The following is a 72,089-nucleotide window of genomic DNA, read 5'->3' as shown; positions in this document are numbered from 1 at the left end:
ACATTTTTGGAAGAATGAGTTAAACAATGTAATGGTTCAACAAGCTGAGTCATATCTTGCAAGTACCATAAAAGCAAACTATGCAACATTGGATGAACTCAGAGTTACGAAATATCACAGAATGAAATGTATTGATTTCACAAAGTTTCCTCCAACATCATCATCAACACACTTACACATAAAAAGAGCGTATCTTCAAAGTCATCATTGGTACAATATACTTCAGAATTACACACCACTTAATCCAGCGGACTATGGTTTCGTAGAAGAAGACGGTGATTGGTTACCATCTGTAGTAGAAGAAAGACTTCCACCGGATTTACCTGTAACGTGCACATGCAAGAAATGTGCCAAAAGCACTGTCTGCAAGTGTCGTTTAGCAGTGATTTCGTGCTCGAAATTCTGTGAATGCGATCTAAATGGTTGTAATAATCCATACAACTAGCATGCAAGCTGTAGTACCAAATAACAAAGTTCATATAATAACATTGTATTGTGTAATTCTTTTGTAACATCCAAAATAATGTTTATTTTTTTTGTTGACTATGTTACTATGATATCATCATTTGTACTATGTACACTACGTATTATTTCTGAGACTATAACAATTGTTACTACATACTTAATTTAAAAATATAAGTATTGAGAGGAAAGATTCTCATTAAAAGCTTGAACTTATCAAAGAAAACTTATTAAAAGATTGAACTTACCAAATTCTTCTAACTCCTAAGATTGTAACTTTTAGCAGTGGCGGCTAATGTTAGTGTTGCAGCGTTGCGCAACGACCAAAGTATTTCAAGAAAAAATATTATTAGCAATAGTAGTAAAGAACAGAAAAAAATACTTTTTAATACTTGCATATATATACACTTTAAATAACATATTTTTTACTTCTGTAACTGTCCGTTTCGTTAATCCGTTTTAAAAAGCGAAAAATAATCCGTCACAGAGTCTCTAATTTATATTGTGTTGCAGCGAGCATGCAACGACCAGATTCCTTCAGCGCGGGAATTGGAGCAAATGTTAAGTCTCCTTTCCCCTATCTCAGGAGTTAAAGGGTCTGGTCGTTGCAGTGCTTCTGCAACACAGCACGGTTTCCAGTGAACGAGAAGGGTTTTCGCGCTAAATAAGATTTCTAAATTTTATTTCACTAGCAGTTAACCAATGGAATTTGTTTTTATGCATTCATATTTTTATATTACGGTACTTATACTGAAGCAAATCAATATAATGACAATTAAAAAAAGTGATGGCAGAATTACAAAATAAAAAAATAAAATATAGTAGAGCAGAAATCAAATGAAAGTAGATCCGCATTTACAAGTTAATTCTTAGCTTATATAGATAATGAAAATTTCTTCTACAGTAACTTGTGAACCAAATATTAATAAGTCAATATGCAGAATCCCCCCCTTCTGTGGATAGTATTTTAGTATATACATGTTTCTTTTATAAAATAAGTATATTTTATACTCTTGATAGAACTGTATGGTGGGAAACGCCACATTGAATTTGGGACTAGTTAGCAATGCTCAGAGGCGTAGCCACGAGGGGGGTTCACCGGGTTCGGATCTCCCCAAAATTTCGAAACTCGACTAGCATTTGTATAGACTTTCTTAACGAACTATAGGCTACTTGTTTAACAGAGAAGTGATTGATGTAAGCTAAATATTTTATTTTACGCCTTATCATGTACTCTTTCTTTTCTTATAGAAATAATCGTTCTATCATTTTTTCTAAAAATATAGGTGACAGTAATTAAGAATTACTTATCTTTTCGGGTACAGCAAAAGACAGGTTCGTTATTACGTAGACGTATTGGACCTTCCTCAAATACTTTGGACCCCTCCCAGCTAACATGTTGTTCCTATATCTGGCGGGTTTCAAGATTGCTTTCCAGAACGTTGATAAACATTGTTTCGCCTCATGTGGAAGTATATTGTGTTCATCGTGCATTGCGTAACAACCAAGACGGATGATTTGGAATGTAGCTCTTTTTTCTTTTACGCACATGTGTGTGTGTGTGTGTGTTGATATATGAATAGGGTTGCCAACTCTATAAAATAAAATAAAAATAAAAAAAACGGCACTTCCTCAAAATTCTCTATGATATAGGTCTCAGCGTGAAGTATCTCTGTTCGGGCCTATCCATGGAAAGGAAATGTACTATCGTGAACGAAAGTGCATTAACACATATATTCTGTATGTCCTTAGAACATTCACTAATAAGCTTAATAGATACATTGTGCTATAAATGAGAAACTGAAATTGATCAATCGATATTGATTAATTTATTGTATTTACCAGTAACTACCATTCCTTTAAAATTATCGAAACAGATGAACAAAAGTGTAATAATCTTTACGTGACAATGTTGGATTTGGAAAATGAAATTCACTCTTTAAACATATAGTCTCTACTTCAACTATACGAAATTGCTTTAAGAAGTCCTTTTCCACTCTTAATAAATGTATAAAATTCCTTGAAAGTAAATTTCAAAATTTCCCTGATACAGTCCCTGTCATCTCTCTAAAATTTTCTAAACAGGTGAATAAAATATATTAATCGTTGATACATGGTGAAAGGTAACAGTTTTGAGTTTACAGAATGACAGCCACTTTTCAATATCTATACTTCGAACTAGATACAAATTTGAAAAAAAAAAAAAACAGTTATAAAGGGGCTGGTGAGAAGTTTGTACCCGTCACCGGCTTTAATCAAAATAACATCAATTTTTCCGGCCAGGCCAATGAAAAGCCGGCCAGTTTACAGCCCTATGTATGAATATGTGACATTCGCAATTCATATACTAGTATCTCTTTTATATCAGCTGTTTTGGTTATTAGTTATTAAATTTAATTTTATTGTGTGTGCTTTAATTCTGTACATAACCTACAAATTCTGAATGAATTGCATATCATGACTTCTGTAAATAACTTACAAAAAAAAAAAAAAAAAATGCCCAGCTTTCAACTGAGGAAAAACTTACAATTAAGGCTTAGACAAAACAAGCAAAGGACAATTCAGGAGAGTGTTCGAAAAAAAAAAATGGTTTAAGTTTACAGGACACCTTATGGCAGTAATGTATGCACTAGGTACATTTCCACAATTTATTTGAAATTTTCCTAGATAAATTGTGAATAAAGTGTGTTCAATGTACATTTTTTTAATAACATTAATCTCTGCTACGAACTCTCTTCAGTCTACACTGAAGAGGAATTCGGATCACTGTCAGAGACTGAGTTTGCTAGAATGAATTGTTCACAAAAATCTAGAAAAAATATTTAATGAATCTACAAAGCTTCTGCAATTAATATTAACTGTACCTATGGCGTCAGTAAAAGAAGAAAAGTTGTTTTTCACATAAAAAAGAATTGACACTTTCAAGAAATTGAATGTCCCAAGAAAGGTTATCACCATTGGTTATGCTTTCCATCGAAAAAGACCTGACAATAAGAATACTAGAGTCCAACCAGCATGTATTAGGCAGATTTGTTCCAATCAAAGAGAGAAGAACGAACTTACTAATTAAATAAGGTGATTAATCGGATTAAATGTTCTGCATTTTTATTTTTTAAAAACAGATTTTTATTTAATTTAACATGTCACTTGCATCTAAATTTATGCTGATTAGTCAATGAGTCCACTTTATATCTTCTGTCTCCGATCGTTCGTACTGCAACACCCGAAACCACAAACCACCGGCCGCCACTGACTTTTAGTTTTAAATATTTACCAACATCTTGGAAAAATCTGTTCATATCAAATCTTTTGATCAAACTGGAAATAATCCCATGCACCACTAACGAGAATGGTGCTCTATAAGTGTGTATTCCAATATACGTAATGACGTCATCAACCCCTCCTCTGTGGGAGCAAAAACCTAAGGAGCCTATTTATTCTTTAATACAAACGTGCACTATCCCGACCATGTGGTCAACCCATAATTAGTCCATCAACACCACATAAATTATCCGAAAAGAAAAATGCCGTATACGCAACTTTCTCCAACAGATCCTATGTATGCTCCCAACTAATTCGTTGTATCTTCTTTGTTTCTTAACCGATCTTAATGATTTATGTGTCAAATGAAAGATATTTTAATACCATTTTAAGTTAAAAATTGTGTTTTTCGATCATTCCAGTTGTTTACTTGTCATGTTTAAAAATATGAGTTATACCCATCATAAAAAATGCAAATTTTAATATACAATTATTTTAATAGGTGTTTATTTCAATGATTATTCAAACACTTTAGATAATTTATTATAGCCTGTTAAATTCTGCGTCATTTAGTTTTTAAATCATGAAGATTAGATTATTAGTTTAGGAGATATGTGTTTTTTTCACAAAGATTGCACTTTGGCTGGTCGGCCATATTGTCGGCCATATTGGGAGAAATTGCGCACTATCCCGACCACGTGACCAACCCATAAATAGTCCACTACTACCATACAAACTATTCCAAAAGAGAAATGCCGTATACGCAACTTTTCCAACAGACATGGTCTGGCCCCAAGACTATTGTGCCTGTTTTCATTACTTCAGGCTATGATGCTAAGATAGTATATGCTAATTTGATTGTAAGGCGAAACAGGAAAGGCGATTTCCCGTTTCCCCTTTCCATTTCGCCTTACACCAACGAAGGGAATTTTCAAATTATGATAGGGAAATTTAGTGTCATTTTGGAAAACATTTGTAAGGCTAGTAGCATTTACGTTTGAACGAACAGAACAGCGTATAATCAAAGCAAGTATTCAGAATACTGTGTTATTTGCTTCACTGTTTAAAAAATTGCTCATGTAGCCTTGTATTTTTACCTCACATATGAAGAAGAGAGCGGCGGAAGAACGAACATCAACAATTACTAAGACATATAGGTAAGTATATATAACAGTTGTAATAAGGTATAAGTAATTTTGACACTGAAGCTTCTCTGCATGTTTCTAATATTTCTTCTTGCAACTTCTCCAAAAGTTATTTTAGAACTTTAGATGTTGAACTTTTCTTAAGTGGCATCCTAGCTAGCACACAAATACATAGTCCATTTTTTTTTTTTTATTTATAGTGTAACACAATTAACCGGTCGTAGTTAAGCAATATTCCGTCTGTCTTTACTTTCTCGAGGGAAAGTATGACATTTTGTTTCTGTTGATGTTTAAAATGAATTTATTTTCTTCTCTTCAGGAAGAAGATTGCTAAGGGAAATTACTGTAGTAAAACTGCATCTGTTATCCCTATTTTTGGTGCCGTCAAACACTCTCTATATAACGTACGAGCATGAACCACTATCGCAAAGATTTAGTAAATTGAAGGTGGAAGGATCGTGGAGCGAAACGCACGACAGCAAAAACTTTTATTGGGGGATGAAGGCGTTGACACCAGTAGAATTCTTGTAAGTTATATTATAGTAATCAAGAAAACAGTTTATCATTTCCTACTTTCTTCTTCTTGCACTTTTTTTTTTTTTTTTTTTAAATCGTGAAAATTTGATATGACAATAGTAATAGAAGTAAGAATATTAATATTAAAGCATTTTCTTTAGAATGTCTGTGTTATTTATTCTAGTCTTTCTATCTTCAACAGGTTTTCGGCACCGTTGGAACTGGAGATTCTGTGTCAGTGCGACAGGATTGTAATGGATGGGACACTTAAGACTGTACCTCGCCTTTTCTCCCAAATGTACACCCTGTACGGAAAATATTTCGGCCAGGTATTTGTTCTCCTCTTCTGCATATTTCCCAGTAAAAAGCAAGACACACATGTAAGATTACTGGAGGTAACCAGGGAAGAAGCTGAGAAATTTGGACTGCGTTTCAAATTGAAAGAAGTTTCTATTGGTCTTGAGAAAGTAGCAATCAATGCTGTAAATAAAGTATTTCCTGGTTAAAATCAGAGGATGTTCCTTCCACTTCTCTCAGTCTGTATGGAGGAAGGTTCAGCATTTAGGACTTTCTCAATTGTACAAATAAAACACTGAAGTGAAAAGATAGATTCGATATGCAGCAGCACTACCTCTAGTACCAACTTCCCATTAGATGTAGTGTTTGTACGTTTGCAAGAAGATGCGCCTGACGTTCTATGTAAGGAGGAGTTCCATGATTATCTTGTAGACACTTGGCTGGATGATGGTGACACGTTATTTTCTCTGTAAGTATGTTTTCTTTCCTACATAAATAGATGGCGTTTAGTGCAAGTTTTTTATTATTATTATTAAATCATTGATTAAGCTATTCCGAGCACTCTACAGTATAGCATTTTTTCCATTAACACCTCATGTAAAGTGTAATATAGATTTTCTTGCGACGTGCATGTATTGAAGATTCTGCATTCACTGATTGTAAATTATCAAAAGAACACATTCTTTTGATTTACAAAAGAAATAAATTAGGTTCACCCAAAATTTTGCTATTGATTTTACAACGTAGGTTCTCCTGCAATCCTTTGAATTTTTCATGTGCTAATGATGTATTTTTACCAGTAGCGTAGCGTGGTATTCCGAAATGGGGATGCCAAAGTTAGTCACTTGTGCGATACAATACTGCTGCAATCAGCAATACGAGGGAAAATATATGATACCGAGGAGATATGGGATTATTAAAAAATTACGGGGCCAGGCCACCCTAATTGGTGGCCTAGTGGGGCATACAGAAGCAAATGCGTGGATTACGTTAGAAGCTAACAAGCAATTGTCTCAGCTCCTTCTTGCCACTACCGTTGTGACGAGAAAACTTGCCCCATTGTTGAATGAACATTGTTTTCAGTATAGTTAGTTCCCTTCATTTCTTTTTCGTGGGAAGCTTCTTTCTCTTTCTTCACATATCATCCCTCAATCTCCTTATATATATATATATATATATATATATATATATATATATATATATATATATATATATATATATATATATATATATATATATATATATAATGTAGCCCCTAGAAATTTGTCATCTTGGGTACGGAACTCAGTGTATACGTATATCATTTGAAGATGTAGAAAGCACTTAAAACAATTCAGGAGGCCTGTTTCTGTGTGTCTATTTTACTGTCAGATATCCAGACTCGAAATGTCCAAGCAATCTTTGCGAGGAGCGGGGAGTGCTGGCTCTCTTGGCCTACCAGATCGGTGACCGTGATTCTACATAATGCTTTATATCTATGCTTGTGTGTGAGCTCCCTCAGAGTTTCTTGCTACGCCACTGGGCATACTATGTATTTGTGATGAAGATTAAAAGTTTGCGTTTAATTACGATTACAATTACGATGCATTTAATTAGAACTAAAGCATAACTCTTTTTATACTATTATTTACATAACCGACGTGCTTCAAAAAGGTATTGAACTAGCCATTTCTGTTTTGTTCTATTTCCTTGCAGTTCGCACTCGTACGTTCTGTATAGCTTAGTTCAAAATAGATAGAGTTGGAAATACTTGAGAATATGCCAGCTTATACCTAAAGCAAAATGTAGAGTTGCGAGGGGTGAAGAGGAGTGAGAAAGCAAGTAGTTGAGCATGCGCATTCGACAGAAAGCAGACGAAAACCCCGATGCTTGTAGTAGGCCTGGATGCCCAAGGAACATAGCTTACAAGAGAAAAGTGGAATGAATATGCATTTGAGTGAGGCGCATGCGTAGGTTCCGCTTGTCAAAGTAAAGCGAGAGAGCGCATTCAGAAGATTGCAGTGGAAATATTTGTGATAATTACAAGCAAACAATTTATATATAATGAAATACGTACTTTTTAAACAGGGAATGCCGGGCGTACTGGCGTTCCCTTATGCTACGCCGCTGATTTTTACCTATTTGCAGTGACTTGTGGAATCACTTTGAAAACGATCAAGAACGAACGACTAACAATGCAGGACAGTGGCACGTCAAATTACGAAGAAAGGCATCAAGGGATCACTTAGACATACATTCTTTCATTGAATTAATGAAAGACTGGCAACGTGAAAAATAAAGACTGCGAGTACTTCTTCAAGTGGGTTATCAGAGAACACTTAAAAAGCTAAAGTAGAGACGGTTTGACGACAGGATTCACAGCCTAAAAGATAGACTTAAGAACACTGAAATTGATGTAATTTCAGATACTAATGCTGTTTCATATTATATCCACATAGAAACTTGATATGCTATTTCGGTGTGATAATAAAATTTATGTTCTTCTAAGATATTTGAGTTTAATTTGTCTGAAATAGAAGAGACGTTGCAGTTGAGAATAAGATAAATCCCTCTTTGTTATAGAAACAGAATGAACATTCCCTTGTATGTTATAAGGTCAAGCAGGAAAAGGCCAAACGGGAATTCCCTTTCCGCCTTAAGATAACATTCTTATCGGTTGTATGTCAAAATGTTTTGAGGGCATAAGGCGAAACGGGAAAAGGTCAAACGGGCATAAATTAGTATACTAAAATACATTCATATGAAACTCGTAGAAAGATTCAGAGAACATAGACATACAAAGTTTGATTTATAATACGAGTTGGTAGTTTCCACTTTTTTTTTTTTTTTTTTTTTTTAACTCTGTAAAGTGTTGTGTTTCCCATCGCTAGATTTGCTATCGGTACGATTTTTCTAACATTGACCCAAGTTCTTTTATTTTACCAAAGAAAATTTTGGGTTTCAGCTTTAGTGAAAATGGCAAAACTGCTCTTGTAGAGCAACCTATAAAACAAAAAGCTATGTATAGGTATAATACATTGAGTTATTATTATTATTATTATTATTATTTTTTTTTTTTTGACTTGTAAGATATACTATTTGAAGGCCTTATGTTTGTAACTATTTTCTCATAATTGTTGAGATGTAGTTTAGATGGGTCTCATAAATTGAGTGGTCTAAATTGTATATTGCACATCTGATATACAGGTTTGTCAAGGGTGTGAAAACGATGGAATAAATTTAGAACACTAACAAAACTATGAAATCGAGGTTTAGAAGTGTGATGCATGACACTTTACATGAGGGCCTCTGCGACCATTTTGGAAGGTATCATACTGGACTTTAATTAATTCAGTGAAATGGGAACTTCACGATCCGATACTATTGTTGAAATAAGGTGTGATTTCGTAACGATAGTGTGGTAGTTTCCTCTCTGCTTGTTTGCATCCTGAACAAAATTATGATCATAAATTTACAATGACAAGTTTTTGTATATGTTCTAGACCTATGTGATCAAAATTTCGTTAACAAAGAATATAGAAAACAATCTTATTAATGTCTTTAAAAATCACACTTTATTTCAAAAATAGTAGCGTATCGTAAAGTCTATATTTCACTGAATTAACTCAAATCCAGTATGGCAACTTCCAAAATGTCCGTAGAGGCTCTCATGTAATATGGAATATTTGCACTCTATCCTGCAACACCCAAAAAGCCTCGATTACATATTTTTAGTAGTGTTCTAAATTTATTTAATCGTTTCCACATCCTTGGAAATCCTGTATATATTAGGGAATATGCAACCAGCGATACAAACCACTGTTTCAATTAATGCATGCATATGCTTCAGTAGGAGACAAAAAAATGCATAACATTTTGTAATTTCAGCAAAACGTTTACCTGCATAATAAATTTTATGCACATAAGTGCATCAATTAACACAATTTTCATTATGCATTTAGTTGCATGCTTAAACATTATGCATCTAAACGTTTTGCTGAAATCACAAAAGTTATGCATTTTTTGTGTCAACTAACGCGTCTGTGGTTCTGTGAGTACCGTCAAAGTGAAAATATGTATATAAAAATAACTTTTTCAGTCTCGAACCTTATCTATGTTGAAAATTTGACCAAGATGATCGGGTGGTTCAAGAGTTATTAAGTTTTATTTATTTTTATAGATCTCTCCCATTCCCTTCCCCTCCCGTAAGTTCTACCGTAAAGATGATATGATAAAAACCACCCCGCGTCCGAACCTCATTTATGTTGAAAATTTGGTTAAGATCGGTCGGGTGTTTGAAGCGTGTTGGAGTCACAGAGACAGTCACTTTTATTTTTATATATTTAACATATATCTCCCCCTCCCCCTCCCCTAAGTTGCACCGTAAAAGTGAAACGACGAAAACATCCCAAGCCCAAACATTATGTACGTTGAAAGTTTGATCGAGATCGGTCGGGTAGTTGAAGAGTTATTACATTTTATTCATTTTCATATATTTCCCCTCCTCCTCTCCCCCTTCCCTTAGATCTACCGTCAAAGCGAAATGATAGAAAACTTCCCAGGTTTGAACCTCATCTGTGTTGAACATTTGATTGAGCTCGGTCGGGTGGTTCAAGAGTTATTAACTCACAAACATATTCACTTTTATTTTTATATTTATTGATTTTAGTATATCTCCCCCTCCTCTCCCTCCCTTACGTTGCTGCGTCAAAGTGAAATGATAGAAAACATTCCAAGTCGGAACCTTATCTATGTTGAAAGTTTGATCGAGGTCGGTTGTTTGGTTCAAGAGTTATTAAGTTTTATTTATTTTTATATAACACCCCCCCCCCCTAAGTTCTACTTTGAAAGTGAATAGCTAAAATCACTCCCGGGCCTGAACCGCATTTACGTCAGAAATTTGAACGAGATTGCGTCGGGCGGTTCCAGAGATTAAGAGTCACAAACATAGTCACTTTCAGTGTTATAACATAGATTACTCAAATTTTTACCAAATAAGGTTACTCTACACTGCAACTCGTAGAAATAAGGAAAATGGCGGAAACTCATGATAGTGAATTCAAATGTGCATGCTGCTGTGCGGAAATTAGCACAACATAACTTTATTCATTTTTACTGGCAAAAATATCAAGTAAGTTTATTCAACACAAATAAATAACTTTGCACTTCAGTTTTACTTTAATAATGTTAATCGCCGCCTGGAAGAATTCTTACCAATAAAGTATTCCAAGTATTAATATAGAAATTTTATGTCGTGGACGGCCATTTTGTTCAACTCGGCTCGACCTGCATGCTAGATAGGTTTAATAAGTTTCTTTTACTTGAGAAGCGTATATCTAAAGACACTTCCACTGGTCTTCCCTGAATATAAATACATCTTCTCCTTGCTGTGGAGCTAGCAGTCTTACGTACACGATACGTAGCACAGCAACATCAGTTACTGTTCAATACTGTTTCTTTTACACAACATTCCCGGAACTTTTGACTGTGCTTGTTCCAGATTGGATAATTTTCAATCTGCTATTGTTATAATCAAATCTTTTGACTTTCGAGGTTATCAGCTGAAATACAATTTATACAAGGTTAAAGAAAGGGGATACGGACAAAATCTCGCGGCCGAAACATCGCCGCCCAAAATCTCGCCGGCCAAAACCTCGCGGGACAAAATCTCGCCGCCCAAAACCTCGCGTGGCCAAAACCTCGCCGCCCAAAACCTCGCGGGACAAAATCTCGCCGGGCCAAAACCTCGCCGCCCAAAATCTCGCAGGGCCAAAACCTCGCCGCGAATGAAACTTTTCTTTAACATTTACCCAATGTGTTTCTTAATATGCAATTCAACATTACAAATAAATAATAATAATAATAATAATAATAATAATAATAATAATAATAATAATAATAATAATAATAAGCTAAGAAACATCGTGTGCGTGGGCTTTCTCGGGTTATTCCCGTTTCCTCCCACTTTCTTTATTCGATCATTTCCTTCATCCTGGTCATCTACGTCTCCTTTAACCTATAGGACATAATCAAGGGACGTCGTAAAAACTCATATATTATTTCATACTTTCATAAATATTATTAGATCTTTGTTAAAATTTTAAGTTTCTGGATGTTCCAAAGTTCACGAAACTAACCTCGTTAGTTGTCATTACTTTCCTTATGCAGACTTTCTTTCCCTATAACCAGTTTAAAAACATCCTGTCGCCCTACCTTCACATTGAAATCATCTAATACAGAAATAGAATTTTCATATGGTATTGCGGGACTTGGTTAAAATACCCGTGATACTTCTTCTGAAACAGCGTCTTTTATACCGTCATCCTTATCATCTGTTGGAACATTTACATTTTGGTCAGGCGAGATTTTGGGTATGGCGATATTTTGGGGCGCGAGGTTTTGGCCCGGCGAGATTTTGGCCCGCGTGGTTTTGGCCCCGCGAGATTTTGGCCCGCGACGTTTTGGGCGGCGAGGTTTTGGCCAGGCGGGGTTTTGGCCCGGCGAGATTTTGTCCCGCGAGGTTTTGGCCAGGCGAGGTTTCGGCCTGGCGAGATTTTGGCCCGCGACGTTTTGGGCGGCGAGGTTTTGGCCAGGCGGGGTTTTGGCCCGGCGAGATTTTGTCCCGCGAGGTTTTGGGCGGCGAGGTTTTGGCCAGGCGAGGTTTCGGCCTGGCGAGATTTTGTCCCGCGAGGTTTTGGGCGGCGAGGTTTTGGCCAGGCGAGGTTTCGGCCTGGCGAGATTTTGGCCCGCGACGTTTTGGGCGGCGAGGTTTTGGCCAGGCGGGGTTTTGGCCCGGCGAGATTTTGTCCCGCGAGGTTTTGGGCGGCGAGGTTTTGGCCAGGCGAGGTTTCGGCCTGGCGAGATTTTGTCCCGCGAGGTTTTGGGCGGCGAGGTTTTGGCCAGGCGAGGTTTCGGCCTGGCGAGATTTTGGCCCGCGACGTTTTGGGCGGCGAGGTTTTGGCCAGGCGGGGTTTTGGCCCGGCGAGATTTTGTCCCGCGAGGTTTTGGCCAGGCGAGGTTTCGGCCTGGCGAGATTTTGGGCCGCGAGGTTTTGGGAGGCGAGGTTTTGGCCAGGCGAGGTTTTGGTCCGCGAGGTTGTCGCCGCGAGGTTCTGGCCGCGAGGTTTTGTACCCAAACCAAAGAAAGTCCAAACAGCCACAATTTCTGTAGAAAAATCAATTTCGAGGCCAGGAGCAGAAGATCACGAACTTCACACTAAATAATTTATACTTTTCTGAATGACGTAATAGTAATTTTTCATATGAAACTTCACTTTCCTTAATTCGCATACGAATATAATCCACAATAATTTTACACGCCTATTACATGTGTAAGCTATACTAAAATTTTCAATCACTACATATTATATTGCTTATTTAATTATATATGGTAGCCTATCATGTATTGATCTAAAAGATTTTTAAGTAGCGAGTTTTTTTGCGATCTCCTTCGAACTAACAATTTTGTACTGGGCAACATCGTATCCGTGGGTACTCCTTTTCCTCCCACATCATTATGCTACAAATTCTTCCATCCTCACTCGCTGGCTTTTTTCATCGTCTCCCTTAACTTAAAGAGCATAATGTGGGGTGTTAAATTGAAAGTTATCATTTTTTTATCTTTCAACAATGTTTTCCCATTATACAGGGTGCCCCACAAAAAAGCAGGAAATTTATTTTAGATTCTGTAATATGAGATGGACACACATATTTTCATTTATATTTTACTGACACTATCACTTGAATGTTCATAATCAATGCAAGTGCTTAAAATTATTCCCTTTGGTTTCCACAGAGCGGCGTAGACGTTGCAAGCAATTTCCGGTGGCATTCTGGATAGTTTGAAGTGTAACGTTGTTCCAGGCGTCTGTCAGTACAGCTTCTCAGGCCATCAATGTTTGTGATGTCTCTCCTGTGTTCTTGAACCTTCTGTAGCAGTATACCCCAAATGCAATAATCCATCACGTTGAGATCTGGACTTTTAGACGGTCAGTCGTTAGGTTCGATGAAGTCAGGAGTATTAATTCTTATCCATGTCACAGTATCGATTGCTGTATGGGCCTTCGCACCGTCTTGTTGCCATGTCCAATCGTGATCACCCATAACTGTGTTAATGTCTTGGAACATCTGGGTGCACATACGTAATGTACACAATGGAACAGCACAAAACTATACAACTGCACACAACACACATTATTGCACATACAATCGCTCTTATTGTAGAAAATCCAAATTTCCTGCTTTTTTGTGGGGCACGCTGTAGTAAAGTCCATTACAATAACATTGTAGAATCTAATTTACAAATTTCAATATAACCAATTTTATTACAGATATCAATAGTTTAATTAAAAACAAACAAAGAAAGAAAATCTACCAACATGCCTTCCGTATGTTAACTAAAAAAAAGGTAAATTCACGTATATGCTAATTAAATCCAACTCAAACCATTAATCTCTGAAACAATACGTATATAAGGTATTATCTTCCTAGGTCTTTTATGTTAAAAATTGACTTTTGTTTTGAAAATGAAATGAAATAAACATTTTTGAGTTCTACATACCACGATTATGCTTGCTAGCCTAAAGGAGACGATGATGATGAGTAATGAATGAAATGGTGGAATGAATAAAGTGGGACGAAACGGAAGAACCCCGAGAAACTTCATGAACACGGTGTTTGTCTTGTCCACAACTAAGTCCATTTGGTATAAGCTGAGATCGAACCAAGTACCCACGCACCAGAGGTGAACGGTCTATTACCGAATCATCACGACCCTCCTTTACGTTAGAGATATGAAATTTGCTATTTGGACATTTTATTTCAAATAATTAAATACCTGTTTAATCTTTTTTTTTTTTTAAAAAAAAAAATTGTCCTTTAAAGAAAGAAAAAAGTAATGTAAACTTTTTGTGCTGTGGATTTTTAATCCAAAATAATTAAATACATGTTTCAGTGTTTTTAGATGTTTGATCTAGAACGTAAGAAAAGGTTAGATGACTATACGAGACGTTCGAATTATTTGCGAGATTTTGAGTTGATACGATTTCTACATAAAAGGTACAGAAGGAATAACGCAACATGTTGTCCACAGTAACCCGTGTGGATGTTTGCAAGTTAGATACGAGTTTCGTATATCGGATTATTGCAAATAATTGATCCGATTTCGTGAATTCATTCTAGCTTAAATATTGGACATATTGCCACAAAATATGGACATATTTGCAGACATTATTGGACATATTTGCAGGCATATTGAAAAACTCTAAAATAATTTTTTTGTGTGTGTATGTGTGTTACAAATTTGCTTCTGATTTCTGCCACGAGAGCGCAACAGTGAGCACTTATTCAAGATGGCGAAAGGCGCAGAGAAAGCTTATGCTGAGCTTGAATTTCATTCACATCAATCTATCCTAACAGTGCAACGACATTTCCCGGACGAAGCTCAACAAAGATCCAAAAACTGCCAAGTTCAATGGCACACAAACAATCCATGAGGTTAGGTCCGGAGATCATGGAGGCCACGAGAGGACTTGTTGATCATCACCCCATCACAACCGTTTCTTCAGTCACTGTGGGAAGACTATTTGATTTCCTCTTACGAAGGCATCCTGAAGCTGTAAACTGTGCATACTGTCGCGGAATGGACTTGGCAGTTGGCAAAACTTTGTTGAACTTCCTCTGAAAATGTTGTTGCACTGTTAGGACAGATTGATGAGAATGAAACTGGAGTACAAGATAAGATTTCTCTGCGCCTGTCGCCATCTTGAATAAATGCTCACTGCTGCGTTTTCGTGGTAGAAATCAGAGAAGAAGCAACAGGAAAAAAATGTTTGAGTTTTTTAATACGCCTGCAAAGTTTTATGACAATATGTGCAATAAAAAAGCTACAGAGAATTTATGAAATTGGATCAATCCATTTGTAATAATCTTGTATGTTTTAAGAATCTCGTGAAACTCCTTCATCTGATGGCATCACACGAAGTATTTAATTGAAATTGATTTTTTTTTTTTTTGTTTTAAGAGTACATTGCGTAGCATCTATCATATTCAACTTTACGTGACGTCATTAGTCTTGAGCCTATAGTCAGCCTATCAGTGAGAATTGGCATTTCACTATGACATTTACTGTCGACCATGATGAATTTTAATTAGTGACTTACAAGCGCCATATAATGTCACTTTTAATTAGCGATATTATGTGACAACTCGATCGACATCCATAAAATTTATTAAGCTTTTTAAGGTTTTACTTTAAAAAACAACACATTTTTGTATGTTTATACATACATATATACATAGCTATATTTGTTCTTCCCCGCAGTAGAGTAAATTCAGAAACGATGAACTGCTTGTTCGGAATTGAGTTGTATCAATAACGTTGTTTCCACAGAAAAATGTTTCTTGACTCAGCGCCACGTAAAGCTGCTCAATCTGTTTACAATCAATAGAAAAAGACCACAGTAAACAATGCATCATCTTATTCGTTTGTTTGAGAAGATAAAAATTTACTCAACCCAAGTTTTTATTTTTTTTTCTGAGAAGCTTGCTGCAAAGATTACAGAATTCTATTTTGCAAGTACACCATCAGAATACAGAGTCTTCATATACTTAAGGTTAGTGTAAAGGGACAAGTTTTGCCGATAGATGTCACTACAGTCTTCGTATCTCTCCCATGTATTTTTTACCTTTCACGAAAATTTACAATTTCTTTTACAAATTTCAACGTAGAGACTTCAAATTGTTAGAGAAGGAACTTCATAACCTATTAAAGGGAACAATCCATGACGATTTTTATTTAGAATTTTCATCATTGTTGAAACAGTTCCATTGTTAAAGATTTGGATATCCATTTCAACAATCAAGCCATTTCAACAATGAAGAAAATTCTAAATAAAAAATCGGATTATTGCCTTTTATAGATTATAAAGTTACTATTCTAGAAATTTGAAGTCTGTAGGTTGAAATTTGTAACAGAAATTGTGAATTTTCGTGAAAGGTAAAAAATACATGGAAAAGATACGAAGATTGTACTGCCATCTATCGACAAAACTTGTCCCTTTAAACCAACCTTAAACGGTAGGCAAGAATCGAATTGCTTCCGTTATACGACAAAAGTGTAATTCTCTACAGAAAGGTATACGCAGTGATCGTATTTAATAACACAAAGGTAGTTCAAGATGCTTCAAATTCTGTTACCAGAAAAAAAAGTTTATAGCATGTCATTCTATTGTCTAACTTCACTCATTATCAAGACCCAAGTTTCAAAAAGGAAGCATTCTCAATGTATAATAATAATAATAATAATAATAATAATAATAATAATAATAATAATAATAATAATAATAATAATAATAATAATAATAATAATAATAATATGTATGTATGTATGTAGGTAGGTAGGTATGTATCGTGTTATTAAGAGGCCTAATCACTGCAAAATTAAAATATCGCTAATTTTACAGTAATTATGTGATATCTTGAAATAGATAAAAGATAATCGAAATGTGGAACAAGATCGCCCTAGATAATATTATTTTGCATGAGGTATCGTTATCACGAGTCACCTAGTAGATTTTTGTTTGCAGCCATTTAGAAACGCGAAAATAAATGCCGATTTTCAAAATGGCTGGAAATCGAAAGCAGACAAGTGAGCCGTGATAACGGTATCTCATGTAAAATAATATTGTCTAGGGCGATCTTGTTCCACATTTCGATCTTTTATCTTTTATCTATTTGAAGATATCACATAATTACTGTAAAATTAGCGGTATTTTAATTTCGCTGTTATAGGACCTCTTAATGCTTTCACATTCTGAAAGAGAGGCTTTTGGTTTGCTTTTAGTATGTGAAAAGTCCGACCGTCCTGAAAAAAGTCATGCCCCCCTCCCTTTTCCCTAGAACAACTTGCTAGCTACACCACTGCGCAGAAGCACCTGTCCTAGTGAAGAAGGATCTTTTGGCAGAGTAACCTTTTGCTAAGCTTTCCTTTAATTGCTGTCACTGAGAAGCATAGATTTCACAGCACTACAATGGAAACCAGTTGTTTCTTGCGGAGCTTACTGCAAAGTACATTCTCCTCTGGGAATGTCATTTATCTCATATGAAAACAGACATGATATTTAATGTAAATTATGTGTACATAAAAGAAAAAAATACGATACAATTCTGAGAAATAAAATCCAGAGGTTGAAGTGGGACGCAAAGTCGACAAAATGTCAAGAGTACATTTCTAAATATTTGCCATAACATAAATTTCTCTTGATTTTATGGAGTGTAGAAGCAAGTTTTTTAGTTTGACACTGAGCAAAGCTTCTTTCGTTTTTATTTCTTCCTTTAGAAAAAAAAAGAAGTTAAAAACAAAACCTGAATTTAAGAGAGACAGTGAAGAGAGTACATTAAGTTGATTCCAGGAAAAGTTGTTTCTAAGAAGCCAGTCGACTGAGAACACCAAAAGAAAAGATGTCCGCTAATAAGACTCTTTCCTTCCAGATATTTCTTTTTATTTTTTTCCCATCTTTATATCTCTAATCTTCTTGTAGTTAAGCGGCGCTGGCGAACGGTGACAAGGACGCTCTCTGGCGGTCATTTATATCAACCAAGGGACACGACAAAAATGTCACAATCTGAGAAGACAGATGCGCAAAGTCACTATACTTGGAACAACTAACCTATGCTGTGCTGCCATGAAATAAAGACAAATTATTGGTGGTTTGCACCTTAACTTTTAGACTCCTAAATTAAATAACCTCATACGAATGCAACTTAATTGTTATTTTCAATGCAGTAATATAAACCTTACTATGTTCTGTATGGCTTATGAAACCCGGAGGTTCAATGCCGCGTTCACAAAAGCTCTCCACTGACTTCTATCCTTAGCCAACTGGATCAATTTCTACTTTGTATTCCTACTAAGAGGAAAATATTCATTCATATATAGAGTATATAACTTATGTCATAAAAGTATATAGAGAGAATATAATAAATTATATCTATGAATTGTTTTCAAAATTTAGTAGCATGGTGTTTCTTCACGGATGGCGTATGACCAAGGGCGCCCATGTTGTGGTTTCTAAGGGGGGGCAAGTATAAGCGAACGTTTCAAAAATAGTTTCAAATTTTGCTGTAACTAATGTAAAAATTCTATTGGATTTTCGAAATTCTGAAGTACAATTTCCTCTAGGGGGGCAAGCGCCCCACCTTACCCCCCTTGATGGGCGCCCTTGCGTATGACCACAGAGAAAATGGTATGACATATGATAGTGAAATAAAATGGCCGGTACTCTTACCGACATTTGAAGAAAAGAAGTTCATTTAAAAGTGGTACTAGAAATTTGAAAAGTTACAAGCCAGCAAAGACCTGAATTTGAAACAGAACACCCTAGACGCTAGACAATTACTCTTTTTTATTATTATTTTTTAAGAATTTGAGAACCATTTTATGATTTATGATGAGCATACGGGAAGATTCATAAAATATGGCATTGTTAAATCCTACTGTAATTTTAGAAAAGTTCGCAATGTCGCCATAGGCGCAGATATACATACAGGGGGTTAAAACAGTCTATTACTCTCAGATGCGCCTCTGTATGATCAAGGTTACTTTAAGCATCGCAGTTCTCTACATAAAATCATATACATGCAATGCATCTATGACTATAATTACAAAATTGAACTTTTTTGTGACAAAAAGTACAGCACTGCATTTCCTTCATAAGAGAACGGTTCTCTTTCGATCTCGTATATAGCTTAAGCTCAGCGCAAATGTTCTGACGTTGTTCCTTTAGCTGCACAAAAATACAGACTAAACAACTGCGGACAACTTAGCATATTACTGAAGAATGACCGTAGAATTGACAAGAAATATACTCGTGTACGTTTTATGGCATCTAAGAAAACAAGAAAAGAAAAAACAATTCAATGTCCTATATTTCTACCAAGATACAGGAATTTGGATTTTCTTGTGTAACTAAATCATCAACGAAAAACGAAACTTCGAATATCATCTGTTACCTATTCTATTCGAATACCTTTTTGAAGCATTAGTGATAAGTGTATGAATGGTACATTCACCTCTGTTTCATAGCATTAGGTTCCTCTCTATTTCAACATCATAGACCTATGTGTATGTATAAAAATAGAACAAAAATAGAATTCTTTTTAACATATTTAGAATTCTTTTAAGCTAAGTTATTGTTAGCGCTGAACGAGAAATTCGGAAGGTTAAGTATCGAGTTTAGGCATTTTCTACCCTTTTAAAGTTTAATAAGTGCTCCTATTGGTGCTACGTACATTTCACGAGTCGTCCCGTCTCATCTCGTGTAGGCATTTGTCTTGTCTCAAATTTCACAAATCATATCCTGTCCCTAGGTTGCTCTCGGTTTCGAGACGGCGGGACATGGTGGCTCAGTGGTAGAGCGCTTACATCTGGTGCATGGGATCGCCTAGAAGATTTGTGGTGGACAACATCGTCCGTAATTTTTTTCGAGGTACTCCTGTTTCCTTCCACATTTTCATTCGCTTGTGTTAATAATCATCTCCCTTAGCGTAAAGGGCATTATTGTGAGATGTTAAACTGAAATATTTCATTTCCCTTTGGTTTCGGTTTCGAGACGAGACACAATGCATGTGCAATCTTGTGCGTACATCACCGCAGCTACAGAAAAAAACCCAACGCCATGTCTCTCTTCATGATTAATGTGAGTTATCAGCATTTTCACAACACTTTTTTTTTTTTTTTGCTACTCGTGTATTTAAGAGTCTTCATCCCGGAAAAATTAATTAAAATACCGCTAATTTTACAGTAATTGTGTGATATCTTCAAATAGATAAAAGATAATTGAAATATGAAACAAGAGCGCCCTAGACAATATTATTTTGCGTGAGGTACCGTTATCACAAGCCACCTAGTGGCTTTCCATTTTCAGCTGTTTAGAAACGCGAAAATAAATGCCGATTTGCAAAATGGCTCGAAATCAAAGGCAGATAAGTGAGTCGTGATAACGGTTTCTCATGTAAAATAATATTGTCTAGGGCGCTCTTGTTCCACATTTCGATTATCTTTTATCTATTTGAAGATATCACCTAATTACTGTAAAATTAGCGGTATTTTAATTTCGCCGGGATGAAGACTCTTAAGGTTCCTCACCCACCCCAGAAAGTGTATTCTGAAATCACCAATTTGTGAAGTGCATAGGGTTATTTGTCATTGAAAGTAATTCGGTAAAAGATGCTTTTAGATAGATCAAGAAAAGGTAGAAGGTTAAGATATAACTTTCGGAAGGTGAAAAGAAATCTTCACCACAGATGGTGAAAAAGAGTCTACAAAATGAAGACGGAATTTCAGTAGGGGTAGAATAATTAGGTGTATACGGTTTGCAGATAATATGGCGCTTGTTGCAGAATATGAAGAGAAAATAAATAAGATGTTAGAAAACTTGAGGAAGGGCTGTGAAGAATATGGGATGAAAATAAATGTTAGAAAGACAAAACCCATGGTGATTAAAAACGAAGCGGTCGGTGTCAAATATAGAAGTAGGAGGGGGAGAAAATAGAATAGGTGACTAGTTTTCGACACCTGAGTAGTATTATTAATAATGATATGAAGTGCGAACATGAAATAAAAGCAAGAATAGGAATGGTGAAAGAACCTTCAAGAGAAAGAAAAGACGATTTTGTGAGATCTTGAATAAAGGGTTGAAGATAAGATTTAGAAAATACTTCGTGTGGAGTATTGTACTGTATGGGTCAGAAACATGGACATTACACAAAAGTGATGAAAAACGATGGAGGAGAACGGAGAGAATTAACTGGGCCCAGCGTAAACGAAGGAGAGAGTGTGTTAGAAATAATGGGGGAAAAGAACAATTTTAGATATTATAAAGAAGAGGAAGAGAAACTGGTTGGAACATTGGCTAAGAAGGAACTGTATCATGAGGGACGTGCTAGAGTGTACGGTGGCAGGAAAGAGAGGAAGAGAGCGAAGGAGACTACAAATTAATGGAGGATATCAAAACAGAAAAATCATGCGTGAAGACGAAGAGGTTAGCGTAAGACCGTGCAGCACGGAAGCTTCTCAGCTGCGCCAAAGTGATACCTTTGATAATAATAATAATAATAATAATAATAATAATAATAATAATAATAATAATAATAATAATAATAATAATAATAATGTTTATTTCTGTGCCATGAACAGCCTAACGGCAAAAATACAGCACTTTATCAGACAATATAAACACATATTACATACAATGTAAGCTATATACTGAAACAATAAAACATAATGATAAAATAAAGTAAAATAATATCGGATTAATAATTCCTTGTCAAATTAACACCATTTTTTTAGTATCAAAATAGTCGTCATAAATAGTAAAAATAATATTTGTCAAGTTCTAAAATTCATGCTTTTATACTGATAAAAATAAATTAAACTAAATTAAAAGAATCGGTCAGTCTTCTTAAAATTACAGATTTCGGATTCAACGGAACTAATGTTGATATATTTCTTGTATTATACATTGGTACCCTTATACCTATATTATGCAAGCAATATTCACTATGATAGCTATTGTCTAGTAATTTCTTAATAAAATCTCTTTCAATAACTTTTCTCCTGTCGCTCAATGCCTGCAATCCCCAAAATTGACACCAGTATTCATAACTACGTGAGTAGTAATCTCTATTCATTTTATAGCAGAGTAACCTAATAAAACATTTTTGTACTGATTCAATTTTGTTTGCCAACGTTATACCTATACCATTCCAAATAACTACACCGAACTCTAATTTTGATCTTGCAAGCATCTTGTATAAATATACATATGAGCTGGCATTTCTAAACTCAGGCCATTGTTTGAAAATAAACCCTATTATTCTTCTAGTCCCTTGGATTGTATCATTTATATGATAGGTAAATTTCATGTTTCTGTCAAACACTATACCCAAATCTTTAATCTGTTCGGCTTTATGCAATGTTACTCCATTAATTACATATTTGCTCACGTAGTATTGGGTTTTGTTAGTATATGATATGTATTTAGTTTTGTCACAATTTATTTTCAATAAGTTACTTTTACACCATGTACTAACAGTATCTAGATCTTCCTGTAGTAAGTAGTTATCATACTCACTATTTACTATTCTAAATAATTTTAAATCATCGGCATACAACAAAATATTTGAGTATTTAATTTTCTCAGGCAAATCATTAATAAATATTGAAAAAAGAAGGGGTCCCAGAGGAGAACCCTGAGGTATGCCATTCTTTATATAACCGTAACTAGAGGTTATTTGACCAATTTTTACTTTAAACGTTCTGTTTGCTAGATAGCTTACAAACCATCGAATGTACAATGGAGATAGACCTATGTTTCTTAATTTATCAATAAGAAGTTCATGCTCTATGGAATCAAAAGCTTTTGACATATCTATATATATAGTGTCTACTTGTAATCTATTCTTAAGTCCTAAATGTGTAAAATCAGTAAAATGTACAAGATTTGTTACAATCGATTTCCCTTTATAAAATCCATGCTGAAATTCACTTAATTTGTTTTTTACATTAAAATATAAATGCTTGTGTATTATAATTTCAAAAATCTTGCAAAATGCATTGACTAGTCTTATTGGTCTATAATTTTTTATAATTCTACGATCACCTGCTTTGTGTACTGGTACAATGTATACTTGTTTCCACATTGAAGGAAATTCACCATTTCTCAGGGATGCATTAAATATATTTGTTAAAACAGTTGACAATTCGGTACTACAGGCTTTAATTATATAATAGGGGATATTGTCAGGACCAGGCGCTGTACTCGCCTTAATAACTTTGATTGCATGAATTACATCAGACTCAGTGATATTAGGTATATCTATGACGTCATGGTTGCTAATGAGCAAAGGAGAATTCATAACCTGCCTATCTGGGTAATGTCCTAATTCTAAATTAAAATTTTCACTAAAAACATCTTTAAATAATTCCACAACATCATTTAATTCTGTAACTGATTTGTCATTATGTTTCATTTCAGTTGGTATATGCTTGCCATCAGAACTTTTAAATATTTTCCAGAAAAACATATTGTTATTGACAATACTATTTTCCAAACTCATGTAATATGATTTTCTCGCCTCTAAGTATTTCTTTTTGACAATTTTCCGTAAATCTGAGTATCTTTGATACCATGTATTACTATTTGTTTATTATTGCAGAATAATAATAATAATAATAATAATAATAATAATAATAATAATAATAATAATAATAATAATAATAATAATAATATAGTAGTAGTAGTAGTAGTAGTAGTAGTAATTACTACTCAATTGACAAGAAGGACCGCAATAGCTCAGTGGTAGAGCGTTCACCTCTGATGCATGAGGAACTAGGTTCGATCTCAGCTCGCTCCAAGTGAGTTTTATGGTGAAGAAACATCATTGCGTGGGTTTTCTAAGGGCTCTTCCGTTTCCTTCCACTTTCTTCATTCCACCATTTTATTCATTTCTCATCATCACCGTCTTCCTTTGGCCTAGCCGGTAAAACTTAAAGAGTTCATTTCATTTTCATTTTTCAATTGACATGCATACTCGTTAAAGTAACAATGTCAAAACCACGAATATCTCGTTACGACTTTATTTTATGCTGGAAAAAAAGAGTCCTAAAAATTCTATGAACAAATTCCTCTTCATTAAAATAAAAGAAGTCGTGAGGCAGCCAGAGTAACAAATACCTGGAGACCCAGCACCATTAGCAAGAAAGAAAGTAATTGTTAAATGCAGGGAAAACATGCAAATTGCAATCGATGTATCAACAGCGTTACAAATGAAGAGGAAAGCGAACACACGAGCCTTTCAGCTGATTTCTTTTATTTTTCGCCTACCTCGACAGTGCTAGCAGATCTGTTAACAGGGAAATTACTATACTTACTTCCAAAGTTACTCTTTTTAACCTTCTTTTTGTTTTCATGAAAAAAAGAGCTAGTGTATACACGTGAATACCTCTGTATACTTTTTTCTTTCTTTCTTTTTTTTTTTTTTTAATTTGAAGTTTTCAGAGTTAATTTGCCACGAGAGTTTTTGAAGTTGTTCAACCTGTTTCTTATGTATGTAATCTATATATATATGTAGACATACACACATGCTTATACTTACAAAGATAGTTTGGCCTTGAAAAGGCCAGTAAACAAAACGTCTTTTCCGCTTCCTCAATTAAAACATAATAAAATCAACTTGCTACGAAGAACAATATTTTGTGGTTCATGTGTAAGTTTTCAAAGATAGGAACTTCTTCGTATGTGAATTACAGGAATTTTAAATAACCTTGTTTGTTTTATAGGAATGTTAAATGCACTGTTTTCATTGTTAAAAATTTTGAAAAAAAAATGGTAAATGCTGCCAATTAAGCAGGCACGCTCCTAGAATTTCTTTGATGGCGTGTGAGCATTCAAATTTGAAAATCCGGGAGGGGTGAGTACGCTTCAGGTGCAAACAAAACACAAGTATGAAACATGACGGAGTATTTTGGGAGATCCGGACCCGGTGGTTGCGTAATGCTATCAATCCATTTAGGAACTACAGGAAGAAAAATTGAAATGAAATATTTCGGTTTAATGTCCTATAATTATGCTATTTCAGCTAAGGGAGATGATGTTTAAGGCAAGTAAATGAGGATGGAAGAATTTGTGGAATGATAAAGTGGGAGGAAAAGCTGGTACCTCGAGAAAATCAACAGACATGATGTTATTCACCACAAATTACTTTGCCGGGAATCGAATCAGGAACCCACGCATCCGGAGGTAAGAGTTCTAACACTGAGCCACCGTGCCCTTCCCCAACTACAGGGTGAGATAAGCCAAATTTTGATTTTAAATCATCCTTTCATATCATTGTATAGAAGCAGAAGTTGATGTTTGTACCTGTTTTTTTTTTTTATTTTTATTTTGGACACTGTAGACCACGTAGGGTTTCTGGCAAATCTTTTCTTCTCTTCCTATAATTTGTTCAAAATTTGATACCGTATCTTCTGTTTCTTGGATATTATCCGTTTGGACAATCGTGTACTGACTTTTTGGAAGTTGTCGATTTAGCATTAGCTGCTGAACATAAGTATACAGAAATCTCTCTGGTCAACAGCTTTTTCTCTATTGTCATTAAGTTTCCATAAAACTTCAACCTTCATTTCGTCATCGTGTCCGCAACCTTTTTGGTGTACTTGTAGAGGTCCTTATTCTTCCTTTCATTTCATGTTCCGTCTGTAGTTCTCTCTTTCGTCTCAAAATTTTCCTCAACATTTCGAAACAATTCTTTCTTATCCTTGTCTTCCATATTCTTAACGAATTCGATTGGTATATTATATATCCTGGTTGTCTTTCCATTCCTGATCTCGGATTGTCCTTTTTTTTTTTTTCAAACTCATCTCGAACGATACTAAACCCTCTATCATTCTCGTATACTTCATTTTCTACTTCAACTTCTAGGCCACACAGTCTATTCCTACTCTCATATAAGTCATCAAAATATTCTTTTCATCATGCTAAGACTTCACTTCTCTCGCTAACTACCTTCCCATTCCTATTCTCTACTGCTATCGTAATACCTACTTATTTTCTCCGAAGTTCCATGGATTTCATCTCCTTGTACATTTTTTTCACATTTAACAACTCTTTCTATTTGTTCTATGTCCTCGCATTTTCTTTTATAAAATCTTCCCTTGTTCTGTCTGTTTCTCTTCGTAACTTGTTGTTTAACTTTCTGTACATTTTTTTGCCCTCTTCTGTAGCAGGCCGCCGTTTTCTCATTTTCTAGAACATCTGATCTCTAATCCATGGTTTCCTAGCCGTTTTGTGCTCGCTGTAACTTACTACTTCTTATGCAGCCTGCTCTATTCAAAGTTTAGTCTGCTTCTACCGTCTGTTATTACATGTACCTATCCTTTCCTCGTTTGAGTATTTTTCTTTGAATTTTTCTACGAAAAGATTTCTTACTTCCTCGTTTTCTAACTTATCAGCATGCAATGTCTTTTGCGTACTTTTCTTCTGCCTACATTTCATAGTTGAATATGCACTTCGGCAAGTACAATGTTATAACCAGAGAAAGTTCTAGGAAGGGTGTTCACGTTCTTAGCTATTCCTATACTCGTCCTAAATCATAACATAGCCTATCTGATATCTTCGGCCGTCTATTGACAACTTTCATCTATATCTTCTTTTCTTGTGTCGATTGAACCAAGTATTCCAAATTACTAGTGAATTTTGTCTACAGAAATTGACCAGTTCCTCTCGCCTTTCGTTTCTTTCCCCTAAGCTATATTTCCATGCCACTTTTTTTTTCACAACTGCACTGAAATCTCCCATTACAATTACACATGCACCCCTCTTCTAGGGATGGCCTTTTTCGAAAAACCTGTTTTTCGATTTTCGGAAATTTCATTTTTCGTTTTATCGTTTTTCGTTTTCCGAAAAAATTTCGTTTTTCGAAAAATTTTTCGTTTTTCATTTTCCGAAAAAAAATTCGTTTTCCCTGTCTATAATTTCTTGCATTTTCTTATTATTTTCCCCTGCTTCTTCAATTGTATGCAAAGTCGTCGATGCGTATGTCTGTATCCTCATTAGATCCTTCTTTTTTCTTTGAAGTCTTAACATCATAACTCTATCATCAACAAATTCTACATTCGCTACCTTCTCTTGTTAAGTTCTTATCATGAATTATTCTCAGACCATTATGACCGCCTTTAATTTGAAAAACAAGGAAATCGGGTTGAAAACGAACACGGAAGAGACTACAATGATGTTCAATAACTTCGTTAGGAAGCCAAGAATTGTAGCTGAATGTACGGAATTAGAAGAAGTGAATTTGGGACTTGTAAAACCGTTTCAAATTTATGCTTTTTTAAGGTAAATGATAGACTTTCAGGCAAGTAGCTACAGCATCATTCCTATTTATCGTAGGATTATGGTTCGTATCTCATTCTCTTCAGAATAAAACAGCCTTTCAAAAGGTGTCATCACATGACGCGGGAAAATCGCGAAAAAGGGACTTTTTGTTAAAAAATATCCTTTTCAACATTTTTGCACCTCTGGATACTTCTGCGTTAACGCAGAAATCTGAAACAAATCTGAAATATACTAATCGGTGCACTGAATATTTGTGCAAAATTTCAATCTTCTAGGTACAAAAGTAAGCACCATAAAAATAATAAAAATTAGGGCTAACAGAAAAATATTTTTAAAGTTATGTCATCACCTGTTATGTCTCAGCGGAGAATGGAGTGAAATCATACGTAACATGTCATGTAATGTCTCCGGACTTGAAAAAAAATCGAAGTAGAATGCTTTATTTGTACTTTCTAAATCGAATAATGAAGACACTACCGTAGTATCAAAAAATAGGCACTAAAAATTTTAATTTTTAAAAGGTCAAAGAAGAAATTTATTGACATATTAAGTTAGGCTAGAGTGTATTCGGAAGCAACAACTTTATATTAAAAAGAAAAATGACAATAAGTCTAAAGCATAAAGTTTTCAGTGAATGTATTCTCCCTGTTTTGACATATGAATCGGAGACGTGTGCATTAACAAAATCAGACATTCACCATCTGCAGACTACACGACTAAACACGGAGTGCTGTATGTTAGGAATCAACCGCAAAGAACGGGAAAGAACCACTTGGATTAGGAAGATAACTAATTGGAACTAGTGAGCAACTAAAAGAATATGAAAAAGTGCGTTAATTTATACAAGAGCAATATTTATTAATCCAGACAATATCCGGTATTCCTTGGAGCAAGGAGCTCAAAAATACTGTAAGTTTAAAAGCTGTTAACACTCTTTTGGGGAAACGTACGAGCTTAATTAGGGGTGAAACATGCAAAGGCGTCTACACAGAACAAATTTTCAATTACTTCTAAGTATTTAAATGACATAGATTGTCTTGTTGGCAGTTGACAATGTCTCTTTTATTACATATATTATATATATTCGTGTGCTCCAAAGAAAGTCAAAGTATCGTGACCGACGAATCACGATTGCACTGGTTTCTCTTCAAGGCGGCCTATCAGGGCACGGCATGGGAACGGTACATGCATATGACACATCATGTGTGAATTAATAAAGACACTCCAATGAATTTTCAAGTCAAAGTTTGAAAAGAAACTTCGTGGGGCACAGTATGGGAACGGTGCACTATGTGTAAAATTAACCTTAAGTCTGCTTGTTTTCTTAGATTACTTCTCATCATTAGGCAGGATCTTGGGATATGAGTTCGAGCCTTGTAAAGTGCATTCTAATTGAACATTTTTCTTTCTTTTTTCTTTGTTTCATGTTTTACTTTTTCCCTTGTAAGGTTCATGTTTTCAATTACATGTGTCAAAAAAGTATGTTATGGGTGTATGTCTGTATACTTTCATATAAATAAATAAATAAATCTCTGATGTGGAAAATAATTTCTAAGTTGTTTGAATTTTGCTTTGTATTGATATCACTTTTAGATTTCCGAACCGTAGAAGCTGTGCTTGACAGATATCAGAGCAAGAACGGTAACATATAACGATAAACGTTGTTTTGATATCGATTTAGCGTCCCAAGAACAGATGCTATACTCTCTCTTAATCCTCTGTTCTATAGGCCTAATACTTCCGACACTTATGCATAACATAGTTTGGAAGTCAAAAAACAGCAATATATGCCGAAAAATGTTTTTCTTTTAATGTGAATTCAGCGTTCGTCTGCTACTCTATCTCTCTATTGTGTTGTAAACTTATATTTATTAATTGTATTTTTTTAAGTTTAATATTTATGCAATTGGAAATAACGGATCTTATATTCCCAGTATTCGAAAACAAGATTCTGAGACGAATATTTGGATCCAAGAAGAACGGGAATGGGAGATGGCAGAAACTTCATAAGGAGGTACTGCATCATTTGTAGCCTTTACTGAACATTGTTACGGCCATCCATGAAATCCAGGAGGCTCAGGTGGGCAGGTCATGTAGCAGAATGGAAGAAACTAGAAATGCTTTCGAAGTAGTAAGCGGAAATCCAGTCGGAAAACGACCATTAGGAAGACCTAACCACAGACGGAAGGACAATATTAAGATGGATCTCGCAGAAATAGGAACACACAGTAGAAACTGACCCAGTTGGCTAAGAACAGAAGTCAATGGAGAGCTATTGTGAACGCGATATTGAACCTCCGGGTTCCATGAGTGAGGGAGTGAGTGAGTTAGTTATTTCCGGTTTGAATACTGAATCCCACTTCTTTAGAAGTATTCCGTGCTTCGTAATGAGAAATGAAACTAGCTGGTGTATTTGAATTTCATTGAACGTGAGTTATGGGTGTTTCTAATCGGAATATTTTTGTAATAACTGTGTTTACTTTAACTGTCATTATGTATGAAATAAAAATAATTTCATCCGAAAGAAATCATAAAATATTTCTTGACTAGGTAAAGTACTTTACAGTTGCCGCAATCGCTTCCATCTAATTTCTATTTCTACCTTATAAATCACCAGGGCCCGGATCTTGTTGACCTAAAATTTTCTGAAAAGTGACCTATAAAATGACACTAAAATTCCTGTAAAATGACCCTACAAATCACAGAAATTGACCTTAAAACTTGCGTTTTCTTAAACGTTTATTTCGTTAAACATTGACATTTTTTAATATTCATTGGATTTTTAATTAACATTTCTCACTCATATTCAAAAAGTTTTGTTTCAGTTAGTTGCAGTCCATTGATCACTTATTTCTATTGATCAGTCCATCCATTGTACGGCATTGTAAGTATTGAAAGCGTCAATTCACTTCCGAGTTGAAACTAGGAAGCACTCGTAAACAATAAAAGTTCGCAAGTGTAGACTACATGAAAATAATAGATAAAAACCTGTTTAAAATCTTTGTACGTGTGGAAAAGACGAAGTTGAATAATCTCTTTGGCCACCTACCAACCCCCACCTTTCGTCAACCAGTTTAGTTTTCATTAGCTTGTTAAGAATACAGTTTTTCCACCCCAATAGTCAGGAAGCAAAAAAAGAGATTATTCAACTTCGTCTTTTCCACATCCGTAAACCGTGTTCATTTAAAGATTTCCTTATGTAGAAGAAAAAGAATAAAAAGACCATAAGTGACCTAAAAGTTACCTTAAAATATTAAAAAATGACCTGAAATTTCAAAAAGGCAAAAAGTGACCAAAAGTTGACCCTAAAAAACTATATTTTTAGAACCTAGAGTTGGTGGATAACGTTTTTATTTGAACTTGCCTTGTCCTATGAGTAACAGAAAAAAGTTGACTTGTCAACAAGATCCGGGCCCTGTACATCACTAACCTTAAAAGATCAAATGCCTGATACATATGTAGCACACATCACATCCTACTTTGTTGGGTTGTATAAGCTCCAGGATAAAATGCTTATAGTATTTGCTTGAGTGTGCCAAATATGATGTAATATGAAATTTCATAGGTGTAGGGTCTAACTCCATTAGACGGGAAACGTAAAATCTTATAAAGATAAATTTATGCCAATTGTACAAAATAAATTCAATTTTATGAGATTCGATTCTTTGTTTTAAATATTAACTTCATCAACAATATAATTTTAACATGTTTGATTTTATTCTATTTGCTGTTGGTGTTAAATCAGATTGTTAAATGTAAAAGAGCTTTAATATTTAAACAGCGTGACAAGGTGTTTGTATCGATTGTTTCTTTTAGTTGCATTATATATATATTAGTTCTTTATCGATATTTGCTCACAAGCCATTCATGGCTCTGGAATAAATTATTACTTTTTTTCAAGATTGACTCATCTGTAATTTGCCTGCACTCTAGCAACTAGTGACCTGCCAATAAAGGCAGAATACCTATGATGATGATGACTAGCAACTTGTAGAAGGCAGCAAAACTAGCGACAACTATTAACCTCACTGTGGACTCTATTGGCAATTAGCGTGATTGGCATACCTTGCATTCGTAATAAGGATTAAGAATATTTTCGCCTAATGTTTATGCAATCTGTAACTCTTAAATTTTTTGAGGTCCGCATATTTAACGTTACTCACACACTCATATATTTTTGCTTATTAATAAGAATTACATTATTATTATTATTATTATTATTATTATTATTATTATTATTATTATTATTATTATTATTATTATTATTATTATTATTATTATATTAATGTGCTTTTGAATCGAACCATCTTTAAAATCTTTATTTTTCTGCTTACGTAAAAATTTTCAAGACTTTTTCTTTTCAAAATTTCGTTAAGAGTTTTTGTGTATAGTTTTTTTCTTTTTTCGCCAAAGAGAATACTAACTTCCTCAAAGACAATTCTGGACATAAGTCTCCACAAAATTCATACAAACATCCGAAGAGTTCAGTTATTTTCTTACAACCGAAGAACACACAACTCATTATATGTACTTTTGTTCATATCTTGACAGGAAATCGAAGACATAGGAAATTGACTTTCGAGATATATTTGTGTATTTGTTCCAAAGATAAATTCTTTTGTATTTCAATTTCAAACTTTTTTTTTTAATGGCCGTGTCCAAAAGTGCATAGTGCACACTTCGAGGATGCACACTCGAAGTCTACAAATGGAGTGCACACTAAATAGTGTACACTTCGTAAAATTAGCTTTTGATCAGCACTTGCTTACAGCGCCTCGTTGTGGTGGAATATGGAACATTGATGACAAAAGAAGGGAGAATTTCGCGTACTAGAAAAAATTAGCATGCTTTTTTTTTCTTTAGATGAATGACTTTCCAGTTATATTAAAGATAAATAAACCGTACAGATTGACTATATGGGGTAACCATAAAATGATTTAAGAGTTTGTTTTTTTTCATGTATGCCAACAGCTTCAGCTTTGCCGTGCCTGCAAATATTTGTCATTTTGGGTATTTCACGCGCAGATTAACAAGAGCGGAGCATAAATGCAATACATATATAATATATGTGTGCGTTGTCTTATGTGCACAATAAACTCGTAACAGCATAAAAAACACTAAACTATTGGCGATATTCTACTTTATTAGGCATGCTTGCGGAGGGAATATTTAATAATCTCCCGAAAGAAGAGTAGCACTGGTGATTAGGGCGCTGAAGACACTTTTGCGAATTAGTTTAGGAATTTTATTGCAACTGAAAGTAGGCAACGTGCAAGAGCGTTAGGACACCGAGGGGAGCGGTATTTACAATAATGTGGCACAAAACTACTTTGGGAGAGGGTTGATACTGAGTATAATTGCTTCCTGTACGGTAGATTTCACAACAATGACAGTATAATTGTTGTAGTTCTACTGTATTCTTTCAGTTCAGGCATACTGATTGAACTCTTTCTACCATATTGCGCTAATATTGAAGTTTCTTAGATGTTATTCTTTCACTGTGAATTTATTGATTTTACCTGGAAATCATCGAAATAGTGTCTCCGTATTCTTAATCTACAGCAAAAGTTAACACATAGAAGGATGACAAGGAAAGAAATGGTAAAGTTGAACAACATGAGGACCAAAATTACAGAAAAAAGCTATTATGTCGCTATGAAATACCAATTTATAAGGATAATGCATACTCAAGGCGAATAACCCTAATGAAAGTAGTATGGTAAAAATAACAAAAAAAAAAAAAAAAAAATAAAAGTGAGATTACTATCTTATAAGCCTGCTTGAATGGAGTTCTGTATATTGTATACACTTCAACATTTACGTGCATTTTACTACGCTTTCGGCGCCCTACATCTCTCTTGAAATATACTCTCCTACATGCTTCCCACTGCGAAAATGGTTATTCAGTAACGAAACAAATCCCCTCGTCCAAATATAAACGTAAAATAAACTACTAAAAATATAATAAGAATTTTATGAAAATTAAGAGACGGTTTTATGAAAAAATACAGTATGTAATGTAATGGCTCTCATTGTTCAACTATACGGAAGAAATTATTGTTCATAATCTTTTAATACTGGGTACAGTAATGGGATTATATGAATTAAGAGGAAGGCAAGTCTTTACTTTGGACATTTCTTTCAATGAATCGTTCAATGAACCGATTCGTAACGAAGACGGAAAAGAAAGTGCTCTGCGGGGTTCCAACCAGCCTTCACTCGCTAACACTTGCTCGTCAATATTATGTGAATTAAATATTATACTTTGATACAAAAAGGAACCAACCTACCTACTACCTTATATACAGTATATGGGTGAAGAGGCAAGTTGTTAAAACCGGAACCAAGAGATCAAATCGCTAAATCGAAGAATACAAAAAATGAAATGGCCATAGTAAAGACTTACCAGGAGTAATTTGTGAAATCTTTGATAAATGTGGAGAAAGGAATTTTTGATCTGTATTTCACTTTTCGGTACCTGTCAAAAATACACAATGTATGGTAATTGGTATATTACAGTCTCTCTCAAGTGCAAGGAAATATGGTATCGTTGAAAGGAATTCGTTTAGAATCAAAACTATAAAATTAGGCTTATGTGTCTATGAATTAACATTTGCGGCTGCGGCTGTAGCTGTAGCTATAGAGAAATGAATAATCTATGTATACTATGCTAGAACTTAATATATTCATACACCATTAAAATTTGTCATTTACGTGCAAATAGCCGCATTACCGATAGTGCAACTATTTCAATTAAGCTACATAAACCATGTAATATTTAAGCACAAATGTCTTTATAGTATTATTAAAGAAACTATTTGTTTGTTTTCCCTATACTATTTTAAATTCTATTGCATACTCAAAGAACATAACGTAAATACATTTGTTATTTGCGTAATATTTTTATATTCGATTTGTAAAATCACTAACTTGTATGTTTATCAAGTAAATTATTATAAAATCAGTCCACAAATATATTTACTTAAACAAAAATATTAAGAATATGCCTATTAAAATTTTATTAGGTCATTCTACGAGAAATCGCCATATTAAGCACACAAGTATACTAACGTAGTGTACATCCTCGCACACTACGCACTATACACTCGCACACTTGTGAACTTGGACCTTTTGACGCACACTAGGTGACGTCACTTCCGGAAATAAGCGCATTTCAAATGTGCACTTGTATCTTTTGGACACGGCCTATGTTTCTTATGATACAGCTGTTTCAGTGTAGAGCGTTGAAGTGTGCGGCTAGTTCGGTGTAATAATTCAAATCATTACAACGAATCGTCCACTCTTTCTAACAAAAGTTTTCCACTGGAATGAAATAAATTCATAAAAAATAAAATTAAAATAAATAAATGCTTCCATACATATTCTGTGTGACCTAATTCTCGTTTCCGTTTATCTCATTAATATTAATCAGAAGCCTATAATTGTTGTTAACAAGCACATAATTAATAATACTGACACTGAGGCTTTTCTATTTAGCTGTATATACATTTATAAATAACGTACAAATTGAATATGTTATGTATGAGCAATTACGCAAATTAAATTACAATGTTGAATTAAATTTGGATATTACGCTTCATGCATTGTGTGCACAGCCTGGTAACTCTATCGTAAATCGATACCATAAACACATTGCATTATCATTCTGTAATTGCCTTAATAACGATGTTAAACAGTTTACAGTATCGCACATTAGCTACACAATCGCATTTCGACTGTCAGATCACAAAATTCAAACAGCTTTTTTTTAAAAAAAAAAAATAAATAAATAAAGTAAACAAATTCAAGTTTTGAAAAAATGAAAATAAAATATTTCAGTTCAACTTCCCATAATTATATCTCCTTTAGGCTAAGGGAGATGATGATTAAAGCAAGTAAATAATGATGAAAGAATTGGTGGAATGAGAAATTGGGAGGAAACGAAAATACCCCGAGAAAACCCACTTACACGATGTTGTCCACCACAAACTTATTTGACCGGGATCGAAGCCGGGACCTCAGCATAAGACGTAAGCAGTCTACCAATGAGAAAGGGGGCGCGGTGGCTCAGTGGTAGAGCGTTCTCCTCCCGTGCTCGGGGGTCCCTGGTTCGATCCCAGCTCGCGCCGTGAGGCTTTGTGGTGTACAAACACCGAGGTCGTAGGTTTTCTCGGGATTCTCCCGTTTCCTCCCACTTTCTTCATTCCACCATTTCACTCATTTCTCATCATCACCGTCTCCTTTAGCCTAACCGGCATAATCGTGGGACATAAAATTTAAAGATTTCATTTCATTTTTCTACCAATGAGAAACGTGCCCTGATTTGAAGTTTTATTTTATATATCCTGCGTGAATCAATTCCCTGTTGTTGTTTTATTATTATTTCATGGCTATTAACTACAAGCATATAATTAATGCTCACTTCATATTGGTAACGTTACTACTCTCTTTGTGTTACTTGCTTTAAAACTTAATTAGAAAATTCAGGTATTTTGAGAATTCCATAACCATTTCCAAGAGAGAATAAATGATCCTTCTCTTCCGCCTTTCTCCCCCCCCCAAAAAAAAAGTCTAGAGATACTAGTAAATAAATTCTTCCAAAGATGAAATTTATGTAGACTGTTTTCTTGTACCTGAAGACTCGTTTCCATCAAATTTCATGAATAAACACACATGACGTAAGTACATCGAAAATAATCCTCAACAACTATTTTATACGCAGACACCTTTGTACCGGAATTACAGTCAAATGCCCTAATACTGAAACGTTCTAGAAGACCTATGTTTCTTGGCTACAAAAAGAAAAATTGAAAACATAATACTCGTCTCATCGATAGAAAGAAAACCTTTATTTTTTGTAGCCTTTTGTTTTATTACTTCGCGAAAAACTAAAAGAGAAGCAACACCTAGAAAAGGTTCCATTTTACGACACTCAACGGGTTGCCTTTTTTTTTATTATTTTTTAAACTTTTTTACCTTTTCTCTCGAATGAAATAATCGAAGCGGACTAAAAGAAGACAGAAAAGGTTACCCAAGACAATAGGATAATAAAACCATTTTCCAGGAAGACGAAAACACACACACACACAAACAGACAGACACACACACATATTAGGTATCGAAAGAGAGGGGGGGGGGGAATAGAACAAGTTGATAAGAATTCATTTGTATTATATGACACGACAATTCAACATTGCCAACCAACCAATCAGAAGCGGCGAAATTTGATCACATCGTTGTAAGTTTTCTAAAGAAAAATGACTCGCAATTCACATTTCTCGCTTTTTCTTTAAAGTGTGAGCGTGAAATGGGTCAAGGCTTCAATTCTAGTAAAAGGCAACATATTTCAGTCCTCATCTCCGTAGCATGGTATAGAAAAAATTGTCACGTCATCATGTCTCCCTTGGCACTAAAACAAACATTTCTTTTTTATTTACTTCTCTCTATATAGAATTATACAACATAAATTTTCCAGGAATTCAGCTGTCAGCTTTTTCTCATTTCATTTTCTCTTATGCCCAAAGATTATATGTAATACATATTATTATTATTGTTATTAACAATAGATGTAAGTAAGTCGTAGCAAGGCACACATAATAATCCTGTTTATTTGTTGGATTCTGAGGATCAGAATATTGCTTACCAAGAAATACAATACAAAATGGTTGTCCTTGTTCGAATTGTTACTTAAGAAACGGAAAAGAAATGAAAAGAAGCCAACAGTTATTCGGCCATAGCGTTGGGTCTAGATTAATGTAATCGAGTGTCCTTCTTACGCACACTCGTCCAGAAAACGAGGACCGTGTTACGCAGGGATAAAGCAATAATTACATGTATTATTCAAAATTGATTCTCGGAAGGTAAATGAGGGCTGTGTAATTATAGATGCATTACCGTTGTTGTTAACTCGCGCTTGGCTGACTTCACACACACACACACACACACACAAACACAGCGGAGAAAATAGCTCCTGGTGTGTATTTCTGGTTTGTATTCCAAGAATCACAAGGCCATATTTCACAAGACAATTCCTTAACCACTTCTTTTATTTCTTTTATAATAAAAGTTTACATTATTATAGCTTCAATGCAGAAGCAGGGATTCTGTGATTGTCTCCGCCCTCTGGTTGCCCAATTGGTTCCTGATTGGTCAGTTTAATGTTTTTATTACTATCTATTTACCAATGAAATTACGAAGTTTATTACCGGCCTTCTATCACCCTCCCCTTATATTCCCCCTTTCGTCTCATGAGTTGAATTTTCTTTTCCAAATAAAATTATCGTTCATATATTATTTATTTTCGTCTATTATAAAATTACTCCACGTCTTATTTATATTATTACGTAATTATTTCGAAATATTGAGTATGTACTTTAGACCAGAATCTTCTCCAAGAACAGATAGAGGTTGTTACACAATCCTTCAATATCGAAATTCCAGTACACGAAATGGATCAAAAGATGCAATATATTTCAATCAAAAAATTTTCTTGTAGGCCTTATATCTGAAGAACTACACATGGTGTAGTCAAACTAGGGATGGCCTTTTTCGAAAAATCTGTTTTTCGGAAATTTCATTTTTCGTTTTTTCCTTTCTCGCTTTTTCGAAAAATTTTTCGTTTTTTCGAAAAATCTTTCGTTTTTCGTTTTCCGTTTTTTCGATTTTTTTTAGTTTTTCGTTTTCCGTTTTTTCGAATTTTTTGTTTTTCGTTTTTCGAAAAAAATTCGTTTTTCGTTTTCGAAAAAGTATTTTTCGAAAAAAATTGGCTATCTCTAAGCCAAACCCAAACTATCAATTAACTGAGTATGATCTTACTCCGTAGAAAACACGAAAACTTTATTTGGGAGCCTTTCAAAAATTTTATAGCCCCTGATCCAAAAACTAATTATTGGCTAAGATCGCATCTTTTGATGCATTTCTGGATTATTTTCCAAAAATACTTGTTATCTTAGTGATTGACGAGTTGTTGGGTCCTGTTATGAGAGAATAACTCTGTTGTAAAATTTTCAAAAATGCTATTGTGCTAAATTAAGTAAAAAAAAAAAAAAAAAAAAAAAAAAAAACTTGCAAATTGAGCTTGAAAACGTTAGGTCTGTATTGGAGAGCAATGTCCTTAAAGTTATGAGAGGAAAGATCAATTTTATATATTTTAGTCTTTCTGGTAAATTTAGGCATTCTGACAATGTGAGGTTTCTCTTGAACGATAGGGATATATAAAGAAGGCTGAAAAATCCAAATACATTAGGATATCGATAACTCGAAGCTCAAAAGAATAGAAAGAATATCGAGTTTTTCTAGTAATCAAAGTTCGAGTTATCAAGATGACCACAACAAAAATTCGAGATATCGAAGTTCCTTGTTCGGCTATATAACTTTTATAAACTCAAAGTTTCATTCGTTTAATCTCTGTAACTCGAAATTTTATTCGTTAAATCTCTACAACTCAAAGTAGTGAAAGTTTCTTAAATTAAATAACATGACTAGTAAAAATAAAATACCAGACATGAGTAAAACACAATTACAGTACACATTAGCAACAATAACAGGACTAGCAACAATGATAATTACGTAAAAGCATAGAGTTATAGCTTCGAGTTATCGAGGTTACATTAAGGTAAATTCGACTTATAGATGTAAACTTCGAAATCTTTAAGTTTTATGTTTCACGGTTATGCCGACTAGGCTAAAGAAGGGACGACTTCGACTCGTAGAGGTTCACAGATAAGAAAGTTCGAGTTAACCGAAGTTTTCAAATAACAATATGAAACCTTTAAAATTCGATTTATCGAGGTTATAATTTGTAAACATTTGACTCACAGAGCTTGTTTTAACATTGAGTGTTATGCAGAGTTCAAGTGAATGTGAAAAAAATCGAATTATCAAGGAATTGGAGTTATCGAGGTCCAACTGTTTTAGATTCATTTGCTGAAGCAGATGGTGACATAGGTTCTGATGTTGCAGGCAGGATTAGCAAAAAGTGAGAGGTGCAAACGGTTTTCTGTGATCCAAGAATCATGTTGTGATTAAAAGAAATTTTTTATCAGTCATTAGGAAAGCAATATTATATATTATATAGTTCTAAATGTAGATCATTCAAAATGTTAGAGAAATGCTGAAGTTAATTAGCAGAGTCACTCCCTCGGGCAGAATCAGAAGCGAAAATATTAGAGGTGTGAGAAGTATTCAAGACAAAATTAGAGATGTGAGAAGTATTCAAGACAAAATTAGAGGTGTGAGAAGTATTCAAGACAAAATTAGAGGTGTGAGAAGTATTCAAGACAAAATTAGAAGTGTGAGAAGTATTCAAGACAAAATTAGAGGTGTGGGAAGTATTCAAGACAAAATTAGAGAAAAAGATTAAGCTGGTTGGAATATATTGATACGAGATATAATAAAGATCTAACTAAAGTAATAAGAAATGAAGACCTGAATTGCTAAATATCCCAAGTCCACGCTGTTTCTTCGTATTTTGCGTTTTTTTTATGTTAGGATCTATGTTTTAAGGGCTATTCACTTGCATAATAAGTAAGTCCAAATCAAAACTTAAAAAAAAATACAAAATAATTTCAGTTAAACAGAATAGCACTCCAAGTATAACCTTCTTGTCTTTCTTCTAAAATCACCAAAGTACTCCGGTGGACTTGGGATGTTCTGCAACTCAGGTCTTTAAATATAGACTTAGGTTACAAAGTGGGATGGGGAAGACTCAAGCAGACTTGGGAATTAAACGGCGTGACAAACATCTTGGCATTTGAAGGCGGCGCTCCAAGTTCCCTTTAAATGCTGCTAGCCAATGAGAGGCCAGCGGTATTGCCACGTTTATTTTGTACACATTCACGTCCATCCCCTGCCACCTGATCGCGCTGTAGTTTGTATGCTTAGCCATAACCACTCCCCTTAACACTCGGCAACGTCGCGTCAGAGGTTGCTTTTTTTATTTGTTTAGCTGAAATGCCAAGATGTTTGTCACAGGCTTTAGTTAATAGATCAGGTCTAAAAGAGCTAAAGGTAAGTGAAGGTTTAGCAAAATTAAGATTAGCCTAGAAGACTAAAAATATCCTATCCCGATCTATCCCTACGTGCTACGGTATGATTGTAATAATTTTAAAGTGTTGAAGTTTAATTTGCTGGTAGTTCTGTGCACCTGCGGATATGAAAGAAAAGAATTGATTATTTAGGTACTGTTAGGTGTTAGGTTCTTTATGTAATGAACTATAAGAGATATAATAAATTCTGTGAACAACAATGAAAGTGTATTTTAATTTCTCGCACATAGTATATAACATACAACCAGTAGTGCTATTCAGCCGGTTCGCTAGAACCGGTTCTTAAAATATTTCAAGTTCGCAGAACCGTTTGTTATATCCAAACATGGCAGTAAATTTTACCCTGTCACAAGGGCGCCGATTTCTCTGTAAATTTGGGGGTGCCCATTCAAATGTAGAAGGCATATATATTCAAATTATGCCAAATATTGTATATTCATAATACAATAAGGGGAACCACATGAGTTTTGGGAGGACCCGGCACCCCTGGAACCCCAGGATCGGCGCCCTTGCCCTGTCATACCCAAGATCAGTAAATTTTAGTTTAAATATCTTTGTTTTTAGAAATTCTTACACTAGAAGGTTAAACATTGCTCTCAGAACAAGGTATAAGCGTTGATTTCATAATCTCAAATGTTCAAATATAATGAATGAGAAATCACGTGAGTGTAGTGGTATTGGATATTTATATTTGAACCACATATATATAATTATCAACAACTGTTAATACATTCCTGAATAAGATCTTTTCAATACTTTTTGACAAGCATTTACCTTGGATAAGTTCTTTCCAAGATATTCGCAGTGCTACCTGATTTCGTCACACCATCTTGTATTCGGATCCTGCCTAGCTCTTTACTTGTCACTTGTGGTATTCAGTAAAAAATTGCTTTCCTCTATCTTCTATGTTTTTTTCCTAAGAGAGTTATATTCATCTATCTACCTATCCAGCTACTCTCTCTTTCTCTCTCTCTCTCTCTCTGTCTCTCTCTCTCTATATATATATATATGTATAGAGAGAGAGAAAGAGAAAGATCCGGTTGTTAAAAAATTAAAGTGATACAAGCGACTATGGATATTTGTCAACGACTTCTATTTAGTATAATTGAAGATCCAGAAAAGCAGACATTGTTTGGGGGGAGGGGATGAATTTTTTCTCCACAAAAGTCGGTATTTGGTGGATTAAACGGAAATTTTCTCTTTTTGTGACTTTCTTATTCAAATACTATCTCTGATTTCCTGCAGTGGGTTCTGTTATTTTTTAAAAAAAGTACATTAACAACATTCACTATTTGTGAGTTCTATTTTCAGTCTGCGGATGTGGCTCTTTCTTAATTAGTCTCTAAACTGGCATTTCATCCGGTGGCAGCAAGGGTAAAATAAGCAAACCAAAATGTCACTAGTGTAAATTTGGATCCCTAACTACTTTATCAAGTGCGTGAAATTTATACAACTCGCCATATGTGTTTCACATGTTATTTAAAGTCAAATTGATAGACAAAAATATCATAAACCTTAGGGTGACCAACCGTCCCGTAAAAACGGGATTGTCCCGTTTTTTCACTACCATTTCGGGTGTCCCGAAAACTTCTCCCGGGACGACGAAATGTCCCGTATTTACGTACATTGGGTACAAAAAACCTTTCGAATCGCTAAAATTTCCAAATTTATGCTATTATTTTCTAAGTTATGTGATTATATTGGAATATGTCTAATTACTGAGCAACGTCATTACGACGTTTGCAATATAGGATGTGGTGGCTGCACTGTTTTCCCTCCTAGGCCTCCCCACACCGCAGACGACAGTAGAACAAGGGGCTGGGAGAACAAATGTAACCTGTGTAAAGTGCGTGGTGGCCTCTAATAAGCCCCTACGCTGGGTGGCCACCGTTTGTAAAGTGACGTGCTGGGGAGAAAAGAAAGCCCCATGCTTGGTCGCCAAGTTGTAAATACCCCTAGAGCCTTCTGTATATGGCCCCACGCTCGGGAGCCACATTGTGGATAGACGAGTGAGCCTCAGGCTCGGGTGCCAAATGTAAAATGACCTCTACAGCACAGGTGTGCTGAAATTTGCATATGACACGAAGTGTCAAACATGTAAATTAGGCTGAGGCTCTGTAGAGAGAAGAGGAAGGCGTACCAGTGATGGTGAGGTATGTCTCTCTCTCTTCATTTGACGGCAGTCTTACGTCACACCAGGGAAGACTGTCTGTCATCGTGGGTCCCATGAACTATGAACTTTTTAGTTGCGGTAGAGACTGAATAAAAAAAATGTTGAGACTCTTTAAAAACAAAAATTTAATTTAGATAGAATAATCAAAAATGCCCCTATGTAGATCTATGCTACTTTTAAAATTAAAAAGAAAATCCCGATTTTGAGATCTACACAGGTCTCATAGTTCATGTTACCTACCCTGATTGTATGCTCTCGAAGTGACTCATGGGCTACACAAATAGTAGCGGCTCGTGTAACATGAGACTGAGTCTAATGATTACCAACAGAATACACATCAACAAGGAATACTATTTGCAGTAAGTTTAAATGAAGTCGCCGAACGAAGTCCACCTGAAAAAACAGAAGTTACAAAACATTTTATATATATTTCTGTACTCACCAAGCAGCAAGCAACCCATCAGGATACGTACAGGAATTGCAGTATAAAATGGACGTAGAAATAAATTTTCATAACGGTTTAATATATCCTCGACGGAATTGAATCGAACTATGTACACAAGGTTTCACAAAAAACACTGTACACGAAAAGAAAAAAATATCATACTTGTTTTTCAGTAGTAGCTACTGTGTTTACTTATACCAATAGTTCTAGTCCACGCGTGTTTTAGTTTGTTGTCTTCACAGAAATGTCCCTCATGATTCCAGTCTTCACTGCTGTCTGGTTCCTCCAATCTGCACGCATTCTTCCGTATATGCGTGACGTACTTTTATTAGACATAGTACGGTTTTTTGACGATCAGTCTTGAAGATCACGCTGTCTCCGAAGATCTCTGCATTGGCATCTCTCTCTTTTAAATGTAGAGAGTAACTGTCATCACTATCACAGTAAAGGTGACATAGGCTCGTCACGCCTTACTGTATTTTGTGCGCTGTGGTGCAAAAAGTCCCACTACTTAAACTTTCACAGGTTAAAGAAAAAAATATTGTTCGTGGTGCACTAATTTGCGATGCAGTTTCTGCAGATGACAGATTTTCTAACATATCTGTGTATTAAACACAAAACAAACTGGTTGGAAGTGTGCTCATTGTAAAGGTGAGCCACACGATGAGTCCACCAACACACGTTAATAATATCCTCTTAGTACGTACATGTTCTAAATTAATAGTTGGTCTTGGTGTGTAAACAACACCCCTAACTATATTTACGAAAATGTAACTAAAGAAAGTTACTTTAAAAAAATCACACTCCCGATGGGGTCATATATAGCAGATATTTCCCCGTTTGCTATCTAAGCACTATGTTATACTCTTCATCGTTGCTACTATTACACTAGCAAAGACTAATAGAAAGTCACTAAATGAAGTGTTCTATGAACTAAGAACTCAAGCGAAGTGAAGTATCACTGAGCGACGTGTAGCGTCTCCTGACATGGAACGAAGTGTGCCGTGACCTCTCTCGCAACCGTAGTTATCAGGCTCGCTGGAACTAGAAAAACCTAGACTCACCTTTGGTCTACCGGTTTTCTTATGGGTCAACGTTCTCTCTCTCTTGTGGTGACTACCGAATTCCTAAATAGGTCACCACTTTTTTGCCCTAATAAAACGTTTATATACACACTCTGGTGAGTTTCAGATAGTTTACATAATTCTTTGATCTTTAACGAAGATTTTGATATACAACACTACATATGTTATGCACCGGAAGACTATTAAAACAATTAAGAAAACAAAACATATTAAAAAATACATGTTCCCCCTTCCATCAAGCACTCACGTGACAGGTAGTGACATCTATAAACAAACAATGTATGCAGCGGGGTGTAATCACAATACACACTTTTACTTAATTTCACTCATCCCTGCTTATTTAACATATCTGTTGTAAAATTAAACCTCACATTATTAACATTATACAATTTACTTGATAAATATACAATAATACATAACTGTCATTACCTTAGGGGTGGTTAATTAATATATTTGTCTTCCGGATGCATTGGTTTGCAGAAAGCCTCTTCCATCTTTGCAGACGAACACCGTCCAACGGGTTCAAACAACTGCCTGTAAATAGTACTGTCAAAGCGTACTGAAAGAGTACGTGATACTGTCGGACATGTGACATACCGTGTTAAATAAACATAATTTATAAACGGTTGCATCCAAGAACTTTTCAAATTTAAATAAAATCAAATTTTCCAAAACCAACTCACAATTTCAAAAACATATTACTCCGCGGCGTGGCTGGCGGTAGCTTCGTTTTTATCGGTAGCAGGGGACGCGGGTAAGGTGAGAAAAAACGTCATCAAGTTGGTTTCTGGCACCTTATTGTTCCCAAAAAACAACACCACTGTGTGACTAGTATACAATAGCCATGTTCACGACTGAACGGCGCTATATCGCAGAGTAGCCAACCCATCTCTCATCCACTAGTCCTGGACATACAGTTGTAGTTCTGCGTACAACTATCTCTGAATAGCCCAATCTCTAGTCTAGGAAATCGTAGTAAGCTGGAAACAGTGTTACTATCTTAGTTGCTGTTCGTGTGTGTTCCGCTGGAGGCTATGAGTTCGCTGAACTTCAGGTTGAAAATTTTGAAATGTTCTCCAGAAAAAAAAACTTAGAACTGAAGTTCTTCCATCTCTTCACATGAAAATGATATGAATTCAATACAAGGCATATACATATTGTTGGTTTTTAACATTTAATTATGCATGATTAAATATTTAAATGGATTGATATAAAATATATGTGGTTACAAATTTACATATAATTTCCATTTTGATATGCAAAGATTTTGATATGACATTTGCATATCAAAATTTAAATGACGTACGCACTAGGTCTTTACAAATTCCCCCCTTTCGATATGTTTTGAGAGTAAAGATACTTTAGCTTTCAAAGCTTATCGAAATACATCATTACACACAAGTATATACAATAAGTGCGGACGTAATAGAAAATACTTTAACACAACAATACTGATTAATACACAATAAAAACATTAAAGAAAACTTGTTCCCATAATAATCTAATGGCATAATACATACACAAAAGGTTAAACTATTAATGTTACACGTAAAATAAAATATTTACATGAATATAACACGAAGAGCTCAGTTCTTCTTCGTTGTTTCAGCATTCTATTCTTCAGCTGCTGGATTTTTTCTCTGACTTTCAGGAATAAGTGAGTTTAGTGGCCCACACATGTAGGTGTGTGGGGCAGTAGCCTTCTGACAGATGACACGTGACCCGCAGTATTTCCTTATCTGCTCTCTCATCTTTGGCGAAGTGTATGTTTCGACAAGCTGTGGTATCAGCTTCGAAGCGGATAGGTGCCCACTTTCATCGTGGTGGTACTGCAGAAGTGGTCGAACCAAAACTTCTGGTATACAAATCTTTACACCATCCTTATCTCTCTTACATAACTTTCCACTAAACAAAATGTATTCGTGATGTTGACTCTTGATTTTCTGTGACGTTTCGGCACTCTGTGTCGCCTTCTTCAGAAGACCGTAAAAGGCATCTGACGATTGCAGTTCTGGCAACACTGCAATTAACTTCCGAAGTTCACACGGAACTTCCTCTAGCAATGACATTAATGTCTCGCGTAACACTGGCTTACTGTCAAAGTTTGTCACGTTACTAGTCTGCGCTGGGTAGCGTGAATGAAAATCCGCTTTATTGTCGCGTGAGCGAACAAATTCGAATGAAAAATTTAAATTCGCGAGCCCTAAGGCCCAACGTGTGATACGTTGATTCGTCAATCGACAATGTAAAATGAACTTTAATGATAAGTGATCGCTGCGAACTCTAAATTTCCTTCCTATCAAATAATATTTGAATTTAGCGACACCCTCTACTAAACTCAGAAGTTCCTTCTCAGTTATCGAGTACGCCCTCTGGGCACTATTGAAAACTTTTGAAGACATCCCAATGATCCTGTCTTCACCATTGTCGTCTATCTGATATAGGATACTATTACAACTCCTATCACTTGCATCCACTTCTAAAATGAACTCTTTATCTGGAAGTGGTTTCTTTAACACTATTTCTTCTTGAAAAATCTCTTTTATTTTTACCAAGGCATCATCATGCACTTTTTCCCATTTAAATTTCGTGTTCTTCTTTAGAAGATCGAATAGTGGAATTAGTACCTCAGAATACCGATTACTGAATGGACGATAATGTTGGAGGAAGCCTATCAACTGTCTAACTTCCTTCACCGTCTTTGGAGGTCTAAAATTTACTACTTTCTCCATCTTTTCCCTGTCTTTTCTGATTCCTTCAGCAGACAACTCAAAACCTAAAAGTTTGACATGTGTGCGTGCAAAAACACATTTCTTTAATCTGAGCGTTATTCCGCCAGTTTCCAGCCTAGTGAAAACTTGGTCTAGATGGTCTAAATGCTGTGTAAAATTGTATGAGCCTACCGCTAGGTCATCGACGTATGTTTGACAAAAGCTCTTTACATCATCTCCTAGTACTAAATCAAGTGCCCTTATACAGGAAGACAGAGACGTCTTTGTACCAAATGGTAGTTTGACGAAGCAATATGAAATGCCTTCGTGCACAAATCCTAGATACTTCTGAAATTCCTCTTTTACACGTACTTGAAAGAAAAAATCGACTGCATCGAAAACAGAAAAAATATTTTTGTCGCTCAACTCTTGTAAAACATCAATGGCGGGGATTGGTTGGTCTGTTTCTGCCAAAGTGACCCGCGAAAGAGGGCGCCCGTCGATACATAGGCGTAACTTCCCATTCTTCTTCGGTACTACAACTAGTGAATTGCTATAAGGCGTGGCAGACTTTTTCACTATTCCCCATGCTAGAAAACGATTAATCTCATTCCTGACCTGATTCTGATAACAATGTGCAAACGGGAACATTTTTGAACGAAACGGTTTTGTGTCGGTTAGATGCATCTCATGTTCATAACCTCTAATGCAACCGGGTTTCTCATCAAACAGCTGTTTATGTCTTATGAGGAGGGAGGTGAGTTCTGCTCTCTGAGAATCAGTGAGATCAGTGTAGCCATCTACGTGATCTTTAATATCACGCTCACTCGCGCGTGTTTGAAAACATTTCCACTCTTCTGGTGAAAATGCGGTTCTGGCCAATTCTGTGGGCGTCGGGTATACTCTAACCTGCGACTTTACGGGTGGGTTGCTCTCAATTAGCCTATTCTTCCCTATCTCCGTACCCATCTCATGATTGCCAACTTGTCTACCTCTTACAAGTGAATAACCGTTACTTGGATCTCCGCCTTCGAGATCATCAAAACTAAAAATCTCCTCAATATTTCTTAGCACTAGATCTTCATTTGATATTTCGACGTCTTTGAAACTTACATCTACTTCTACTGGCTTCTTCAAACTGAACACCCCTCTCCCATAGTCTAACACAGCGTCAGTCTCAGCAAAGAACTGAGAACCAAGAATCAACTTTCTATTCAACCCTTGCACTACTAATGACACAGTTTCAATCTCTTCTCCATTGATCGTTACTTGCAATAAAATTTGACCAAGAATCTTAGCCACACTACTTCCGAATGCTGAGGTTACTTTCATATTATTCGTTCTAAGGAACGCAGGTCTGGGGTTACTATTCTGTACTGTTTGCCACAATTCACTACTGATCGCGTTGATACTCGAACCTGAGTCCAACAAGCCAAGTACCGGTTGAGCGAACACGATAGCTTCAATTTCAGGTAAAGTTATCACATTATTTCTAACAACTAGGTCATCACTAGTTTCTAATAAATTATCAAAAATAGCATTCGCCTGATCATATTCTGTTCGATTCAACAGTATTACGTTTCCATTTCTCAATCTCAATTCTAATTTCTCACTATTTGTATCAAAATTTACTAAATTTTCCTTAAAATGATTTTTCTCAATAATTTCCTGGCACTGATTACAATTATCACTAGCATTTATATTTACTTCTTTGACCAATGTCTCATTTTCATCTATTTCATTACTCGAAATTTCCAGCACACATTCAGTTACATCATTCGACCTCATTGGTGTGTAATCGCTATCCTGAGATTCCACGCTAATGGGATTCCAAATGTGTGCCGAATGTCCTCAGTTACGAGAAACATTCAGGACACGCCCATTGTTGTCGGACTGTACTTGTCTCGAAGTACTTGCCCGAGTCTCGTCTCGTGTATCGTACACTTCAAGAACTTGTATCTGTTCATCTTTACTGTTTCTCATCTGGTGGTTAGGCCTATTCCTATTGCCTCTGTTACTACCTCTTGTACCTCGGTACGAACTAGTTCCATTCCCTCTGAACCGATTCTGTCGGGATTCATTTCGAGGATTACTACTAGGCTCACTATTCTCATTAGACCGTTCTAGCCTGCCCCTACTATTTCTAGTATACGGCCCCTGCTGTGCTCTGTTACGTCTCGTGTTACGTTTGAAGTTCCCCCCTGCTGATTGATTGTTTTCTACCACTTCAATCATGTTTATGTTTCTTCGCTGCTGGTTATTACCGTTCTGCCTGTGCGTTAACTGTACTTCATTCACTAACGCGAGCAGCTCTGAGATGCTTTGTGGCTTCGCACTAATCAAACACCTACAGATCCACTGAGGGAGCTGTCTCGGTAGTAGTTTCAAAAGATTTTGTTCGGACAAGGGAGGGTCCAAAACGGCATTTCTCTGCAGCTGAGTGAGAAGGTACTCACTTGGCTGTCTGAAAATTCGAGGGTCATAATGACTCATTAGCAGGGTTGCACGCAAGGATGCTAAACGATCCGAGCTTAAGTAGTTTTTCTTAAATTCCTCTATGAAACTAGTATAATTGGTGATCTTGTGTTGCATCACTTTGTACCATTGCAGACTGATTCCTCTTCACGAGCGTGTTAAGAAGCTCAGTCTATGCTCTGGCGCTACTCCAGTTAATTCGAAATAATTATCTAAATCTACTAGATAATTATGGGTAGCTGATTCATCTTCATTCCCATTGTATGTCGGTAGTTTCAGGTCTCTGTGCAAGAACGAGTTCATTGCAGTGGCAAGTTGGGCAGCTTCGCCACTACTTTGAACGGTGTGAACGCTTCCGTGTCCTCCCACACGCGATGTTGATGGCACAGGTTCCCTCTATTACTCGACAACAGTACAGGCGGGGCTAACAAATAGCTCGTGCTGGGACCACTGTCGACAACTACTCTTTCCTCTGTTTGTTGTGTCTCGTTCTCGCTAGAACGAGACGACAACCCGTCTCGTGCAGTTAGTAGCGTCTCTATCTCGAGTCGTGAACTCTGTTTTACTTTTTGTATCTCACGAGACATTTCGTCTCGGAGGTCCTTTATTTTGTCTCCCAGCTGTGCTGTGGATTCAGATCTCAGTGCAAATTCACTTTGCACTGTCTGAAGTTCAGCTCTAATTTCGGCCTGACTGCCTACAATGTCATCTATGCTTCGATCGACTCTCTCCATTCGCAAGTGCATGCTCTCTACTGCATGATCGATGTCTGTTTGTTTGGTGGAGAGGTCGCCTATCCTATCACCGAGGTCCTTAGATCGATTCTCGACATCGCTGATTTGAACTGTCAGTGAACTTTGAGCATCTTTCACTGACTGTTCCACTTTTCGGATCTCACTACTACAGGATGCTATCGAGACTTCATTAGACTGTACCCTGTCACTAACTTGCTCTAATGAAGCCTGTATCCTCTGACTTGTACACACTAGCTGTGTCTGCAGCTCCATGTTGGAGGTGTCAAGTCTCCTATTGACTGAAGCAATTGACTCGTTCAATTGTTCAAACCTCTTATTGTTCTCTTCTACAAAAGAATCTAATCTAGTTACTAAAGATTTCTCCAGTTTTTCACACGCAGACTGGTTACTAGCTCTATGTTGTTCAGCAACCAACGCACTAGATTGCTCAATCTTAGCCGTAATAGAATCTAATAACCCATTTAGTAGCCTCGATAAGTCAGCAGTTGTGACGAATTGAGCTCCGGACTGCCCACTTCCGGTCTCAGCAACTTGACTTCCGGTAGGTACTATTTCGCTTTCCCTGTGTGTTGCCTCAGCTGTGTTTTCCTGGACAGGTTGGCCACACTGTCCATCAGCTGGGTCACTGTTTTCTCTCTCAGTGACGTCACCGGAACGTATGTGACTGTCACCGGTTCCTGAACCTACTACATCTTCAGTAATCCTTTCAACGCCTGTTACGCAATGCGCACTTTCTATCTCATTTGCATTCTCTGTGCTATTGACGGTAACATTAGTACTAGTTCTATCTACATCCAGCTCAAGACGCTGCGCGTATACATCAGATCTAAATTCCTCTTCCATCTTACGCGTCTGAGCTCTCGTTACCGGCATTTAATCAAAAAACAAAACGAACTCTAATTTGCCTAATGGTTCTTAAACACAAAATCTTTCCCCCCTAATTTTATGCAAATACACATGAAAAAAGTTTCTACTCATAATAAACACTTTCAAAAACAAATATAACACACTGTAATAAGGTTCTTGGATACCATGGGGACTGTGTTTCAAAACTATCACGCGGCATAAGAGATAATAAAAAAAATGAAAAGTTACTGCTCTACCCTTGTACTTCTGTTGGTGTATCAAGGTAGGTACCCTTTTCGGCTTACGCTGCTTGCGTATGCTTAGCCCCTAAAGCTAGGGCGCCACGTTGTGTAGAGTGCGTGGTGGCCTCTAATAAGCCCCTACGCTGGGTGGCCACCGTTTGTAAAGTGACGTGCTGGGGAGAAAAGAAAGCCCCATGCTTGGTCGCCAAGTTGTAAATACCCCTAGAGCCTTCTGTATATGGCCCCACGCTCGGGAGCCACATTGTGGATAGACGAGTGAGCCTCAGGCTCGGGTGCCAAATGTAAAATGACCTCTACAGCACAGGTGTGCTGAAATTTGCATATGACACGAAGTGTCAAACATGTAAATTAGGCTGAGGCTCTGTAGAGAGAAGAGGAAGGCGTACCAGTGATGGTGAGGTATGTCTCTCTCTCTTCATTTGACGGCAGTCTTACGTCACACCAGGGAAGACTGTCTGTCATCGTGGGTCCCATGAACTATGAAATTTTTAGTTGCGGTAGAGACTGAATAAAAAAAATGTTGAGACTCTTTAAAAACAAAAATTTAATTTAGATAGAATAATCAAAAATGCCCCTATGTAGATCTATGCTACTTTTAAAATTAAAAAGAAAATCCCGATTTTGAGATCTACACAGGTCTCATAGTTCATGTTACCTACCCTGATTGTATGCTCTCGAAGTGACTCATGGGCTACACAAATAGTAGCGGCTCGTGTAACATGAGACTGAGTCTAATGATTACCAACAGAATACACATCAACAAGGAATACTATTTGCAGTAAGTTTAAATGAAGTCGCCGAACGAAGTCCACCTGAAAAAACAGAAGTTACAAAACATTTTATATATATTTCTGTACTCACCAAGCAGCAAGCAACCCATCAGGATACGTACAGGAATTGCAGTATAAAATGGACGTAGAAATAAATTTTCATAACGGTTTAATATATCCTCGACGGAATTGAATCGAACTATGTACACAAGGTTTCACAAAAAACACTGTACACGAAAAGAAAAAAAATATCATACTTGTTTTTCAGTAGTAGCTACTGTGTTTACTTATACCAATAGTTCTAGTCCACGCGTGTTTTAGTTTGTTGTCTTCACAGAAATGTCCCTCATGATTCCAGTCTTCACTGCTGTCTGGTTCCTCCAATCTGCACGCATTCTTCCGTATATGCGTGACGTATTTTTTATTCCACATAGTACGGTTTTTTGACGATCAGTCTTGAAGATCACGCTGTCTCCGAAGATCTCTGCATTGGCATCTCTCTCTTTTAAATGTAGAGAGTAACTGTCATCACTATCACAGTAAAGGTGACATAGGCTCGTCACGCCTTACTGTATTTTGTGCGCTGTGGTGCAAAAAGTCCCACTACTTAAACTTTCACAGGTTAAAGAAAAAAATATTGTTCGTGGTGCACTAATTTGCGATGCACAGGTTAAAAAAAATAAATGTTGCTGCAGATGACAGATTTTCTAACATATCTGTGTATTAAACACAAAACAAACTGGTTGGAAGTGTGCTCATTGTAAAGGTGAGCCACACGATGAGTCCACCAACACACGTTAATAATATCCTCTTAGTACGTACATGTTCTAAATTAATAGTTGGTCTTGGTGTGTAAACAACACCCCTAACTATATTTACGAAAATGTAACTAAAGAAAGTTACTTTAAAAAAATCACACTCCCGATGGGGTCATATATAGCAGATATTTCCCCGTTTGCTATCTAAGCACTATGTTATACTCTTCATCGTTGCTGCTATTACACTAGCAAAGACTTGATAATAGAAAGTCACTAAATGAAGTGTTCTATGAACTAAGAACTCAAGCGAAGTGAAGTATCACTGAGCGACGTGTAGTGTCTCCTGACATGGAACGAAGTGTGCCGTGACCTCTCTCGCAACCGTAGTTATCAGGCTCGCTGGAACTAGAAAAACCTAGACTCACCTTTGGTCTACCGGTTTTCTTATGGGTCAACGTTCTCTCTCTCTTGTGGTGACTACCGAATTCCTAAATAGGTCACCACTTTTTTGCCCTAATAAAACGTTTATATACACACTCTGGTGAGTTTCAGATAGTTTACATAATTCTTTGATCTTTAACGAAGATTTTGATATACAACACTACATATGTTATGCACCGGAAGACTATTAAAACAATTAAGAAAACAAAACATATTAAAAAATACATGTTCCCCCTTCCATCAAGCACTCACGTGACAGGTAGTGACATCTATAAACAAACAATGTATGCAGCGGGGTGTAATCACAATACACACTTTTACTTAATTTCACTCATCCCTGCTTATTTAACATATCTGTTGTAAAATTAAACCTCACATTATTAACATTATACAATTTACTTGATAAATATACAATAATACATAACTGTCATTACCTTAGGGGTGGTTAATTAATATATTTGTCTTCCGGATGCATTGGTTTGCAGAAAGCCTCTTCCATCTTTGCAGACGAACACCGTCCAACGGGTTCAAACAACTGCCTGTAAATAGTACTGTCAAAGCGTACTGAAAGAGTACGTGATACTGTCGGACATGTGACATACCGTGTTAAATAAACATAATTTATAATCGGTTGCATCCAAGAACCTTTCAAATTTAAATAAAATCAAATTTTCCAAAACCAACTCACAATTTCAAAAACATATTACTCCGCGGCGTGGCTGGCGGTAGCTTCGTTTTTATCGGTAGCAGGGGACGCGGGTAAGGTGAGAAAAAACGTCATCAAGTTGGTTTCTGGCACCTTATTGTTCCCAAAAAACAACACCACTGTGTGACTAGTATACAATAGCCATGTTCACGACTGAACGGCGCTATATCGGAGAGTAGCCAACCCATCTCTCATCCACTAGTCCTGGACATACAGTTGTAGTTCTGCGTACAACTATCTCTGAATAGCCCAATCTCTAGTCTAGGAAATCGTAGTAAGCTGGAAACAGTGTTACTATCTTAGTTGCTGTTCGTGTGTGTTCCGCTGGAGGCTATGAGTTCGCTGAACTTCAGGTTGAAAATTTTGAAATGTTCTCCAGAAAAAAAAAAACTTAGAACTGAAGTTCTTCCATCTCTTCCCATGAAAATGATATGAATTCAATACAAGGCATATACATATTGTTGGTTTTTAACATTTAATTATGCATGATTAAATATTTAAATGGATTGATATAAAATATATGTGGTTACAAATTTACATATAATTTCCATTTTGATATGCAAAGATTTTGATATGACATTTGCATATCAAAATTTAAATGACGTACGCACTAGGTCTTTACACCTGTTTTTACTCTCTGTTTCGGTCGGTGGAAGATTGCGGCGCTGTCATCAGTACAGTACAGTGTTTCTGTGATTTGACTAGGATGTACCGTATTTCCATTTACTAAAGGTGATTAGAAGTATAGCAGTATAAAAGTGAAAGTAAAAAGAAAAGTAGTTGTAAATGTAATAATGTTTAAAAATAAGAAAATGAAAATAAAAGGAGTGGGAATCCGATGGTGGAATCCGATCCAGGGTGAGAATAATTATAAATCCTGTCGGGGATAGATTTCAGCTCTCATATATTTTTAGTAATGTTTTCAAATATGTCATATTTTGTTAGCTGCTGATAGTTACTTGTTATCTAATTAATTCCACAACCTTTTCTATAGGTTTTAAAACGAAAAAGTGTAAATTTGCCCTTTTTGGTGAGATACAAAAAGGGAAAGAGAGAGAACGGAGAGGCTAAGAAATATATTTAGGGGAGCAACCTATCCACAAATAAAAGGTTTTTTCTAGTTGATGATTTGGTCACCCTAATAAACCTACAAAGACGCAAAATCAATTTAGTTTTGGAATAAAATTTCGTTGTAAGTTGAGAAACACTATTGTGAGCTTCAGATATTGTATTAGAATCTAATATAAGTTCATTTTATAAAGTGGCCCTGCGTAGCGTAGTTACTAATACTCTCGTCTTTGGTGAGAGCGATCCCGGGTTCGATTCCTTGTCGGGACACTCGGTCGAAAAACCTTTTTGAGGCCGGCCATCTTCAATAAGGCTTTCCTCATTCACACCAGGACAATGCCGGGATGGTACCTAACATATAGATCCCAGGCCACTTCCTTTCTTCCCTTTCCCCTAATACTGTTATCATCGAGAGACGTTATCATCCCTCATACGTTAAGGGGTAACCTATGCCGTGCCGTGGAAAATCAGCGCCTGGGGCGAGAATATACGACGGCGCCCCCATACATATATTCCAAGTATTTTTCCCCTTTCTTTTGCCCCTTTTTCTTTCGATTTTTTCGTCCCCCTTACTTCGGCGCCCGGGGCTGTCACTCCGCTCGCCCTTCCCCCACGGCATGGCCCTGAACACGGTTATAGAGATGCCGAAAGCCCAGAAATTTAATTCCTAATCTTAATCCCTTCATTTTATAAAATTAAAATAATTAACAGCAGTTTAGGCATGATGTTAGTTTAACGGTAGCAAAACTTCGTTACTCACAAAACGTACTTCTTTCTTATTGTTACATTGTGTCAATATGTTTGAAATACAAAACTTGGGAATTGCGTTTTAAATCATCTTTCCTTTAACCATTTCTATGAATGCTATATATTTCCATAATTTCCTATATAAAATGTCTCTCGTTCTTTACTAACTGAACTTTTTGTTTATATATCTATACTATAAACTGTACACGATAATGTCATTCCACGAAAAACTGCATTTACAGAAGTTATTACTAAGTATTAAACTTCTTACTAAACCATTTCTGCCGTTGAAAATTAATAGCTTTTACAAAGAATTCGTTGGTACTACAAAACACATTGCGTCCATAGATTTGTCTTTTTTATCTTCCCTATCGAGTGACCGATTTCCCCTGATTCTTGTTTCTTCTTCAGAATACGGTAATTAAATGTCTTTTCCTGTTATAACAAGAAAATTAAAATCGAAGTATTCGAAATTTAAAAAGAATCTAAAATTTCCTAGACAAATAAGTTGTGAAAAAAAAACTTTTTAAAAATCTGTTATTTTCCAGCTCTTACATTTTAACTATAATCAAATCAAAAAGTTTGTAAATAAGTAAGCAAGAATTATGACGATAAAGCAGGGTTTCTCAACCTGGGGGTCGCGAAAATAAGCGGAAGATATAAATATAATTAGAAAGTACATTTAAATATTATTTTGAATTTTGTTCTGATAGTCATATTTTTATTTTTCTACATGCTGTTAAGAACAGCAAAAATAGATCTACTAAACATTTTCAACAGGTGCAAAGTTGTTTAAAAATCAATTTAAATGAAGGAGGTACGATATAAAACTAATGAGAACTGCATATTGAAATATCAGAAAAATACAAATGTGACAAAACGTGCATATTGAAATACAATTAAAATTGAAAACACCAATCCTCAATAGCTATGTTGCGTTTGTTGATAAATAAACAATGAACAAATGATTCAGTCGACAATAAAAGGGATTACTTTTGTTTAGGATTCTTTGTTGTTCTTTGCAGAATTGTACACGTGTGTGTGTGTGTGTGAGCAAATATCTTTTTTCCAGCATGCTGGCTACAATGAAGGTAAATTTTTGGTGTGGGATATTTTTTTTATTTCTTACATTTGAAACGTAAACAAGTTGCAGTCAACATTTTTTTGGTGATACTGAACACATACACAACAATGTACCAAATTCACAACAGTATGAGGTAACTCAAAATGGCGGCCTCTCTAAAATAAAAATTCTCAATATCTTTTCTAAAGAAATGTCCAAGTTTTTAAAACCAAAATTAGAAATCACTCTATTTTTTTTTATCATATGATCCAAAATTAAGGAAGTTATATGAAGTTCTAAAAATTTCAAACGACCTTCATTTTGAAACAGTATGACGAATCAGATTCGATATTTGTAATATGAATGAACCGATCAAATTTAGTTTAAATTCATTCGCTTTTAGAGAAGTTACTGTATTCAACGGCGCCGACTTTCCAAAATTTATGTGGGTGCATATCGATGGCGGAATGTGTTATATGTTTTCAGAGGTGTCTCGATATATTTTTTTTGATTGATTTCCTTTTAGTTAAATTTTTTTTATGAACACTGTCATAAAGGGCTGCTCGATTCTATTCACAATATAATTCCTTTTTTTTAATTGTGAGGACTGCCTTTGGCTAAGCCTGAGACATACAAGGAAGGGGGGAGTGTGTTGCTTATTTGCCTTTACACAAACACATTTGAAATAATCAATAATGTTTTAGAGGTTAGAAAATGTAACTTCTATCTCAATGTTTTAATTTATTATTATTATTATTATTATTATTATTATTATTATTATTATTATTATTATTATTATTATTATTATTATGATAATGACAAGTCAGAAATATTTATTTTACTTTGTTTCTATTAAACTAAAAATCTTGTGGGTGCCCCGCACCCAGAAGATCGTTTGTGTGGGTGCTGGAGTCCCGGAGCACCCACGTAGTCGGCGCTCATGACTATATTCACTATATGTATACAAGAAATAGATTCTACTATTATAGAAATAGGTGGGTATTGTGAGATCTCCGCAATAGGTATGTTAAAAGTCCCACACAAGCTTATTATTAACCAAAAATTATAAGGGGGTCGCTTGCAAGAGGATGTGATAAAATGGGGGTCGGGATAGGAATTAAGTTGAGAGTTACTGTGATAAAGTGATAATATACGAGGGTGTCAAATACTATAAGCCACTGTGTCTATGTAGCAGGGGCGGATCCAGGACGGACTTCTGGGGGGCGGTTGGTCGCTATACTACTACTTACAGCTAGTTTTAAGAGCTCTCGGATGGGTTTTATTTATATATAAAATAAGAAGGTTCTCTCTTCTGGGGGGCGATCGCCCCCCCCCCTGGATCCGCCCCTGCTATGTAGTATTAAAAGGGTATTCAGAACCCCTAAAAGACAAGTAATTGTAATATACTTCCATCTATATTTTGAGGGGAAAACAAATATAGAAGTAGATGGTTTTCAGAAGAGAAAGAGTACAGATGAAGTGTAAGATCAAATTTTCATGCTACATCAATCATTTCTCTGTTAAACAAGTAGAGTTTTATTATAGTATTATAGTATAGGTTATACTTCCATCTATATTTTTAGGAAATAATGATAGAATTAGATTGTTTTTATAAGAGAAAGAGTACAGATGAAGTGTAAGATCAAATTTTCATGCTACATCAATCATTTCCCTGTTAAACAAGTAGAGTTTTATTATAGTATTATAGTATAGGTTATACTTCCATCTATATTTTTAGGAAATAATGATAGAACTAGATTGTTTTTATAAGAGAAAGAGTACAGATGATGTGTAAGATCAAATTTTCATTCTACATCAATCATTTCCCTGTTAAACAAGTAGAGTTTTATTATAGTATTATAGTATAGGTTATACTTCCATCTATATTTTTAGGAAATAATGATAGAACTAGATTGTTTTTATAAGAGAAAGAGTACAGATGAAGTGTAAGATCAAATTTTCATCCTACATCAATCATTTCCCTGTTAAACAAGTATAGTTTTATTATAGTATTATAGTATAGGTTATACTTCCATCTATATTTTTAGGAAATAATGATAGAACTAGATTGTTTTTATAAGAGAAAGAGTACAGATGATGTGTAAGATCAAATTTTCATTCTACATCAATCATTTCCCTGTTAAACAAGTAGAGTTTTATTATAGTATTATAGTATAGGTTATACTTCCATCTATATTTTTAGGAAATAATGATAGAACTAGATTGTTTTTATAAGAGAAAGAGTACAGATGAAGTGTAAGAGCAAATTTTCATGCTACATCAATCATTTCCCTGTTAAACAAGTAGAGTTTTATTATAGTATTATAGTATAGGTTATACTTCCATCTATATTTTTAGCAAATAATGATAGAACTAGATTGTTTTTATAAGAGAAAGAGTACAGATGAAGTGTAAGAGCAAATTTTCATGCTACATCAATCATTTCCCTGTTAAACAAGTAGAGTTTTATTATAGTATTATAGTATAGGTTATACTTCCATCTATATTTTTAGGAAATAATGATAGAATTAGATTGTTTTTATAAGAGAAAGAGTACAGATGAAGTGTAAGATCAAATTTTCATGCTACATCAATCATTTCCCTGTTAAACAAGTATAGTTTTATTATAGTATTATAGTATAGGTTATACTTCCATCTATATTTTTAGGAAATAATGATAGAACTAGATTGTTTTTATAAGAGAAAGAGTACAGATGAAGTGTAAGAGCAAATTTTCATGCTACATCAATCATTTCCCTGTTAAACAAGTAGAGTTTTATTATAGTATTATAGTATAGGTTATACTTTCATCTATATTTTTAGGAAATAATGATAGAATTAGATTGTTTTTATAAGAGAAAGAGTACAGATGAAGTGTAAGATCAAATTTTCATGCTACATCAATCATTTCCCTGTTAAACAAGTATAGTTTTATTATAGTATTATAGTATAGGTTATACTTCCATCTATATTTTTAGGAAATAATGATAGAACTAGATGGTTTTTATAAGAGAAAGAGTACAGATGAAGTGTAAGAGCAAATTTTCATGCTACATCAATCATTTCCCTGTTAAACAAGTAGAGTTTTATTATAGTATTATAGTATAGGTTATACTTCCATCTATATTTTTAGCAAATAATGATAGAACTAGATTGTTTTTATAAGAGAAAGAGTACAGATGAAGTGTAAGAGCAAATTTTCATGCTACATCAATCATTTCCCTGTTAAACAAGTAGAGTTTTATTATAGTATTATAGTATAGGTTATACTTCCATCTATATTTTTAGGAAATAATGATAGAATTAGATTGTTTTTATAAGAGAAAGAGTACAGATGAAGTGTAAGATCAAATTTTCATGCTACATCAATCATTTCCCTGTTAAACAAGTATAGTTTTATTATAGTATTATAGTATAGGTTATACTTCCATCTATATTTTTAGGAAATAATGATAGAACTAGATGGTTTTTATAAGAGAAAGAGTACAGATGAAGTGTAAGAGCAAATTTTCATGCTAGATCAATCATTTCCCTGTTAAACAAGTATAGTTTTATTATAGTATTATAGTATAGGTTATACTTCCATCTATATTTTTAGGAAATAATGATAGAACTAGATTGTTTTTATAAGAGAAAGAGTACAGATGAAGTGTAAGAGCAAATTTTCATGCTACATCAATCATTTCCCTGTTAAACCAGTAGAGTTTTATTATAGTATTATAGTATAGGTTATACTTCCATCTATATTTTTAGCAAATAATGATAGAACTAGATTGTTTTTATAAGAGAAAGAGTACAGATGAAGTGTAAGAGCAAATTTTCATGCTACATCAATCATTTCCCTGTTAAACAAGTATAGTTTTATTATAGTATTATAGTATAGGTTATACTTCCATCTATATTGTTAGGAAATAATGATAGAACTAGATTGTTTTTATAAGAGAAAGAGTACAGATGATGTGTAAGATCAAATGTTCATGCTACATCAATCATTTCCCTGTTAAACAAGTATAGTTTTATTATAGTATTATAGTATAGGTTATACTTCCATCTATATTTTTAGGAAATAATGATAGAACTAGATTGTTTTTATAAGAGAAAGAGTACAGATGAAGTGTAAGAACAAATTTTCATGCTACATCAATCATTTCCCTGTTAAACAAGTAGAGTTTTATTATAGTATTATAGTATAGGTTATACTTCCATCTATATTTTTAGGAAATAATGATAGAATTAGATTGTTTTTATAAGAGAAAGAGTACAGATGAAGTGTAAGATCAAATTTTCATGCTACATCAATCATTTCCCTGTTAAACAAGTATAGTTTTATTATAGTATTATAGTATAGGTTATACTTCCATCTATATTTTTAGGAAATAATGATAGAACTAGATTGTTTTTATAAGAGAAAGAGTACAGATGAAGTGTAAGAGCAAATTTTCATGCTACATCAATCATTTCCCTGTTAAACAAGTATAGTTTTATTATAGTATTATAGTATAGGTTATACTTCCATCTATATTTTTAGGAAATAATGATAGAACTAGATTGTTTTTATAAGAGAAAGAGTACAGATGAAGTGTAAGATCAAATTTTCATGCTACATCAATCATTTCCCTGTTAAACAAGTATAGTTTTATTATAGTATTATAGTATAGGTTATACTTCCATCTATATTTTTAGGAAATAATGATAGAATTAGATTGTTTTTATAAGAGAAAGAGTACACATGAAGTGTAAGATCAAATTTTCATGCTACATCAATCATTTCCCTGTTAAACAAGTATAGTTTTATTATAGTATTATAGTATAGGTTATACTTCCATCTATATTTTTAGGAAATAATGATAGAATTAGATTGTTTTTATAAGAGAAAGAGTACACATGAAGTGTAAGATCAAATTTTCATGCTACATCAATCATTTCCCTGTTAAACAAGTAGAGTTTTATTATAGTATTATAGTATAGGTTATACTTCCATCTATATTTTTAGGAAATAATGATAGAATTAGATTGTTTTTATAAGAGAAAGAGTACAGATGAAGTGTAAGATCAAATTTTCATGCTACATCAATCATTTCCCTGTTAAACAAGTAGAGTTTTATTATAGTATTATAGTATAGGTTATACTTCCATCTATATTTTTAGGAAATAATGATAGAATTAGATTGTTTTTATAAGAGAAAGAGTACACATGAAGTGTAAGATCAAATTTTCATGCTACATCAATCATTTCCCTGTTAAACAAGTAGAGTTTTATTATAGTATTATAGTATAGGTTATACTTCCATCTATATTTTTAGGAAATAATGATAGAATTAGATTGTTTTTATAAGAGAAAGAGTACACATGAAGTGTAAGATCAAATTTTGATGCTACATCAATCATTTCTCTGTTAAACAAGTAGAGTTTTATTATAGTATTATAGTATAGGTTATACTTCCATCTATATTTTTAGGAAATAATGATAGAATTAGATTGTTTTTATAAGAGAAAGAGTACAGATGAAGTGTAAGATCAAATTTTCATGCTACATCAATCATTTCCCTGTTAAACAAGTAGAGTTTTATTATAGTATTATAGTATAGGTTATACTTTCATCTATATTTTTAGGAAATAATGATAGAACTAGATTGTTTTTATAAGAGAAAGAGTACAGATGAAGTGTAAGATCAAATTTTCATGCTACATCAATCATTTCCCTGTTAAACAAGTAGAGTTTTATTATGGTATTATAGTATAGGTTATACTTCCATCTATATTTTTAGGAAATAGTGATAGAACTAGATTGTTTTTATAAGAGAAAGAGTACAGATGAAGTGTAAGATCAAATTTTCATGCTACATCAATCATTTCCCTGTTAAACAAGTAGAGTTTTATTATAGTATTATAGTATAGGTTATACTTCCATCTATATTTTTAGGAAATAATGATAGAACTAGATTGTTTTTATAAGAGAAAGAACATAGATGAAGTGTAAGATCAAATTTTCATGCTACATCAATCATTTCCCTGTTAAACAAGTAGAGTTTTATTATAGTATTATAGTATATGTTATACTTCCATCTATATTTTTAGGAAATAATGATAGAACTAGATTGTTTTTATAAGAGAAAGAGTACAGATGAAGTGTAAGATCAAATTTTCATGCTACATCAATCATTTCTCTGTTAAACAAGTATAGTTTTATTATAGTATTATAGTATAGGTTATACTTCCATCTATATTTTTAGGAAATAATGATAGAATTAGATTGTTTTTATAAGAGAAAGAGTACAGATGAAGTGTAAGATCAAATTTTCATGCTACATCAATCATTTCTCTGTTAAACAAGTATAGTTTTATTATAGTATTATAGTATATGTTATACTTCCATCTATATTTTTAGGAAATAATGATAGAACTAGATTGTTTTTATAAGAGAAAGAGTACAGATGAAGTGTAAGATCAAATTTTCATGCTACATCAATCATTTCTCTGTTAAACAAGTAGAGTTTTATTATAGTATTATAGTATAGGTTATACTTCCATCTATATTTTTAGGAAATAATGATAGAATTAGATTGTTTTTATAAGAGAAAGAGTACAGATGAAGTGTAAGATCAAATTTTCATGTTACATCAATCATTTCCCTGTTAAACAAGTAGAGTTTTATTATAGTATTATAGTATAGGTTATACTTTCATCTATATTTTTAGGAAATAATGATAGAACTAGATTGTTTTTATAAGAGAAAGAGTACAGATGAAGTGTAAGATCAAATTTTCATGCTACATCAATCATTTCCCTGTTAAACAAGTAGAGTTTTATTATGGTATTATAGTATAGGTTATACTTCCATCTATATTTTTAGGAAATAGTGATAGAACTAGATTGTTTTTATAAGAGAAAGAGTACAGATGAAGTGTAAGATCAAATTTTCATGCTACATCAATCATTTCCCTGTTAAACAAGTAGAGTTTTATTATAGTATTATAGTATAGGTTATACTTCCATCTATATTTTTAGGAAATAATGATAGAACTAGATTGTTTTTATAAGAGAAAGAACATAGATGAAGTGTAAGATCAAATTTTCATGCTACATCAATCATTTCCCTGTTAAACAAGTAGAGTTTTATTATAGTATTATAGTATATGTTATACTTCCATCTATATTTTTAGGAAATAATGATAGAACTAGATTGTTTTTATAAGAGAAAGAGTACAGATGAAGTGTAAGATCAAATTTTCATGCTACATCAATCATTTCTCTGTTAAACAAGTATAGTTTTATTATAGTATTATAGTATAGGTTATACTTCCATCTATATTTTTAGGAAATAATGATAGAACTAGATTGTTTTTATAAGAGAAAGAGTACACATGAAGTGTAAGATCAAATTTTCATGCTACATTCATCTTACCTGTTAAGCAAGTATACTTTTATTGAGAAAGTCGGATCCTATGTATGTTGATTAGGAAGTTTTTTTTTCGGGGGCTCTGGACCCGAGGTAAACCCCGTGGGCGATCCCCCTGGTTTGAACATTTTAATTTTTTATAATGAAAACCATATTCATTTATGTAATATGCTCCACACGGCTACTATTGTTTTGAAAACACATTTGGATACGTGTCCTTCGCTGCCGAAGAACTATATTAAACGGAGCTGGACTTGTGTTTGTAATGTCTTTGATAGTTATGGCCACATTTTTGGAAAAACGAAAAAACGAAAAATTCTTCGAAAAACGATAAACGAAAATTTTTTCGAAAAACGGAAAATGAAAAATTTTCGAAAAAACGAAAAACGAAATTTTTCTCGAAAAACGGAAAACGAAAATATTTTCGAAAAAACGAAAATATTTTCGAAAAAACGAAAAAAATTTCGAGAAAACGAACAACGAAAGATTTTTCGAAAAACGAAAAACGAGAAACGAAAATTTTTTCGAAAAAACGAAAAATGAAATTTCCGAAAATCGAAAAACAGATTTTTGGAAAAAGGCCATCCCTAGTCTTTGATGAAATGTTTCTCCAGATGATTTATGTTTTGCATCTTTTCTTGATACACTATGGCCCCCAAAGTTAATCAAGGGTGAGATCTGAGAGACAACTCCAAAAACTGATCGTTCACCGTATTACTCCGGATACTTTCTTTTGTTATCAAATAGTTTTCTTTACTTTCTTCTTCTGTTCTATAAACACAGAATGCCGCCAAATGTGGTAAGATATTTCTCATTTTCCTTTGACTTGACTCATCTAGACAGGCTCACATCCGCTAACATCGGGGATTTCCCTAGTTTCAAATAAAGAAATTGCAGTTTAAACAAGATTACTTTCGCTCATGTAATGATATCGTGTCTGATATGATATTTAAACATTATGAAGTCATATATTAATGGCATTGAATTTATTTATCCAAAAATGTTTTCTGTTCTTGGAATTTTCCCCCATATTATAATTCTAACTTGTGATTTCATTTGAAATCTCTAAATATCTTCTTATAAAAACGCCATCTTTATGTGTACATGGAGTGTTCAGAGTACGAGGGAACCAACCAATTATCAAAGTTGTGGGAAAAGGTATTTTGTACGGTTCCCTTAAGGTTAGTTTAAAGGGACAAGTTTTGCCAATAGATGGTACTACAGTTTTCGTATCTCTCCCATGTATTTTTTACCATTCACAAAAAAATTCACGATATCTCTTACAAATTTCAACCTAGAGACTTCATATTTTTAGAAAAGGAACTTCATAATCTATCGAAGGCAATAATCTGTGCCGATTTTTATTTAGAATTTTCTTCATTGTTCAAATGGCTTGATTGTTGAAACGGATATCCAAACCTTTAACAATGGAACTGTTTCAACAACGAAGAAAATTCTAAATAAAAAAATCGGCACGATTGTTGCCTTTAATAGGTTATGAAGTTCCTTGTCTAAAAATTTAAAGTTTCTAGGTGGAAATTTGTAAGAGAAATTGTAAATTTTCGTGAAAGGTAAAAAATTACATGGGAAAGATACGAAGACTGTAGTGCCATCTATCGGCAAAACTTGTCCCTTTAAACTAACCTTAAGTACATTGAAAAGCTAACATTGTTTTCTTCTTTACATTATAACAATTATTTACAATAGCTGGACGTGAATGAATTAAGTTCTGAAAGGAGCTTCAGATCGAGATTTTAAAGATTAAATATGTCCAAAATTACCGAAAGTAAACTTGATTCCCATTTGCACTGAACATACGCTATAGATATACACTTACCATACCACACGTTTTGACCGAGAAACTCCAACTTTGAAGTATCTTGTAATGGTGTCCAGCCGATTTACATTTTAAGGTGCCGCAGTGGCTCAGTGGTAGAGCGTTCACCTGTGGTGCACGGGGTCCTTGGTTCAACCGTAGCTCACGCCAAGTGAGTTTTGTGGTAGACAAACACCGTGTGCGTAAGTTTTCTCGGAGTTCTTTCGTTTCCTCCCACTTTCTTCATTCCACCATTTTCATTCATTTCTCATAATCACCGTCTCTTTTAGCCTAACCGGCATAAGCGTGGGACGTAAATCTTAAAAGTTTTCATTTCTCCGATTTACATTTTGCCTGGGTTTTTAGTCGTCACAATCTTTTCACCCCTTTTTGTGTTCCCAATTTTTTTTATCACAATCTTCTAAAATATTCTTTTTAGTATTTCATGCTTTCACATTTACAGATACAGATGCAGAGGCGACCTAGCTCACCCGGGAGACAAGCGCTATTGGGTGGGCCATCATGAAGTCGAAGTGCCTGTTACTAGCGGGGGGGGGGGATGCTTTAAAGTTTTACCTGTCACCAACTCCCGATAGATACTTTCAACATAAAATTTTTAAATTACTATCGCATGTCCACACAAACTTTTGATTTTTTAATAGAAAGAATTGGAAACCATATTCAGCGCCAGCATGCAGAAATGAAACCCTGTATTCCTCCCATAGAAATGTTGGCAGTTGCAATAAGTCATTATTATTATTATTATTATTAATAATAATAATAATAATAATAATAATAATAATAATAATAATAATAATAATAATAATAATAAAAAGATTTTAAAATATTCGAGAGTGGGTATACGTTATGGCAATAATTTCTAGAATATCACTTTCAATGGAAAAGAACGTTTTTTCCCGTCGACGGGCTTTAACTCTGACGAACAATTATACAAACAAGCGTTTTATCCAGTCAGGGATTCCGCCATCCCCCCCCCCCCGATAGGGGGTGTCACCCCTAAACTTCGAGTAACACCCTCCAAACTTCTGCCTTGATCTGAGCCTGAATAGGCGATGTTCCACAATTAATTCATGTTTTGTGCGAAGAAGTGCTATTTGAATATAGAACTCTCAAACGATTGAAAGAATAACTTTCTTCAAGGGATTTCTAATGAAGCTTTCCTGTGAAGAATGTAAACGCATTATATTTAATAATTTGTCAGCTCTAGCAACAAAACCTGTGCTTCTTCCAATCGGTACCGTTTCAGTGGAGAGATCATCTTCAACAATGAATAGAATTTTAACTTCAGAACGGTGCCGTCTCACTCCAGAACACGTTAATAATTTGAAGGTGTCCTTGGAAGAACCTTGTTTACTGATGTTTGAAGTGAAAATAAACGTGTTGAGGCTGATTTTGAAAATTTTATAGGTTGTGCACAGGCCCATCCGCCCGTATCCAAGGGGGTCTAGGGGGGCGGCCCCCCTAAATTTTTGCTGCCCCCTCCTAAAATTTTCACGGTAGGGTTGCAAATGACCTATAATATGGTGATGAATTATAATATGGTTGGATCGGGACATCCCTAACTTCTGTCTCTTCCCCCCTACATTTTTGGGTTGGCTACCGGCCTGGTTGTGCATACGGGAAATGGTTCAGAAGTCCTATACGAGTGACATCGGTTAAGTTGGACCATGAGTGAATCAAAATAAATGAACTTGCGTTTCAAAGAACATTAAAGAACTTGGAACAGTGATTTTCAATCTTTGTAAGACTGCGCCGCGGTTCACAAATATGCTTGTAAATATACTTCCAATACTTTTTTTTTTTTCATTAGGATCACAAAGAGCATTTAACTTGCTTATTAAACAAACCCACATAAGGCATGTATAAGTTATAAAGTGGTGTTACAATGTGTGAAAATGTGAAGAAGCTTAATAATGACGGTTCAGAGGAGAGTTTGTCAAAATATGCATACGGTAGTCATCAAGACTATTAATACACCCTCCATTCCAAAAGAAACCGAACTTTTGAAAACAAATAGTACCACTAGTGTCATCTGTTGTAATATTTTACCGGTAGATGGCGTAGTCCCTCATTGACAACTGGTATAAATGTCATGACATTTGAATGCACAGCAAGAAAGTTATTGCGTCTCAACTGTCAGTGTGTTGTGTACATCGGTCGGAAAATGAGTTTCAAACAACGAGCTGCAATTGAGTTTTGTGTTAAACTGGGTAAAACTTTTAGTGAAACGCACCAAATGCTACAAAATGCATATGGTGATGAGTGTCTATCCCGTACGCAAATTTACGAGTGGTTCAGGCGATTCAAATCGGGTAGAGAGACGCTGGATGATGACGAAAGATCAGGCCGTCCCAGAACCGGATTATCGGAAGAAAACATCGAAAAAGTGCGTGAATTCATCAAACATAACAAAAAATCGTCGGTGAGAGTTATTGAAATGGAATTAGGCATTTCTCAAACAACCGCATACCGCATTTTGACCGAAGTTTTGGGCCTTAAGAACCACACAAACTCACCGAAGACCAAAAAGTTGATCGAATTGCGCATTGCAAAGACATCGTTAAAAGTGCTCGGCAGGATCGAAACTTCTTGAAATCGATTGTAACTGGTGACGAGACGTGGTGTTTTGAATATGAGCCCGAAACAAAGCGGCAAAGTGCTGAATGGAGAGCGCCGGATGAAGGAACACCCAAAAAAAAGTCGCTTGGTGAAGTCAAAAGTTAAGGTGATGCTGATTTGTTTTTACGATTCAAAAGGAATTATCCACAAAGAATTTGTTCAGCCCGGCCAGACAGTCACTGGAGAGTTTTACTTGGGCGTCATGAAGCGTTTGCTGGCAAGAATTCGTCCTATTCGGCCCGGATATCGCGAAATCGGCAGTTGGACTCTTTTGGACGATAATGCACCATCACATCGTTCGCGACTTGTAACTGAATTTTTGGTCAAAAATCGCATTATTCGGTTGCATCATCCGCCCTATTCACCAGATCTCGCTCCGTGCGATTTCTGTCTGTTCCCGAAACTGCATTTTAGCGATATAAGGAAAGTGGCACGCATTGATTGATGCCATTGAGAAGGCGACGACCGCCGTCCTAAAGACCATTCCAATAAAGGACATGGAGAAGTCGTTTGACAACTTGTTGGAGCGTGCAAATATGTGTATCGATGCAGAAGGAGAATACATTGATCAATAAAAATGATTTGTTCCAAAATGTACATTGCTTTTTTGTTTTTTTTAAAACGTTCGGTTTCTTTTGGAATGGAGGGTGTACATTCGTGAATATATGAGTCATATTGGTAAAAAATTACAAAATTACAAAATACAAAATTACATTGGCTATAAATTTAAACGAATTTAGTTACCTACAATGTTGCGATAAAGGTACACTCATGTCCAAAATTATTGTCGCATGTCTATAAATATGTTGATGTAGGAATATAATTTGATAACGATTTCTACAGGTATTTATTATAATGTTAGTATGTGTATAATTTGCAAAGACATGTATGTGGAAAATTTCATGTCAAAAGACCAGTAATAAGAACAATAAAACGAAAATAAAACTTTCTTGTCCATTTAGCAACATTTTGTTTTACTCATTCTAATTTTCGTATTTATAATTCTTTTCCTACGAAATTTACCACAAATATACATTTCCCGATTATACACATAGTATCGGTATTAAAAGTGAATACGCGACAAAACGTACTAGCGACAAAACGTACCACCGACAAAACGTACCACTTACCCTGAGGGCTGCTTTTAAAGGGTTTTCTAAAAACACTTTAAATAATGACAAGCGACAAAACGTACCACTTGCCTGGAGGGCTACTTGCAAAGAGTCTTCCAATCAGCCATCAAATAATGTCAGGCGACAAAACGTACCACTTGATAGGACGGTTTAAGTATATTTATATATCGGCCAAAATAAGGTTAAAAGTTGAACAGATTGGTGGTGAGAAAAGTACCGATGTAAGACCAAAACTAAGACTAAGGGATGCAAGATCAAGACCATGCCTGCAAGATTCTTCCAACACCAAGACCATGCCTGCAAGATTCTCGCCAGACTAACGTAAGACCAGCAAGAATCTTGCATATGCAATATTTGAATATTTGCTGATTTCCATCACACTTTATCCAGGCTTTGAACCAGAGACGGATAGACATTATTAGAGGGGCACGGACGCTTTCTCCCACAAGGGCACCAGCATCTCAATGTCACAAATCAATTGCAGTTTTCTTTCTACAGTAAGTCAATAGTATTAACAATTGACAATTAAAATCTGATATTCTTTCATCAGTATATTATTCTGAATTGTTCAAAATATTATATGAAGTTCAAGGAGAACGTATACTATATTACAAAATTAGCAGGTTTTAGTGTACTAGTTTTTGATGCTACTGTATCTATCACTTTTGCATTCGCAATATTTTTTAATAAATCTTTTTCAATAGACATCAACATAAATGTTTTCAAATATTCCTGAGACATGGTACTCGTTAGCCTATTTTTAATGTATTTCAGTTTATTTAAGTTTTGAAAAATTTCTTTTACATGTTACCTGAGTTACGGGCAAAGTCAATAAAAATTTGTATGTTGGAAACCTGGATAAGTATTACTGCAAAATTTACAATTCTGCAAAATTAAAAAGCAGCACATTGGACAATGTTGAAACACGTTTTGCATTCGCTTTCCTTGTAAACAAATGTATTTTCTCCTAATTCTAAATCACTTGCACCATCAGGACAGTCATTTTTTCTCGGTTGTGCTCGTCATCAAGACTGACTTTCAAGGATATCCACGTCCTTCAAAAGTCCAAGAGAATACATTTATAGTATCCTTGGAAACTTCTTTACTGAAGTTTTTCAGAAAATGTGTAAGTTTATCGAAAGGCACGTCTGGAAGTTCTGTTACTTGGTAGAAGTGTCTAGGGTCCAAATAATCCATAAAGTACATTGCTTCTTGAATCTTGAAGAAATACTCGAAACTACCATGTCCAATATTGTGTTGAATGCTTCGATGCAGTACCTGGTCATTGGATAGAAGCAGCTTCATATTCATATTCACAGGAAAATCTTTGTCCATCTCTGAAGGCGAATTGTCGACAGGTCAATAAAAAAAAAAAAAAAAAAGAAAGAAAGAAATCACATTCTAAGTCTTCAAATTTGTTATTGGCCCATTCCGCAAAGCTTAATGCTGCATTCTTAACGGATTCAAAATCATCTCTCTACTCTTTCACTTGGAACAGAGTAGTCTGCACCATCCGATAGGACTACACTAGCAGCACCCTCTATTTGGAGATAGTTTGACAGAGAGGTCGTCTCGTCACTTGAAATATCTTAAGGAACATTTGTGCTGTCCGAGTTGTTTTGAACTTAAGAAGATCTTTTATATATCCTTTCACTTTACACCTAGCTTTTGGTTTGATATTTTCTGTAGAAGCAATTTTCTTAATTATTATGGTCAACTCTATATACAAAGCACTTTCTGGGTTCGAAAAATAACCAACCTTTTTCTGAAAAACAGTGTGTTTTCTACCATCTTGTTTCCGCAATAACTGTAAGACGCCTTTGTTAACATCTGATCTTCCAAATGTCCATAAATATCGTACAGTCATTCAGCAAAACAATGCCACAGAATCAATGCAATTTTTTCTCAGATCACATATGACATGATTGAGTATATGAGCGTAACACCACACGTATAATTGAATTTCTTAGTGGTTAAGCGGTTAGCGTATGCGCCTTTGTCGTGGGAGACCTGGGTTCGATTCCTGGCGGGAGCTCATGTGCTTCGGATTTCCCGTAAATCAGTATGTTCCGTCTCATATAGTCTCGCTGCTAAAAGGGCCGTTAAACTCAAAATCAACTGAATCACACGTTTAACTGATATTAGGTGAATTGAAAAAATCCGAATATTGTCCTTGCATGTTACTTGAGCCATC

Source organism: Thermobia domestica, chromosome 11 (assembly GCF_964235325.1).
Source record: "Thermobia domestica chromosome 11, izTheDome1.hap1.1, whole genome shotgun sequence".
Taxonomy (NCBI): domain Eukaryota; kingdom Metazoa; phylum Arthropoda; class Insecta; order Zygentoma; family Lepismatidae; genus Thermobia; species Thermobia domestica.
The sequence above is the reverse complement of the archived record's forward strand: the minus strand, read 5'-3'. Positions refer to the sequence as shown.